Here is a 72,089-nt window from a genome sequence, read left to right as displayed (position 1 = left end):
AGAATTCTCTCTTAATAAGCATATGTTGCCATTCTTTGGCCCTTCAGAAAGTCAGCAAAATGTCTTGAGCATCCCAAAAAAACTGTTGCCTGACCTTTGCTCTTGACCAGTCTGCTTTTCTTCGACTGAACCACTTCCACCTCTTGGAAGTCATTGCTTTGTTTGCACTTTGTCTATAGGATTGTACTGATAAAGCCATGTGTCGTCTCCTGTCATAATTCATTGAAGAAATGCTTCAGGATCTTGATCTCATCTGTTTAAAATTTTCATTGAAAGCTCTTCTCTTGTCTGCAGCTGATCTGGACACAACAGTTTTAGTACCCACCAACCTGAAAGTTTGTTCAATTTTAATTTTTCGGTCAGAATTGTGTAATTTAAGCCAATTGTGATGTCGTCTGTGGTGCTGGCTATTGTTTCTTCTGTTATTCATTGGTCCTCTGCAATTAGGAAACAGACATAATTATTTTTCTCCCAGCAAATTTGTGTAGATGGTCTGCCACTGTGGGCTTCATCTTCTTGTCCCTTCTTAAAATGAGTTATTCATTTGTAAATTGCTGATTTCTTTGGGCCATCATCCCTATAAATATTCTATAAAGCTTCAGAAATTTCACCATTCTTTCACCCAAGCTGCACCATAAATTTGATGTGTGTTCTTGCTTCAGTTTTAGCAGAATTCATGTTGCTCTGACAGGGGATGTTTTCAAATTGATGTCTTATCATTCTTAGTGCCTCAAAGTAGATCCTGTTCAGACACATTATAGCAAGTTAGTGCAAGTTTATTTTGGTGCAAAAAACTTTATGAAATCCACCCACAGTTTTTTCATACTACGCATTTAACGTTAACTTTTCAAAGAGAGTTTTCGAGACCCCTCACATGCATATATGAGGTCATTTCAAAAAATCCGTGAAAAAATTTGCATTATCTTTTAAAAATTTTATTTAGTGTTTATTGTAATATAGTCAATTGTACATATCTGTGGGGTACAGAGTTGAATATCATTACCTGTGTGCAATATGTGATGTTCAAATAAGGATAATTAATTTTTTCAATAATTTTATTTTTCCACAAACATTTTGAAGTACCTTTCAAAAACTTTAATTTGCTTCTTTTCACATGCTTATCATCCGTATTGCACTTCTCCTTCCATAACCTGTTTATCATACACACTCTTCTTGGTTTTTGGTTTTTTTTTTTAAATCAATGCTTAGATAATACCCTGGCTTCTCTTGCTGAAAAGGAAGTCATAATTTGTATTGCTCTCTTGAATTCTCAAAATGATTAGAAGGGAGAATTTTTAATATTCAATAATTACACATATCAATTAAAAAATGGTTTGGAAATGTTCCATTGTCAAATGTCATGAGCAAAGTACATGAAGCCTTATAAAAAGAGTTTAGATAACTTTAAAAATAATTGAATTATTATGAACCTAATTTTCCAATGCTCCTAATTTTTTACTTTCTGTAGTTTTTAATTCCATGCTTTCTTATTTTAATTTATCAATATACAATGTAGTTGATTTTTGTGTCCCTTTACCAATTCTTCTTTCTCCCTCCCTACCCCCCATCAACATCATATCTGTTCACTTGTCTTAACAAGTTCAAGGAATTGTGATTGTTGTGTCTTCTGCCCCGCCCCTCACCACCATTTGTTTGTATATTTATTGACTGATTGATTTTTACCTCCCACAAATAAGTGAGAACATGTGGTATTTCTCTTTCTGTGCCTGCCTTATTTCACTTAATATAATTTTTTCTGATTCCACATTTTGATATGTGTCTTATATTCCTAACATCATGATAACCTCAGCTATGAAATAGAAATACTAAAATACATTATCCAGATGGATGTTGTGAGTTTTTAAAAAAGATTGTATATGTATTTGTATAATATGTGTGGAGGATTGTGTGTGTGTGTGTGTGTGTGTGTGTGTGTGTGTGTTCCCAGTGTATATAACACAGGTAAGGCATACGTTACCTTTTTTCTTTCTTTCCATTTCTCTTTCATTTCTGTTCACTATTTTTATTCTAGCTTAATATCCCTGATCTTTTAAAAGATTTTAAAATTCTTGTAGGACTCTTAAATTACTTGATCTTCATATCACTTACGTATAAAATATTGAAAATTAATATTTTCCTTGAAGGGTGCTTTTCTTAAGATTAGAGATGAGCTTTACACAGAGTCTAACATAAAGCCCTGCAAGTAATAAAGGGTAACTCAATAATTGGTAGTTGATGTTACTATTTTCACTATTATTCCCTATTTTATTTTATGAAAATAATGACTAAATACTAGCAAATTGACCAATTTAATCCTTGAAAGTGATTTTTAATATGTCGGCACAAATTTTGATGAGTCTCTGTGTTTATTGAATAGACATTACCCATCCTGTGTGTTAATTTCTGTATGTTGTCATTTTAATCAACTGGAATTCATTTCCAGGACTTTAATTAAGAGCTAGCAGAGCTCTAAGTTGGTCAAAATTCAAGGGAGTTCTGTTTTCAATGATGGTGATAATGACGAAGGCAGCTCATGGAAAGAGTACTAAGGCAAAATCTTGGCATAATATTGGTGATAAGGCTATTGACAAGCTATTAGAAGAGTGGGATGCTAGCAAAATTGAACTTACCACATAAGACATTTTATTTCAATTTACTGTATAGCTTCTTCCAAGGGTTCATCTTTGAGATTTCACTTATCTAAAGGTCTCTGTACACAGTGCATTTCAAATTGATAGAATTAACCGCAGAAGAACATGCATACAAATGTATAAAGTTCATTATATTATCTTTAGGTCTCTGAAGCTGCAGAAAACTATCTGGAGACCTGCAGATTGCATGAACATACATTTCTGCAGACTGTGGACTTAGCATTCCCAAGAAGAATGTTCCTTCCCAATGACACCCAGTTTCACCCCTCATCCTTCTTGCTATTGGGGATCCCAGGACTAGAAACCCTTCACATCTGGATCGGCTTTCCCTTTTGTGCTGTGTACATGATTGCACTCATAGGGAACTTCACTATTCTGTTGGTGATCAAGTCTGAAAACAGCCTTCACCAGCCCATGTTCTACTTCCTGGCCATGTTGGCTACCATTGACTTGGGCCTCTCCACAGCTACCATCCCCAAGATGCTTGGGATCTTCTGGATCAACCTCAGAGAGATAATCTTTGAAGCCTGCCTCACCCAAATGTTTTTCATCCACAACTTTACTCTTATGGAGTCAACAGTCCTCTTGGCAATGGCTTTTGACCGCTATGTGGCCATCTGCAACCCACTACATTATAGCACCATCCTTACCAACAAGGTTGTTTCTGTGATTGGTCTTGGTGTGTTAACGAGGGCATTAATTTTTGCCATTCCATTTGTATTCCTCATTTTGCGACTGCCCTTCTGTGGGAATCACTTCATTCCCCACACCTACTGTGAGCACATGGGCCTTGCTCGTCTGTCTTGTGCCAGTATCAAGGTCAATAGCATCTATGGCTTATGTGCCATTTGTAATCTCTTTTTTGACATTATAGCCATTTCCCTTTCTTATGTTCAGATACTCCGTGCCGTTTTCTGTCTTCCTTCCCGTGAAGCCCGCCTCAAGTCCCTTAGCACATGTGGTTCTCATGTTTCTGTAATCCTTGCCTTCTACACACCAGCCCTCTTTTCCTTTATGACACATCGGTTTGGCAAAAATGTCCCCCGCTATATCCATATACTCCTGGCCAATCTGTATGTTGTAGTGCCACCAATGCTCAATCCTGTAATATATGGTGTCAGAACCAAACTGATCTATGACCGTGTGAAAATAATATTATTGCAGAAACAAGGAATGGAAAAGTTATAGCACCTAATGTAAATGAGGTTGAATATGCAATTTTATGAAAGTTTAGAAAGAGAAATGCCTTGTCACAAAAAGTATGTTCCAGTATGTGGCTATATTGGCTCTTTTTTGTAAATATTTAAATAAATTGAATATCCACCTGCTTTTCATTCTACTGCTCAATATCTGTTGCTGCATTCTTGTTCTCTCCCTCAATTCCTTTATAATTTTATCAGGTTATGACATTTTTCTCTATATTTTTTCAAAGTCTGGCTGATATTTCATATCAGATTTGAATGTGCTAATTATTGCTAGACTAATTGATGCTTTATAGAGTTTCTTTCTTGTCTTAATATAATTATAATCATTTTTTTAGTGTATATTTTCAGAATTGCTAGATGCTAGAAATAGAATGGTGACTTACCACTTTCCCTGACTTTTTGGAATTTACAGGGTTTAAAATTAGTAAGCAAACTCAACTTGGAAATACTCATTCTTTTTCTTTCAGTCTTTTTATGTCATTATAATTTACATTAGTCTCCCCTCTCTAGAAGCATAACATTTCTATTTAGAGTAATCTGGCAATTTTAGTTTATTAAAGAAACTACTAAACTCATGCATATTTAGCATAATTACTGGTATTTTTTCTAGTCAGTCTGCTATCTTATACCCACTGACTTTTAATTCAACCTGAGCTGTGGATCTTTCCCAACAATGGATTCCTTCCTTTGAATTATTTTGTTATCATCACTGCCTGTCTCATTTGCTTTTCTTTTTTATATATTTTTACAATTACTTTAGCCATTGCCTTAAAGATGTCATGAAACTTATCAAAGTCTAACATAAATTAGCAGTCTTACATCTTTCTGTTAATAAAAGGATCTTAGAACAATTTTAGTTAATTTACCCACTTTCTGAGTTATATACTACAATTGGTGTAATTCACTTCTCCTTATACATTTTAAAGTTTACACACATGTGATTATTGTTTTATACCTTCAATATTTATTTCTGTTTTCAAGTACTTACTATTTTGCTATTCATTCCTTCCCGAGTTGCCACAATGTTATCTGTAATAATTTTACTCATGTCTGAAGAATAAACTTAAATACTTCCTTTGGTCTAATTTTTTCTGGTGGTGGTATTTTTTTTTTTTTTTTTTTTTTTTAGTATCTGTTAGTAAAATACTTTGATTTCATCTTCTTTTAAGGTTATTTCAAAGATATAGAATTCTAGATTAACTGGGTATTTTTTTCCTTCTTTCAGACTTTTGGAAATATCATTTTTATTACTTTCTGGCTTCAAATTTGTGCATAACATGTCAACTATAAATCTTATTGCTGCTGTTTTAGAGGTAATCTTTTCCCTTTGCTTGTATTTATGATTGTCTTTTTGGAATGGCTTTATTTGTATTTTCCTTAAGATTTTATGGCTTATTGAATCTTTTTCTTGATGTATTTTATTAGCTTTGCGAAATATTTAGCCACTTATCAAACATTTCACCTGCTTCATTCCCTATGCTCTTTTCTATTTAACCTCCAATGTCAAGAGTAGATCTTTTTATTATCTCCCCTATTACTCTTATCAATATTTTAAAAATTTCCATCCCTATATTCTCTCCGCTACTCTTGAAACTGTTATTTTAATACTCATATTTTATTTTTCTGATTTTTTTCCATCTGTGTCCAATCTGTGTTAAATCCACCTGCTTTTATTTTCAGACATTTTCATTTTAACTTCTAATAGTCCCTTTCTATTTTTCAATAGTATCCAGACATCTGCCAATAATTTTAATATTTTATGTTCTCGAAACATGTATTTTAAAAAATCTGTTCCTGCTAGTTTCTGTTATCTATATGACCTGTGGATGTAATTATATTGTCTGTTGGTTCTCTTCTTCCTTTATCATTATCATTATGATCATTATGTTTTGTACTTTTGCTTGGCCAGTTCCAGACATTGTATATTAAATATATAGACATGATTTGAACCTAGGAGGATGTTATATTTCCTCAGAAAGTCTTGCATGTTCGATTTTTCACAGATAACTAGAGAACTCGGCATTCCTGAGTCACTTCACTCACCATAGGGCCAGGCCTGTATCTAGTTCATCTTTACTCCTGTTCTTTACCCCTCTGAGCTAAGGTTCAACACCTAGATTGTTTCCCACAGTTTCCCATTTTTATTAATGTGTACAAACTTTTACATAGCCTTTCATCCTCTTAGCTTCTCTACCAAAACCTGTAGTTTCCACTAGAGAAGTTGACCCTAAATTCTAGACTAATCTTTTCCTATATCTGCATCTGTAATTCGTCTATATTTTTCTTTATTTCTTCCTTAAAATAATATTATCCTGGTATTCTAGTTTTCCTTTAGGTTAAAATAGATTCTAATTTCCTAACTTACCACTACTAAACTACACTTTTATAAAATCAGCATCACAACTATGTATAATTAATAGTCCAAAAGATGTAACTTACAAAGTGTTTCTGAACCCAAAACATCATGGATTCTTATAGCAACATAATTTTACCCTTTTTATTTTACTCATCATACTTTGGTAATATGATGAGTCAATTAATAGCATCATAGAATTATTTGAATTTCTTTCTCATCTTCTAAAGGACTGTAGTATTCTTGAAAATATACTTGAAGGTAAGCATAATATATTTAAATTGTTAAAACTAACATGGAGAAATGAGTGACAGTGTGAACACTTGAAGTGAAAGAGAATGTACTCAAGATATTCAATTATACCATAAATTAGAACTGGGAAGCTGATTACACTGAGAGAATTTTATAGGTAGAAACTACTTAAGAGCCATGTAAGAGTCATAATTTAAAAGGGTAGGAAAACTGGTGGACTAACAGGTACAAAACTATGCCATCCAGCTTAAGTGCATCATTGTACGTATATGCATGGTCTGAAAGAACACAATGTACCCCACAAATATGTACACATAAATGTCAAAATATTTTTTTAAATGAAAGAAAGAAAAGGGGACACAAGAAGATAAGAGTCACTAATAAGGAGGACTGAGATGACCTTGGAGAACATCTTGTTCCACTAACTTATATTGAAGATAGATAGCTGAGTAATGTACCTGATTAGTAAATGTTCCCCCAAACCATACAGACAAGACTTTGCTTTAGAGTAAAAAGTCTTTGTTGTGTTATTGTTCTAGTTCTTGTTTTATAAAAATATAAAAAGCAAATAGAGTAATTTGTACTGGAATTGGAAATCTTGGGTATTCATTTATCTTTTAACTTTTTGCCTGATGAGATCTATAAAATAATTTTGTTTTGGTTTTTTAAAAATTTACGAACACATAGTTCATTAGACTCAAAAGTAAATGACAACCCTTATGTGTGTGTGTTTGTGTATACATGAGGGTACTTCAAAAAGTTTGTGGGAAAATAGAGTCAAAAAATTACAAAAATACAAATACAAAATCTTTCCATGAACTTTTTGAAAACCCCTCATCTTTCTCTCAAAACTAGTCTTCTACAACAAATGCTAGAAATGTGTGCAACAGTGACGAGAAAAGGATGTTTCATTGTAATGTCTCAGATATTAGTTATCCAAAAATTTATGGTAAATTAATAAAAATACATATTTAGTACTAATAATGTGACATGTACTATGGAATAAGTTTTGCAATCATTATATTTTTAAAAATTTATCCAACAGCTTTAATTGTCACTGTTATTATTATCATTTATGAAGTAAAGGAATTGAAACCTAGAGAGGTTAAATAATTTGGCTATACAAGATGTTACACAAGTATTTATTATGAGGCAAATTTAGAATTCTTTACCATGATACATACTGGTTCTCTCCACTTTCACAGCTTTATCATACCCTGAAGACATCATTAATTATATTAATTTCTTCAAACATATCCAGAGCTTTCAAAATCTGTTTTTTTATAACTTATAACTTAATGGAATGTTTTTTTATTCAGTATTAAAACTTAGACATCCTTCCTAACCCAGCTCAAAGTCCCAACTTTTTTAACTCAGCCAGATTAATCAATTTATACTCCATTCTTTGCAATTTCTTAAATTGCAATTTATTAGAGCTTTGTTATGTTGCATTTTTGCAAAATTAGTACAAACTCTGTAGGTTCCTCAAAGTCAAGGAGAGTGGGATAATCGTCATTGTAGCCCAAGCACTCCATAATTCTGAAAATAGACTCTTAGCAAAGGTTTTGATTATATTGGGAGAAGAAGGAAAAAATATTTATGAAAAATTGAGTAATCTAGCACAATTGACTGAACTGAAGTTTATGGATTAAAAAAATCAACTAGAAAATATACATAAAGAAGAGAATAGAGAAAAGTGACTGATCTTAGAAAAATCAAATTGTAAGGAAATGGATGAGAGAAGAAGTCAACAAAGGAGACTGACATGGTTTAACAACAAGGAGAGGTTCAGTGCGAATGCCTTTAGCACAGGTAGTGAATGTCCTCTTGGTTTGGTCTCTTCTTACTTTGTTCATACTAATCCACAGCAAAATCTCATCGCTGAGCATTTTTCTGTCCAATGATCAACTCAGATTTGAAGCATTTTTATAATAGATAATATTTTCATGTTTACTTAGGAAAAGAAAATACACTTTATAAATAGATATAATCAGCTAAAACACAGCTGTTTATACTCTCACAATAAAAGATTAATGTTTTTTGCAATAGATGAGAAGAGAAAAAGAATTCCAAAGGGTGAAAGAAACAAAACCATAGACAGACAGACTGATTAGTGCCCAAAGAATCAGAGGTACAGAATGTCCTACATTATCTCCAGTTACTGTCTTGACAGTGATGAGCATATTTTGTAATCAAAGATATCGATATCAGTTCACTTTCTGGCTGAAAATGCTCCCAGGAGGAAGCCAAAGAAATTTCCTTTTTTTTCACCCTAAATTATATTTTTCTTGTACCCAATGTTAGATTGGTTTTGCAATACACAAAAGTTGGAATTCCTCATATAGCACTTATTTCTAAGTGAATATTCTCAGCACCCTTTCACGGATCTGCTTGGTCCTGACTCCATAGACAACAGGGTTCAGCATTGGTGGAATAACTACATACAGATTGGCCAGCAGGATGTGAATGTAGCGAGGAACATTATGGCCGAATCTATGTGTCATAAAAGAGAAGAGGGCTGGAGTATAAAAGGCCAAAATTACACAGACATGGGAACCACAAGTGCTGAGAGATTTGAGCCTGGCTTCACGCGAGGGGAGACGAAAAACAGCACAGAGAATTTGGACATAGGAGAGAGCAATGGCCACAATGTCAAACCCCAGGATAGCAATGGTTCCCAGACCATATATGATATTAACCCTGATGCTTGCACAGGCAAGACGAGCAAGACCCATGTGCTCACAATAGGTGTGGAGGATGACATGATGTCCACAAAAGGGTAGTCGCAAGATGAGAAATACAAAGGGAAACACACAGAGAAAAGATCTCCCAACCACCCCCAAACCAATTAGGGATACTACTTTGTTAGTAAGAATTGTGCTATAATGCAGAGGATTACAAATAGCTACATAGCGATCATAGGCCATAGCAAGAAGTACTACTGATTCCATGCCAGTAAAGATGTGAATGAAAAACATCTGAGTGAGGCAGGCCCCAAAAGTTATCTCCTTGAGGCTGAACCAGAATATGGCCAGCATCTTAGGGATGGTGGCTGTGGACAGCCCCAAGTCAATAGTAGCCAGCATAGCCAGGAAGTTGAACATGGGCTCGTGGAGGCTGTGGTCAGTATGGATCACAAATAAGATAATGAAGTTTCCTATGAGTGCAATCAGATACACAGCACAAAAGGGAAATCCAATCCAGATGTGGATGTTTTCTAATCCCGGGATTCCCAGAAGCAGGAAGGAGGAAGGGTGGAACTGGGTGTCATTTGCTAAGGGCATCTTTTTCAAAATTGCATATAAACATTTTTACATTAGTATGACCAAATATGGGGGAACCAGATGTCACCTTCGTGTACTGAGATCAATCCTAGAAAGAAACAGAAACACATCACTCCATCTTATTCCTTTATAAAACTGACTATCAAATATCAAGAAACTTAAAAAGCTTCACACACATATGCAGAGTCCCACAACCCAAAAAAAAGCCAGACCCAGGAAAAGACCTTAGCAAATTGTTGCATGCACCAATCCAAGCTTTTCCTACTTATGAAGTCATATCAGGTGGGCTTTGATATTTATAGGCCCTAATAGGTCTAATAGGCCAGGAGACAGAATGATGTTCATGGTGTTTTTTGTTTGTTTAGTTGGCTTGTTTTTTTTTATTAAATAAGAAAAAATATGGCTACTTAAATGTTCCTTCTTTTCAAACATCGTCTTCCTCCCACACTGTATAGTTACTTATCTGCATTTTTATTTCTGTCTATATACCCCTTTTATGGCTGTTTCAATTATTTAAATTAAGTATATTTCTTGTTTTTTTTTTCTTAACTTTTTTTTTTTTTTTTTAAAGATGACCAGTAAAGGGATCTTAACCCTTGACTTGGTGTTGTCAGCACCATGCTCACCCAGTGAGCCGCAGGTTGGCCCCTGTTTCTTGGTTTTTAACATAAACTAATCTCTCTATGCATGATCCACTGTTGTTTTATTTTATATATGTGCTTACTTATTTCTGTGTTCGTTTTGATCCCTCATTACTTTCATCAGTCGGGTTTCACTCCTATTCCTTAATATCACAAAAATCGTGAGCTGCTAGTAGAATCTCTCCATGTGAATGAACCACCTCTATAAGATGTTTCCTGAACTCATTGATGATTCTGGATAGATTTAGTTATCATAATCTAAATAAATAGATGATCACTAGCCTCTTGGATACATATAAACTAAGTGAAAAAAATAAGAATTTTTTTAAATAATTTAATCTCAAAAAGGAAATGCCAGACACTGAAGAGCACAGGATGATAAGAATATGAAAACAATGTTAGTTTATTTTAAATAAAAAACTAAAGACATTAAGGGGTCCATCAACATATTCAAACTGCTGAAGAAGAGACTTTTTGGAGATAAAGTTGGAGTTCCAGAACTGATGATGACCAGTTCGCATAACCCCATCTTGAGCCACTTCCCATCTAATGGATTCTGTCAATTCAATATCCACAATTATGATGGAGTATTAGTTATGGTAAAACAAAACAAATGTTGATATCTCTTCCAAATTTTAAGTGTAAAAATCCAGTCTGGCTAAAGTTAGACAAATAAATATCGTTGCTACAGAAATTAGTAAAAATATAAGATGAATACTGACCTAGGATTGCCAATAGTTGAAACCAAACCAAAATTTAAAAAATGGACTTTCCCACCACACACATACATTAGGGTATTAAGTGTAACCTTGATTAGAAAGAACAATGACACCGGAGACTGTGAGAAATATTTCAAGCCAAATGAAATCAATATTAGTAGACTGTGGACTTTCCAAAAACCTAAATACATAGTGATCATTTACCTGAAGTACTTGTCTTATGATATACCATTCTGCACTTTTAAAAGGGTTGAATGACTATATTTCCTACTGAGGTCTTGGGGATTGTATGAGGAGTAGGAATTTATTGATTGGAACTCATTGATATCCAAGGTCTTGGGGATTCTAAGAGGGTCAGCTAAAACAGTAAAAGAGGAATTAATTCATTGATTGGAGATGGATTCCTCATATACCCAAAGAAGAATAAAGAAAAAAAATTATTCAAGTGAGTGCAGTGAGAGGACGCTTTTCATCAAATAAAGCTTCTCTCATTAAAATGTCATCTTTCAAATTCAAGGTTTTAGGCAAGTGTTTAGTATGTGTGGTAAATAGTGTTGTATACTCCATCTCTGCATTGCACTTAAGTTATAGATGAAATGAGAATTTCTAAAATTTGATGAATGGAAAAAGTATAGGTAATGGTTACAGACTGATTAATAGGGATGGAAAAAAGTTTACTTCCTGGCATTACAAGCATGCCTTAAATGTCTTAAGTTCTAGAGAATTATAGAACAAACAGATTCACCCTACATTTGGGCATAAGCTGATTAAGAAAGAAGCAGTAAGTTATCAGTAGAAATAGATCTTGAAATCATTTACGCAGACTGAGACTGAGCAAAAACAGAAACTACTTTAAGCAGAATAAATAATGACAGGCTACTATCTCACCATTACTGTTCTTTCCATCTCACTTTTAATATCATGTTAAAATTATGTTACCTTTCTTTAACTCTTTTAAAGGACATGGAACCTAATCATATTTTATTTATTTTGGAATTCCCACATTCTAGCCCTGAGCTAGTACACAGTTACAACAGTTCAATATGTATATTTTTTAATTTCACTCAAAATTAATAAGCATAATCCACACATGATTGGCACACTTTTATGCATATATTAGATTTTGATAAAGTATTTTAAATTTTGAGAAGTGCAGAAGTTGTCAAGTAGAGAGATGATTTAAAAAACAATATTTTTATTAAGTGGATTAATACAAAATAGAAGAATTCTGCAAAATATTTCATTCATTCCTTTTACTAAAGATCTCTTTGAATTAACAGCATAATTATTAAGAATGCCTTAAATCTCATTTGATAAAAATAAACCAGAAGAGGGGTCAAGGGTTTACCACCAGTCTTACAAATTTTGGAATTAATGATGAGTCTTTGTAGGATCTGCCGCCGGCCAACCCGAACAGCCCTTGCCTCGCTATCAGTCTCTCCCTTGGTGTTCCTTCTGGCGGATGGGTGGATGGCCCGGATTCCTCTTTCCCTCCAGTCTCCGTTGGAAGGAGACAGGGGAAGAGAGCCGTGAAGAGAGGTGAGCACAGCCGCCGGCCCCAACCAGCCGTTAAAGGACACTCAGACGTGGCGGTCGAGCAGTTCCATTTATTATCACACAAACACTTGCTTTTAAAGACAAATGGGGAAGGGAGGTTTTTACATCCTCCAATCAGCTTAAAGGTTACAAGAGCATGCATCCTGTCTCAGTGCCTAGCTATTGCAATCACGCAGTGTTCACGAGCACGGAAGCAAGTATTTGGCCAATAAGGGCTAAGGCAATGTTCCCGCAGACACTCCCACCCTACTTCCTCCTGGCGCTGTCTTAGGCTGCCATGTTAATACGCCTTTGTGGGCCCATAATGGCGCCACTTGTAATGTCACTTAAGGTGGCATTAGTTTTTAGGGTCTGACAAGTCTTTAGTTAAAAATTAATTTTACAGGTGTGAATTACATGCCAGCTAGGACCATGGTGACACAAAATCTGTGACCCAAAGGGTTATGTGACATAACCTATCAACAAACTTCAAGACCTCAAGAGATACTACATTATTTTTATCTTTTCCAGTGTCTACCTGTATGTGTGTGTATGAAAATACATATGAGGGTACTCCAAAAAGTACATGGAAAGATTCATATTATCTTTAATTCTATTTTTCCATGAACTTTTTGTAGTATCCTTTATATGCGTTTGTAGGTATATATAGAGAGAGACAGAGACAGAGAGAAATTGTGTGTACAGAAAAGTTTCATAATAAAAATAGCAGAAATACTCAAAAAAGCTCTTTACTTTCACAAAGCATATATCATTTGTACCTCTTCCCTTTTAATCTCTCTGGTCTTTGGTCTGACAAGGCAAGGCTATTTCACTGTTATTTCCTCTATAATATATAAGTATGTGTCTTTGTTTGTTCTGTGAATCTAGTCTCAGTCCCTGGATCTCCCTGGCTTTCAACCTGTCTATCCTTTCATCTCTCTTCCTCTTTCTTCCTACCCTAGCTGTAGATAGACTAGAAGTAGTTCTAGTAGACTCACCAGACTAAATATGAGGAGAATTCCTCTTTCTCGTTTCCTGAACACCAGATCTGGCAAAGGAGGATTTATCTTTCAACTAATGATCTACCTGGGAGGAGCTCTGATATAAAATTCCCCTAGAGACGCTTGGACACACAAAAAAGACTCAGAGAACACTGGCTGTAAATCAGTCCTCACACTAGTAGAAAAGAGTACAGAGCTAATGGGACAGAATTCAGAATAAAAGTGATATGCATCTGGGCATATAGATCCTGACTGTGCTCCTATCATGGAAGATAACCCAGAATGAATTCTGGGTACTCTTAGCTCTTAAAGCTTTAGTAGGGTTAGGACTAAGCACTGTTGAGTCAGAGTGCCTGTGCTCCATACCAATCTCTACCAATTCCTTTAGGTAAACTACTTAACTTATCTATGCTTGGGCTGGTTACTTAAACTGTCTAAGCTATTGGGTAATTATTATAGTATTTTAATAGCTTAGATAGTTTACGCTATTGAGTAAAGAGGATTATAATATTTCCTACCTTGTAAAGTTGTTTTGAGTATTACCTTTACCCATGTAAAAGCATGGGTAAATGCAATGTCAGTAAATATCAGTTATATCATTATAATTATAAAACCATACCACTATGATTTTGTCTGTACTTCCTGTATATTTTATCATGAACGTACTACCATCTACCCTTATCATATAGGCTAAATATATTAAAATCCGAAATCCTGCCTCAGAGATTTGCATAGTAATTGTTTGTGTTACACATGATGCTTAATTCATTTCTTATATTCAGAAAAGTAAGCATCAACTACATTTTATCATAAACAACTTTCTGACATCGCTGTCATTTTTATTGCATCACAATAAAGTGTTAGGGCTCAAAAAAATAGAGTAATATATGAAATCTTATGCACCCTCCAGGCAATGTAAAAAAATATAAAAATTATGTTCGAAATTAGAACCCTTTCTGTACAAACCCATCCTTTCTTTTCTAGTTATAACTACTGTTCTGAACATGTGCATCATTGCTGTACATGTTTAATATGTTTTATAAATGACAGGTATTTGTAAACATATATAGCTTAGTTTGTTTTTTCTTCGGGGGATTTGTATGGAAATCATAATGTACATATCTTTCTGAAACATTGCTCATGCAATACATTTGTTTTGAGATATATTCACATTGATTATATTTTTCTGGTATTTATCATTGCATTGCATGCATGAAATAGGTTTATTTAACAATTATCCTGATATATCATATTTAGATATTTAGTTTTTTGGGTTTTGGTTTTTAGGGGTTTTGTTTGTTTGTTTGTTTTTTGCAATTATAAGCCTTTTATCTTTCAGAGGGACAATTCTGAGGTGTGTTCAACTCAGTTTTTCAGCATCTCCAGTACATCATTGTTGTCCACAATGATAACCAACACACCAACATAATTAGATTCTTTTTCCTTTCCTATCTTAGTCTCCCCACTGCATTACTGAGCTTCCTAGGATCAACCACCAAAGCAAAATGATATTTCCTTATCTGGGCTGTGCTGAGGTTCAAGAGACAAATCTTTCTAAATGTCTTCTAATGCAGTTTAAAGCAACTAGACCATTCCACAATCATTGCAATTTTGATTTCTAACATTAAGTTCAAGTGACAACTACCATGCCTCATTCAAACCTACACCTCCTGTCAATTAACCACAGGAAAGCCCTTAGTTAAGTGTGATGCTACTGCAAACCAGTGACTTTTCACTACCCTACCTACCATCAGAAATAAGGTCCTTGCCACTGGAGCCAAAACCTCATTCTGAGTATCTGCTTACTAGGGCCATGTGGAGTCCAATTATCTTAGCATGAGTTCTGCAGAAAACAAAGCCTGAGTCAGTAAAATTCTATGGAGTAAAATCTCAGGAAGCATAAGTAAGGAATGAGGGAAAGAAAAGTAGGAGGAGGGACAGTCAATTTGAGGGTGTGTTGTGTAGTTTGTGATTGTGTCATGCAACTGATTAATCTTGTAGCAACAATCCTAGAAGTCATATTCATATGACCTACATCTCAGGAATGTACATTTTAGGGTGAAAAGAGCCAAAATGTGTCCACTGGTCCTATTTCTCATTTATCATATGTATTCTTTATGATAAACTTTATATCTAGGTCCTGCAGGAACTTTTCCAACCTCCTCCCAGTTTTGGTTGTGTAATTCCAGTATATATCTCAATAGAAGTGCATATATGTTTTTGTAAAAGCATTTATTGAGAAGTAAAAATTACTTATCTTTCTCACAAGATTATATACTCAATTTTTATATAAACTGCATCATTTAAGGTTTAGTCCGGGAGACAGAACCACTATGACTACTACAAAATAAGAAATGCATTGTAAGAATTAAACCTTACACAATTGAGGGAAACTGTCAGGAGTGGGGACCTTGAGCTCCCTGTCCATTCCTCTTACAACTTTCTTGTGTCTTAAAGACGTCCTTGAGCTTTATCTCATGGGTAACACTTGTAATTCATGATGAAGTTATTCTGTGAGTAATTAACTTCACAATGTGGTGAGTCAGACAGCATTCAGGTGATAATTGGCAATGTAGTTTGGTAAACTTTTGCCCAGTGGCAAAGTATTTAATCTACTAGAATCAAGTAGCAAGCCAGATACTCTCTGTCCAAAAGAGAGGAGGATTGTGTTAATTTTTCCCCATATTATAAGGATTTTCCTTGTGATTTAGCTGTCCGGAATAGCTAAAATCTTCTCTGTTACAGATGCTTCAAGCACTATTGGATCTGCTGGGTCATACATCTCAAGTAGCAAAGCAGCTTGCTTGACATTCACCACTTCATGCTCATTAGGATGGCCGTAATCAAAGACAGACAATAAAAAAGGTTGGCAAGGATGTGGAGAAATTGGAAACATCATAAACTGCTGGTGAGAATGTAAAATTGTGCAGCTACTTTGGAAAACAGTCTGACAATTCTTGTAATAAATAAACATAGACATATGAACCAGCAATCTCACTTCTAGGTATATACCCAAACCATAGGTTTACCCCAAAACTTGTAGGTAAATATTCATAGCAGCATTACTTAGAATGCCAAAAAGTGGAAACAACCCAAATATCTATCAAGTTATGAATGGATTGGAAACAACCCAAATATCTATCAAGTTATGAATGGATAAATAAAATGTGGAACATGTGTATGATGGAGTATATGATATATGTCCAGAATAGACAAAAATATAGAGATAGGACTTAAATTGGAATTTCCCTATGGCTGTGAAGAAGGGGATGAGAGAGCAGGTAGGGAGGAAATGGGGAGTGACTGCTAATGGGTACAGGCTTTCTTTGGGGGATGATAAAATGTTCTAAAATTGATTGTGGTGACGGTTATATGATTCTGTAAATACACAAAAAACCACTGAATTGTAGACTTCAAAAAAAGTTGCAGAATCTTTTTATCAGTCCTATGCAAAATTGGCAATGCTCCCAATTATTTAGAAAATGGGTTAGTGGAGCACATGCAAATGCAATATATTTTTTCAACAAAATTCAAAGGGGCCAACTAGGTTTTGTGTCTCCTTTATGTTGGTAAGTGGAGCCAGATCCAACAACTTGTCCTTGACCTTGGAAAGGTTGTCTCAATATGTCAAGATCATTGGACCTACTGGAAATTTCACAAATGTGTCAGGCTACTGATATTTTAAGAAACTTATTTCCAACCATTTAATGTGCATCTGTTTAACAAAATATCTAGAGAAATTGTTACTTTTTGTTCATCAGATCAGTCAAGCAAGATTAGCAAGATATCCTAAGAAACTACAAGAAGATCGAAATACCTGAGTACCATATTAGGACCATGGGTTGGAAAGCTGATAAAGCTTTGACACAGAACAGTATATAGCTGACCTTGCCAGCTGAAAGCAAACTACTTCTTATCGTCTTTATTAACAAAATGGAGAAAACAGCATTTGTTAAACCAGTAGCTGCATACCAGGTGCTAAAGAATATGATACAGTCACAACTCAAGGTCAACCTATCTTTCACATAGATAAAAGAGGCAAGTTCAAGGGAAATGTGGTAGAACCAAACATCCCTACATCTTTTAATATGTAAATGGTAGAACTAATTTCTGCAACTTCTCCATAAATGTGATGTTGGTTTTTATTTACCATTTTGGTATGTAGAGGCAGTTTTATTCAGTATCTACTTGGCCTTTCCTATGATTATAGCTCTCATTGGACAGATCTAGTAATCAAGGTGGGTATTTCTTCAGTTGTTGAGTGTATCAATTCCAATCCTGCTTTCCAGACTGGAAGAGTAATCAGATGATAAGTTCAGAAACTCAGTGGTCTGTCTGTGAGATGGACACAACTCAAAACTTTATTCACCTCTTGAACTTCATGTACTCTTAAACTGACTAGTGAGCCACAATTGTCTTTTGCATTTCCAAGTATTAATGTTGTTGCAAGATCAGTGACCAGCAATACCCCAAGAGTCTAGATATTCCCCTCTCCAATACACGGTCTTGATGAAAAATGACTGCACATCCCTTTCAGGAAGAGTAGTGTGCATCTGGACACAGCCTCCACATCAATAGGCTCTCTTTGAGAATTTTCTCAAGACTGGAAATTGATTGAGGGGTCAATGCTCCATACTGTAGTGATTCAAGTCAGACTTTTGTTTACCAGACCAAAAGCTTTTACACTTATATGTAAGATTTCAGTATGCTACCTATCCACTTCAGTTATATGAATACCATCATCTTGGGTTAGCTCAGTCGGTTAGAGTGTGGTGCTGTTGAATACGATGACCAAATACCATGAACACCAAAGTTCTCTGGAGGTGGAACGATTCTGATTATTGCTTGTATATTGATTGTAGAAATAAGATTTACCTAATCTCTGTTTATTAAGTGATTGTATTTAACTCCTTCCCCCTTGGAATTCTACCATGCCTACTGAATTTACAATTTGACAGAAAAAATTCCTAATGTCATTTCTGACCGATGGAATTGGACATTCCTAGCCAAACCATATCTTTTCCTGGTTCCCTGGGTTCTCCTTATGAATATATTTATCACAGCAGTAAAGAAGAAGGTGTTTTCCAGGTGTTCGGGAGGACGGAGTTAGGAGCGGGATGTGCAGGTATTGCATGATAAATCCACTCTAACATTCTGCACTCCAGAAGTCATTGGAAACTTTCCTGTACAGTTTTTCAGGGAAATTCAGATATTTCATCTTCATTTACTGAAGGCCATCTTTGACTCAGGGTTTCAATCAACCAAACTTTTAGAGTCACTCTCAAACACATTAAATCCAGAATCTTTATTTAATATTCTCATATTAAAATTTAGCCTCATCCAGCATCATATTTCTTCCACTCAGATCCAATACTCTAAGAATTCATTATTACATATTTCTGGTTTCATTATTTCAAGTTTTTATATGTACAAAGATGCAAAATTTTGCAATTCTTTTGGCGAATATATTTCACTTCCAGGAGACTGCTGGCATTGGAGTCCAGTTACACATGTAGGGTCTTGCTGTCTCATACAGCAGTCGCTAGTCATATATGGCTAATGAATATTTGAAATGCAGCAATTGTGACTGAAAACTGACTTGTTATATTTATTTCTTTCAACTAAGCTTTAAATCTGAAGCAACGTAACATTTTTCAGTTCAACACAATATCTTGTTTTGTTTTGAAAGGCCGTATTTCATTATAACTATTAAAAATTTAGTGTATGAATTGAGATGTGTTGTAAGTGGATGTGTTATAATACACACTAGATAAAGACGACTAATTATGAAAATTTAAAGGATGTAAAATATTTCAATATTTTTATATTGATTTTACGTTGAAATAATAATTTTGTATATGCTTAGTTATATTAAATATTTCATCATAATTAATTCACTGGTTTATTTACTACTTTCATCCTGTGGTTACTAGAAAATTATAATTACATAGGCATACCATATTGTCATGGTGGAGCACAGGTGGTCACATAATGGTCAAAGGCCATAGACATTAAAACCTCAGCCTCCATTCCTGTAAAAGTATAGAGCAGAAACATCTGAGCCACACAAGCTCCAAAGTTAATCTTTTGAGCATCAAACCAGAAGATTCCCAGTCTGCAGGGCACAAAGCTTATAGAAAGGGCCAAATAAATTGTTGAAAGATTGTTTCACTTAACATAATTTTCTCCAAGCTCATCCATTTTGCTGTGAATGACAGAATTTCATTCTTTTTTATGACTGAGTAGTATTCCGTTATGTATGCATACCCACATTTTCCACCTAGTCATCCCCATTGATGACATCCAGGTAGGTTCTATAGCCTGGCTATTGTAAATAGAGCTGTGATAAACATGGGAATGTAAGTATCCCTTCAATATGATGATTTCCATTCTTTAGGTAGATACCCAGCAATGGGATTGCTGGATCAACCAACGTGCAGAAAGAGAAATACCATATATCCTCACTCAAGTGGGAACTGAACAGATAAATAAACAAATAAGCAATAAAGAAAGAAAGAGAGATAAAGAAATAATAATCACAATAATACATTAGACTTTTAGGAGAGAACAGAACCATGGTTACTAAAAGTGAAAAGAGGGAGAGGAAAGGGAAGGAGAGGGGAATTAATAAAGTATAAATTTTAAAAAAAATCTGTTGGGAAACTTCAACCCTAATTTATCTCTTAAAATCACAAAATAATTAGTAGTTATACAATTCATACCAATAAAATATTTTCAGGGGTAGGAAAAAAAATTGTTGGAAAGATGGCCAGAAAGTAGAACATGGGCTTCCGGAGGTTCTTTCTGCTCTTCCTTGATGGCTAGGAGAATCATGGTGTTGCCCAGTAAAGCCACAAGTAAAACAGAGCAGAAAAGCAGGGAGATCCAGGCATGAACCCCTTACAGACCTGGATTCCAATGAGGAAAAATGTGGCTGGGTGAAATATGCTCCTGTTCTGAGAAAACATCCTTTCAAATGACAGTGTAGGAGAAGTCACCACTCCTTGAAAGAGGTTGGGGGAAAGGAGAGAAAAAGAAGATTGAATAAGATGTTCGTATGAAACATAGGTTAATACTGTAACATGGAGTGAAAATAATAATTGTTCCTATTTTAAGGGGTCTGTTAATGTATTGTTTTATTCTAGATTGAGCCATAATAATTCAAATGGACCAATCACAAAAAACTTAAACATCATATTTATCCGATCTTAATTTTTAGATTGTAAGGATCATCAGCAAACCCACTGCAAAAATTTAAGAAATAGAACTTGATATTAAGTACAGAATAATTTAATAGGCCTTGTACCCTTCGTGAATCCTAACTGAAGAGGAACACATGAAAAACCAAGGATACACACACAAGGGAGATGTAGATTTAATCTGAAAGGAGAGAGAGAGACAAGAAACTAAAGTCACAGACACAGATGTATGAGACAATTCTGTAAGCAGAAACTGCAAAAACATTTCTAATGATTTATTATTATGTATTGACATAGAGGAAAAACCAAGACGAAGGCTAATGTCCAGTCAAAAAGACAGAATCAGCATATGAGAGATACAGATACCACAACAAAAGCACAAACACTCTGAGATGTGCGCAGCAGCAGTCACAGGCTGGGTCATACACCTCCACACATGAAAGAGCTCAGAGAGAGAATAATAAACCTTCTGGGAATTTTCACTGATGTCTCTGTTTTCCCAAGATCATCCCAGTTCACGGGGGCTCATTTTGGGGTGTTGTGGTGGTAGGGGGTTCTAGTGGTATTTGAAGGCATCTTTCACTCTTCACTCTGCTTCAGCTTCTCTGAGAACATGTGCTGATTTTACCACCACTACAGAACTAGCACATACTGGGTTCTCTCCTTTGTTCTGATTAAGTCACTGGAAAGGTGGGTAGAGGACAACCGAGAAGTTTCAGGCAGTTATGGACCTAGGGAAGGCATTTGTGAATGGCACAATACTATGGAATAACAAGTCTAATTGGAGAAAGAATTACTTTTCACAATTATCTAAAGGAAACATAAAAGGATGTTCTTGCAAAGCCTTCAAAATGATGGAGAACAACTAAGGCACTCATAAGCTCAAGTAATGAAATAGGCTGTCTGTGGGTCTCTAACTTGAGGCCCACTGGTTCAAGATCAGAAAAAAGTTGCACATACTCCTGTTTTATTAATTCACATAGCTCCACATTTCTGACAATTTATCAAGGTGGGAACTGTATCAAGGTGAAAAAAATAAAATGTGCTATATCTATTCTGAGTTTGGAGGACAGAGAAAGAGAAAGGGAGAGAAAGAGGCAACTGGTGAGCTATATTGTGAAAAGTCTTCTCCTCCTTTGTGTTTTTTATGAAGTTAGTTGTCCAGGTGAAGACCACTGCTCAGTGACAGAATGTTGGAAAAGATCAACCCCTTTAGACACCCTGATGCCCACCTTGGGGTCATCTCTGGAAGTGCAGTTTCAATAACATGCCACTGCTCACCTTAGACTTTGATAATGCCGCAGAAGTCCATTTTATTTCTTATAACCCATGGCAGAAGCAAAAATTATACTTTATCAACCAACATATAATCACTTTGTAGATAAATTTTACATGCCTTGGATCTTCGAGATGTTTTAAGAACACCCAGTCTCCATTTAAAAGATGCAAGGTTTTTGTCCCCGTTAGTTTCAGAAACTGAAATGTATGATGCATGACAAACCCACAGATTCTCAAATTGATTATCTGTCTTTCATTTGACTGTCATACCTAAATCAAAAGAAAATTCTCCTGTAGTGCTTCATTCTTCCACAGAAACAAAGACGTGTATAGAATTTCAAGCAGAACAGCTTTATGTCTGTGTTTTTATACAGTCCAACAAAGTAGTTTTATATTGTCAACAAATGCCTAGAAAGTTGAGAAAATTATGTTAATTTAATGCTGTACAATAAATGGTACCATGGGATTAAATCCTGCTAGATTGCTGAGAAATTTTAGGCTCTGATTTAGGAAAACAGAAGTCAGGAAAAGGTACATGTATAGGAATTTAAATACAGAAAAGTGCAGATATGGGAGCAAAAACACATAGATATTATCATTTATGTATGTCATAAAGATACATACATTTCATCTTCCTCTAAGTAAAATTTTGCAGCCAAATTCTATGGGTTGTTATTTTCTAGATAAAATAATTGATCCATACTAGATACCTAAGTTACAACATAGTATCCTGGCATTGGAGACTCCATTTTCAGGTTTAGCTGTCACTATTCCCCTTCACTGACCATGCATTCTAAGTTGATTGAATGCTTAGTCTATGGATCCAGATCCATGAGCCTTTGGTCACACTGTCCTCTGCCCATGGTTGTTCACTGTTAATTTTAGAACATGATTATTTAGAACATGATCCAGCAAATCAATAAGATTTAAAAAAAAAAATTGCATGACTATATTGATTAATCCAGAAAAAAAATTAAACACCCACTCATGATAACAATTCTTGCCAAATTCGGGATAGAGAAGAAACTCTTTAACATGATAAAGAAGATCTACCAAAAAAAAAAAATTCCAACCAACCAGCAAAAACTACAGCTAATGTCACACTTAATGGTGAAAAAATGAATGATTTTCCCCTAAGATTGGGAACAAGACAAAGGTGTCCAACTGTCACTAATATTATTCAAATCTAATTTTAAAAAGTACTAGAAATTCTAGCACTGCAAGAAGAAAAGTAAAAGATATAAAATGCATACAGATGGAAAAACAAGGGAAACTATCTCTATTTGCAGAAGACATGATTGTCTACATAGAAAATCCAAAGGAATCAAAACAAACCAAAATAAATAGCTAAATAAAACAAATAATAGATGAGCTCAGGAAAGTTGTGGGGTACAATATAAACACAAAATATTACTTACATTGTGATATACTAATGATAAACTTGTAGAAACCAAAATTAAAAGCACAATACCATAAACAAGTAAAATACATATGTACTTAAAATATCTGCACAATCTTTGTGCTAAAAATCACAAACTGTTGTTAAAAAAAAACAAAGACCCAAATTAACAGAAAAACATACTGTAGAGAATCTAACAGATAGCAAATAAGCACAATAGTAGTTGTTCATCACCATCATTCTCAAAAATAATTAAAATTGAAACCTCACTAGAATCACTGCACATCCATCACAATGGCTATTGCAAAAAGTGACAACTCCGAAGACTAATAATGAGCATGTAAAGAATCAAGATCCCAAACACAGTGAGAATGCAAAACACCTTAGCCACTTTGGAAACTGTTCACAGCTTCTTACGAAACTACACATGCAATTAATACATGACCCAGGAATTGCACACAGGGCATTTACCTGAGAAAAATTAGAATATGTTCACACAAAAACCAGTACATAAATAATCATAGCAACATCATTTGCAATAGCTGAAAACTGGAATCAGTACAAATGTCCTTCAATAGGTGAATGGTTATTACGGCATATGTGTACCATGGCATTGTACTCATCCATAAAAATGCAGACATTATTTGTACATACACTTTGGATAAATCTCTAAGAAATTATTTTGAGTGATAAAAGCCATTTCTCAAAGGTTAGATATTGTGTGATTTCATTTATATAACATTTTTGACATGAAAAAAAATAATTAGAAATGAAGGACAGGTTGGTGGGTACCAGGAGTAAGGATGGGGAATGGGTATGAGTGTGATTATAAAAGGACAATAAGAAGGATCTTTGTGTTCTTGGAACTGGTCATATCATGACTGTAGTTGTATATACACAAAGCTAGACAGCAATAAAATTCCATAGAGCTTTATATGCATACACACATATACACACACACAGAGGAGTAACACTGGGAAAAAATGAATAATATAGACAGATGGCATAAATGTCAGTGTCCTGATTGTTACATTATACTACCGTTTTGCAAATTGTTACCACTGGAGGAAACTGGACAAGTGTATAATAGGTCTCTCTCTATTACAACTGCATGTAAATCTATAATTATCTCAATAAAAATTTTTAAAAATAAAATATATATTCTAGATACAAGTCCCTTATCAGATACATGATTTATAAATATTTTCTTTTATTATGCAGGCCATATTTTTTTATAGTTCTTTCATCTTTATTTTTTATTGTTTTTATTAAGGTATAGTTGACAAATAAATATTGTATACGCTTGTGGTGCACAATGTAATGTTTTGATAAGTTTTAAAATAATTGAATGAAGCTAATTAACATATCCATCACCTCACATGCATTTTTGTTGTGAGAACATTTAAGATCTACTCTCTTAGAAATTTTTTAATATAAAATGCATTATTATTAACTACAGTCACCATGCTGCACAATAGATATCTAGAATTTATTCATCCTAACTAAAAGTTTATACCCTACCCTTTGGCCAACATCTCCTATCCCTCTACCCCACTACCAGCCCCTGGCAACCACCATTATATTCTCTGCCTCTATAAGTTTAACTTTTCTAGATTCCACATGTATAAGAGATGATGTACTGTTTGTCTTTCTGTGCCTGGCTTATTTTACTTATCATAATTTCCTCCAGGTTCATTCATGTTTTCACAAATGAAGAATTTCTTTTTCAAGGCTGAATAGTATTCCACTCTATATAGGTGTGTGCATGTGTATGTGTGTGTATTTATATCTCCCACTTTTTTATCTATCCATTTGTTGATGGACACATAGGTTGATTCTATATCATGGCTTTTGTGAAAAATACTGCAATAAATATGGGAGTTCAGATATATCTTCAACATACTAATTTCATTTTCTTTGAATACACATACCAAGAAGTGAGATTGCTAGATTAAATGGTAGCTTTATTTTTTAATTTTTCAAGGATTCTCCATGCTTTTATCCATAATGGATATACAAATTTACTTTCACATGGGCTGTATTTTTAAAGTCTTGATGGTGTTCTTAGAGCACAAAAGTGTCTAATTTATCAAAGGTTCAATTTGTCAAATATTTTATTTTCTTATGTGTACTTTTGGTGTCATATCTAAAACAAACAAATTTTTAAAAATTGACCTAATCTCAAATCATAAATTTTACTCCTTTATCTTCTTATACAGGTTTTATAATTTTACCAGTTACATTTAGCTCTATAATTAATTTTAAGTTAACATTTATATGATGTGAAATAAGGGCCTAACTTAATTTATTTTCATGTGGGTACTTGATTGTCCCAGTACAATTTCTTGAAGTTATCTTGACACAATTGTCAAAAATCAATTGACCATAAATGGAAGAATTTATCTGGTTCTATTACACTTTATCTATGACTATTTTTAAGACAACACAACAATTTCTTGATTATTGTAGCTTTGTGCTAAGTGAAATCAGGAAGTATATGGCCCCCAACTTTGTCATATTTTAACATTCTTAACTACTCTGAGTTCCTTGCATATCCAAACAAATTTTAGAATCGGCTTGACAATAAGCAGTTTGGATTGCATTAAATGTGATCAATTTTCTGAGTGTCAAGATCTTAGCAATATTAAGCCTTTCTATCCATGAACATGAAATGTCTTTCCATCTGTTTAGGTCCTTTCACATTTCTTTCAATAATACTTTGTAATTTTCATTGTAAAATTTTAAACATTTTTTTTGTTAAATTTATTTTTAAAAATTTTGGTCTTTTAATACTAGTGTAAATAGAATTATTTTCTTAATTTAATTTTTAATTATTCACTGATAATGAAGATAAATTGAATTCATTTTTATATATTGATCTTATATACTGTAAACTGCTGAATCCATTTATTAGTTGTAATGGTTTTAATGTGAGCTATTTAGGTTGTTCTATATATGAAATTGTCACATGCTAATGGAGACCATTGTACTTTTCTCTTTCTTATGTCAATGTTTTTAATTTTGTTTTCTTAACTTACTGTCCTTTCTACAACATTGAAAAAATTGTCAAGACGGGCCGAGCCCGTGGTGCACTCGGGAGAGTGCGGCGCTGGGAGCGCGGCGACGCTCCCACCGTGGGTTCGGATCCTATATAGGAATGGCCGGTGCGCTCACTGGCTGAGTGCCGGTCACGAAAAAAGACAAAAAAAAAAAGAAAAAGAAAAAGAAAAAAAAAGAAAAAATTGTCAAGAGCACAACACACATCCTTGACTTGCTTCTAATCTTAGGGGAAAAGTATTCAATCTTCATCCATCAAGTGTGATGTTACTTTGGGGGATTTCAGATGGGCTTTACTAGATTGAGAAAGTCCCCTTCTATTTTCAGTTTGTTGATCCTTTTCTCATTAAAGGATGTTAACTTTTGTCAAACATTTCTTCTGCATCCATGAAGATGATCATATAGTTCAATCCTTTATTTCATTAATGTAGTGTAATACTGTGATAGATTTTACCATGCTAAATCAATGGTAAATTCCTGAATATATCCCACTTGGTCATGGTATCCTCTTTTTATATGCTACTGGATTCAATTTTCTGGTATTATGTTGAGTATTTTTGTGTAGGTATTCATAAGGGATATTGATCTGCATGTTTTGTTTCTTATAATATCTTTGTCTGGTTTATATATCAGAGTAATAATGAAACAGAGTAAGGCTAGGCCTGTGAACCAAACTGACTCCATTTTCCTTGCAGAGGACACTTTGTTACTTTTCCACTCCTCAGTCATGAGACCCCCAGGGCAAGTGATTACCCCATGGGCTGCCCTGAAAAAAACAGACTGAGATAAGAGAGGAAACGGATATTTACTGAGTTGCAAAACCCCTCCCCAAGGCTTGTTTACCATAATTGTAAAAGTTACAGATTAACCTTAAGACCCATTTAGGAATTTCCACCTGTACACAAAGCAGCAAGGTGACTGCTACAGTGACCCTCCTAGGGTGACAATGAAGAACATCACTGCCATTTTGGACCTACTGAGCAAGTGCCCATGACACAACCAGGAAGAACTGAACAGACCACCTCCAGTGATGCTGACCTGCCACCCCTTAACTCCTTTCCCTTTAAAAGACCCTGAACAGCTCTCCTTGGGGGGCTAGCTTTACTGTCACAACTCCCCTTAAGAATAAGTCTATCTCCTCTTTTAATAAAACGTTGCTTGCTTAACTGTTGGGTACATCGTTTATTTCTATGACTTTGGAATCCGAGAGTCTAATTTAATCACTGGCAAAAATTAGAAAGCTTTGGGTACCAGAGAAGACTCTAGCTGCAAGAGGCAAGTGGCCACTGGGACTATTTTGCTCCCATGTCCCTGCTGCTGATAGATCTCTCCTGGAGTCCCTGGCCTAAATTCTGACAAGACAATGCTTTATTCTCTTGACCTTTCTCTGATTTTCTGAGCCCCCTTCTGCTGTTTGGTTGGATTGTATCCACTGCTATGTAGGTGCACCCTGGAGGGCTCCTGGCTATGCTTTGTTTCTCTGATTTAAATCTTGTCGATACTTTTCTTCTTTATGCTGAAAACAGTAGGGAAAACTGCTTTTATCACTTACTGTTAATGGAATAAGTCAGCCAGGCAGATTGGGATTAGGGTAAACTGGACCCCACTGCTCCTGTTTTCTCTTTGTTTGCTTGGTTAGACATTCAGTTTACCAGTAATCTGAATAAAGCTTCCAATCCTTGAATCAACTTTTGGACTTTCAGGTCATTTGTTTAATGCAAGAGGGCAAGCAGAGCCTGGCCTGCTGGTAACAATAATGGTATCATAGAATCATTTGGAAAGTATTTCCTACTCATATTTTTTGGAAGATTTTGTGTGTTTGTGGGAGATATTAATTCTTCTTTGAGCGTACAAAAGATTTCACCAGTGAAACCATCTAGGACTGGGCATTGTGGGAAATATTTTGAATACTAATTCAATTTCTTTATATTTAAAAGTTCTATTTGGATTTTATCTTCCTTCCTCAGTTACATATGACTCTATTTTTATAAACAGGTTGACATAAATAAAAACTGATAAATTTATTTCCAGCTGATCTGTATTACAAGAAATGCTAAAGGATTACTACAAGTTGAAGGCAAATGGTAGAAGATGTTAAATGGGTCTACATGAAGAAATGAAGACCCTGGAAATGTTGAAAAAGCATATTCTCCATTTCAAGCATAGAATGAATTTCATGCCCTAAATATTTCTTATACTGTTTTGAATGATTACAAAAACAAAATGAATACCTAGATGGACAAAATAGAATATTCAAAAACTTTATTAGATTTTCATTAAAATAAAAGTACATTTGAAATCTATACATGCACATACTTTATAAATAAACATAAAATGTATGAGACATTATGTGATACAATTTCAATAATATAAATCAATTACACAGAGCAATGTGTTTTAAAAATAGCATCAAAATGACAAAATGTCTTTAGGTCTTTGCAGTATAGATAACATTATTTCCTCCCCTCATGTTTGAAGTTTAAAGTATTTTTTAAATGTTCATGAAATAATCTAATAATGCAAACTATCACAAATAAATAATTACTAAAATAATCACTTGACTCGTATTGTCAAAACTGATATCCTAAAAAAAAATTGCTTTCTGATGTTTTTTAAAAATTATGTGGCATCCCAGATGCTCACTGTGAAATAAATAAATAAATAAATAAATAAATAAACAAACAAACAAACAATGTGCCAATCTTTGTTGTCAAATTGGCAGTCTATGTAACTACTGTCATCCAAGAAAGCTCTAGATATATTACAATTAAATGCACTTTTATTAAAAATGAGTAAATAGCAAATTACATATAACTTCAAAATCAATAGGGGCAATTATTAGAGGACAAGAATAAGCAGTCTGGCATATACTTGCAAATACACATGGTAATTTCAAATACAAGGAAGGTGTTTTTCTAGTTCTTAAAATTTTTAAGCCAGAGGCAAGAAAAACAACAAATACCTAAAGAGTTAGGTAACGTAGCATAGTAGAGACTAATTTCCCCAACTACTGGGAATATGAAGTCTTAACTGAGTCTCTGTTTGATTACTTTCTTGGCTACTGAGTGCTACCTTGCCCGAAATCAAATCCGCCTTCCAGGGGAGCCCACATCATGACTGCCTGATGCAAATATATATTTACCTGATTAACCCTGATTCAAGACAACTGCAAAGTGCCATCCAAGCTCCAGAGCTCCCCATATGTCTGGCTGGGGCTCTTGCTGCCACTACACCACAAATCATTTTCTCCTTCATTCATTCACCTCACTAACATGCTGATCTTGAGAGTGATGGATTTTGGACGTGGACGGTGCCATTGTGGACACAATAAGCACCAGCACGAAATAGCTGCAGGCCTCCTCTTCCACTCCAGCACCAAGCCCCTCCCCACTTCCCTTTATGAGAAACCTCCTGACTTAGAAACAACTTTCCAGCTTCTGCATTGGCGCAGTTCTCCACCCAGTTACATAGACCTAATGTCCCACCCCCCATACATTTTATGCCCCAAAGCTAATGTAAACTCTCACAAACCCATTGTTGCTGCTGTCCCCCATTTTCAGGGCAGCCCTGGGCTGTCCTCCATTTTGAGTACAGCCCGGCAGATTTTCTTCCTTTAATAAAGGTTGAATGGTACCCGGCATCTTGGCTCACTTTCTTTCAGACAGCACAGTTGTATTAGCTTTCTTATATTACTATAACAAATTACTGGTAATTTAATGCCTTAAATCAACACAAATTTACTATCTCACATTGTTACAAAATAGATATGTTTCTCACTGGGCTGACATCAAGGTGTCCACAGGTCTCCATTCCTATCTGGAGACTCTTTGGGAGAATTTGTTGTGCTGCTTTTTCCAGATACAAGCTGCTCATTTTTCTTGACTCATGTCTTCTCTCCATTTTCAAAGCCAGCAATGGAAAGTTGAGTCCTTCTCATATGGTATTACTCTGACCTTGCTTTGTCATCACATGTCCTTTTCTGACATTGAACTTCCCTTGTCCATGGTCCTCTTTTAAGAATCCTTGTGATACTTTAGTCTCTCTATTTTAAAGTCAGCTGATTAGCAACTTTCATTCTGTCTGCAACCTTATTCTTCTTTGCCATGAAACTCCACAAATTCAGGTGTTAGGACACGAATATCTTTAGGGGGTCATTATTCTACCTACCACCACATCCAACTTGTTACATGCAAATCTCCATCTTCGGTTATCATTCTAAAAACCCAACCACCAAATCACAATGGTTGCTTAGCCAGGGTCCTTGAAGAGTCTAGCAAAGAATTGCAAGGGCAGTGGTGCTGATAACTCCAACAATCAGGGTTCAGCCCTTTACTGGCCCACTGCAAAAAATAAATAAATAAAGAGAGAATCACAAAGGCAAAGAAAATCTCACTGTAAATGTCACCAAACATTCAAATATGATCCACAATATTTTTAAAAAGTTAGCAATATAATAAGAAACTATATAAAAGAGAATTAACAAGAAAATAGATCAGCATTATAAAACACATTGAGTTATCAGCATTAAAGAAATGAGGGAGAGAAACAGAGAGGGAAAGAGAGATGAAGATATGGGGGAGGGGAGGGAGAAGCTACAACCATGAAGAAAACACAGGTTTTTATAAAAAGGATTGAACATACAAGTAGAATATTAAAGTGTTGAAAACTAATTATATTGAGAAGCAGAAGAATAAAATGAAACCTGCTGACAATCAAAATTTAAGAATAACTTAATGAATTTTCAGGATCACAGTAAAATGGATAAAGTGATGGGAGGAAAAAAAGTTAAAATGCATGAAAGATAAGCAGTTCAAACTTTAGTTTCAAATATTTACAGAAAGATATAGAAATAAAGTTGATAAGGAAATGGTTAATAAAATAAAGGTTTGTACAGGCCAAAGGAAACCTTTCCCTTCGTTTTCTGCATGTTGTTTGAACATTAACTAACAAAAAGGCAGATAAAGGGCTAACAAATTTTATTTTAACATGCACAGCATGGTGGAATCACAGAATGATTGCCCAATAACCCAGAAGAGTATAGAAGTTTATATGCCTTTCTTCATAGGACAGAGAGGAAATGGGAGGTGTAGGAGTAAATGATTTTCAGGGCAAATAAAAGAACCCAAAGAAGAACGCGCCCAAAGAGTGACCTAGGACCGAGTTTCTCAAGCTCTGTGGGAGGTGGTATCTCAGGCAATAGGAGGAAAGCATGGCAGGCAAAGGCTGCTTCGTGCTGTGCAGATGAATATCTCAGCTGATCTGGGAGCTGCCCTCAGAAAGAACAGATGGTAGACAAGGGAGGGGGCCTCAAAAAGCCTAGCTATTTACTTCATTATGCAGATTTTTCTCTACAGATGCAAATCTCCCTCACTAAAGGCGGCTTTTTAGCTATTCTTGTGCTGATCTGAAAAGAAACTAGAGCCAAATACATGTAGCAAGAATGTGTCGTGTCAAGGAGATGGTGGCAACCTGGGAAACAGATAAGATAGTCAGCTCGCCTGAGAAATGCATTCTGAAGAGGCCAGCAGCACTTAGTTTTTTATAATCACAAGAAGGGGGAAGGGCAAAGGAGAGAGAAAGAAAGCCCCGCCTAATCACTTTATCAGTTTTTCTATTGGTTGTACATGACTTGTAGATTTGGGATTGTTACTAGGTTATATCCTACATGTTAGGAGCTAGGGTAAGGGTAATAAGAAGTATTCTAGGTTATTTTATGGTTTGTTGGTGCCATTAACTCTGCTTCTAAGTAAAAATGGTTTTATGATAAAGTATTCTTTGCCTTTGTGATTCTCTCTTTATTTATTTATTTATTTATTTATTTATTGCAGTGGGCCGGTAAAGGGCTGAACCCTGATTGTTGGAGTTATCATTGTGGATGTGATTACTGACTTATCCCAGATCTCTCAAGGCACTATAATGTAAGTGACCTGTTCAGAGTAGCTTTTTTTTTTTTTTGGTTGTTAAGATACATCTTGAACTAAGTCGAAGAGTTATATTTTGGGTTAAAATATTTTCCTTTTCTTCAGATTGAAAAACTCTTAGAAGTAATGGATGCATAGAATTTCAGAATGTAAGGCCTTACTGAATACTGAACATTATTTTCTTTCAAATTATAAATCTAGACTCAATATGATGAAATTTCAGAACATCAAGATGCTTTCCAAAGAGCAGAGAAAAAAAATCCTTCAGAAGTGAAAAAAATGCCTTGTATCATTTGTCTCATTAATAGCACTGGTTGCTAGGAACAAAAGAGTTAACCAAAAATTCAGAGAGCTGATGTAATAAAACTTTGTTCAAAAATCCTATAAATGTTTGTTCTATTATTGAATTATGAGGGCAAATGAAGATATGTGTATACATTAAATTGTAACCAATTATTACCAGAGCAACGGGCAATTGGCTGTGAAAAAGGGATTGCTGTGGCCTGCAGCGGGGCTGGGGTGGGGAATACGAGACATTCTCCATGAGGTTGGATGAATCTAAGGACAAAAAGTATTCTTGAAGACTTGTTAGAAAAATAAGTTATTAAAAATATACATGAGCAAATAAAAATAGTCATTTAAAATGTTTTTATTTTTAAATGTGGAAATTAGATTCCAGATGACAACATAGGAGAGTTTCATTTTTTCCCCTGAAGGTTCGATAATTCGAGTCTATAAAACAAACTGATAGATTAACAGAAAAAAATTAAACCATAACAAATTTTATTATGTGCACACCTGTGCACAGGTGTCATACAAAGTGTGAAAACTCCAAAAAAGGGCCAGATGGCTGAAGTTCTTATATCATCCTGAGTTTACAGAAAGAAAAGGGGGTTGGAACATGGCAAGACCGGCTATGGAAGGGAGAGGAAAGGGAAGGACTGAGGCATTGTGCAGCTGAGACCTCACAGGAAACAGCTTTCTGAAACAACAGGGTAGACTGTGGTAGATGTTTCCCTGTCAGACTCAGTCTCTTTCTCTCGTGAGTTACTCTTTCCTAGATCCTGCAAGAAAGAGAGCCTCAGAGAAAGCCTAGCTATTTATTTCACCAACATAGACTTTTCTCTACAGATGAAGTCTCTTCCACAAAAAGCAGCTCAGCAAGGCTATTTCTGTCTGCACATCTTCTGAACAGCCATCTCCAAATATGTCGAAGAAGTTTAGTTTCATCAACAACATGAGAGAGATGGATACAGAAGAAAAACAGAAAAAGGTAAGAGAGGGCTAATATTTTTGCTCGTTCTGTGGGAAAGCAAAATATTGTGGCCCAAAATATAATTCTTTGACATATTATAAGATAGCTAAGTCAGGGAGACTGGAAAATCAAGACTAGCTAAAAGGTTGTTTTTTTACAGAGGGAAATTTATGTCTTTATGTGCAAACTGCCAGCTTCCTCTGAGGCCCTCCTTTGGCTCCTAGTTTACCTGAAATACTTTCATCTGCATAACAAGACCACCCTTGCTTAACTTTAACTTCTGCTTTCTTTCTTTTACCAGTGATGCCACCTCCCCCAGATCTCCTGAGACACCTGCTCTCAGGCCATTGTTCTGGGACTTGTATCTCCCCACTCTCTCCCTCTTATGAACTGAACACTGGAATATAAGCTCTGCATGCCATTAGATTATTGGGAAATTACTCTCTTGTGATTCCCCCGTGCATTGTCCTCTCACAGCATGTTAAAATAATAAAATTTAGTATGCATTTTCTTCATGTTAGTATGAATTTGTCAGCGATTTTTAGTGAAACTTTAGGGATGAAGAGGAAGTTCTTCCCTTAGCCTCTACAGTTCAGCATAGGATAGTTACAAATTAGTTTTATTAGAAAGCAAAGAGTGAAATTAGGAAAGTTAAAATTGTAATATTACTCACTAGAAGAAGAGGTATAGAATATGCAACTTTCAAACATCATTGGAGAGGAGGTTTTGAAAAAGGAAACTAAATGAAATAACAGAAAGCATAAAAGTGAGAAAAAAGAAAAGTAACAGAGAATGTAAAATTTTTAAAGTGAATTAAAAACAAAGATCAAGAAGCAGAAATATCTTCTGATTAATTATAATCCTGGTACCTAGTGATTCTCTCTTTTTTTGTTGTTTTTTTAGGTGGCTGACCAGTATGGGGATCTGAACCCTTGACCTTGGTGTTATGAGCACCAAGCTCTACTAAGAGAGTAACCTGCCAGCCCAATGATACCTAAAAATTCTACTGCAAAGTGTAAAACCTGGATAAATTAACTAAAAAATGTACAAAGAAGTATATACAAGCATGTGCAGCATATTTTCTAATTTAAAAATAATGATAATATAAATATTCATTAATACATGAACACATAAATAAAACAACAGTATTTTAATCTATATAAATAAACAAAAATGACCTCATAAAAATACTCTTGATTGGTTGTAAAACTAAAAATTGTACTGTGATATCAGAAAAGCATATCAGAAGAACGTATCAGACTTTGCCTCTGGAAAAATAAGAGAGAAATCTGTTGAGGCAGTGTTAAAGGCGATTTTAATATTAATGCTATGTGTATTTTATCAGGTATTATCTTTGAGGTGAGAGCAATATAAAATGTTGTTAATTCTTAGTCACAGAAAAAAAGATAATTGGTTTTTTTTTTTTTTAAACAGCCTGTGTGTGTCTGTGTGTGTGTGTGTGTGTGTTTCTTTTTTTTAAAACAGCCTCTGTGTCTGTGTGTGTGTGTGTGTGTGTGTGTGTGTGTGTGTGTGTGTGTGTGTGTGTGTGTGGATGTGACAACTTTGATGATACAAAAGGTGTTGTTTGGTCTCTGGAAATCTTATTAAATCAATTAAGCCTTCAGTCTCGTGTAAAACCTGGCTTTTATAGTTTAGTCTGACGTTTCTATATTAAGGTTTGCAGGAGAACTAGATATAGATCACGGGTGTAGGAGGACAGGCTGTGGATTTGGGGATGAAGTATTTATGGGTCAAATGGACAGTGAGAGAACAAAACTAGATAGCAAAGGCCAACATATATCACATAGATAGAAAAACTATACTTAAGTAGATTATAACAAGTCCACACTGAATTCAGAGAGGCAATCAGGGACAAGTTAGTATTCACGTTACTAGGGAAAAGTTCGGAAATTATATGTTTATTGTGGCGATCATTGCACTAAGTCTTATGTATTTGGCAGATGAGTTCACATCAAGCTACAGATTAGGCAATAATTTTTTTGAACGCATAAATTTTACTTAATAAGAGCACAACATACTATGCAAGTTCCACATGGCAGGAATTTGTGTTAATTTGATTTGTTGATTTGTCATTAGAAATTAGAATAGACACAAAATGAACATAAATTAAATAAAAAATCAAATAACTGCACAAATAAATGAATGTATGAATTAAAAAGAAAGAAACAAAGAATTCTTTAAATAAGTAGTTTAGAATATCAAATATCCATGTCCACATAGCTGGAATCCCAGAGAATAAGAGAGCCAGTATAATATGTTCTTTCTCCAGAAAAGAAGCAGCCTTGTCCTATCAAAGTCTCATGCAGGCAGAAGCAACACAGCTTTCTCCCAAGATATCTCTTCCAGGAGAGTCCATTAGTCTTTGAACTTGAGATACAATGAAGTTTCTGTAGGTCTTAAAATTCATTTCTTAGCATGCAGGAAGAAACAAACTAGTATCACAAACAAAGACCAATAAGCAAAAAAACAGATGTTTATTAAGACAAGACCATATGAATATTTCTAAAAGAAAAAAAAATTCCTCGATAAATAAATATGGTAAGAGTTTTATTTTTTGATAAACAAAGAGAGCACTTGCTCTCTTATCTGTTTAGTTCTAACGCCATAAATGATGGGGTTGAGAGAAGGTGGGATAACCACATAGAGATTGGCAATAAGAATGTGAACGTAGCGTGGTATGTTGTGTCCAAAGCGGTGAGTGAGGAAAGAGAAGACTGACGGGATATAGAAAACACAGAGGACCCCAACGTGAGAGCCACAAGTGCTGAGGGCTTTTAGCCGAGCATCCTGTGTTGGGAGGTGGAAGACAGCACGGAGAATGTAAACATATGAGATGCCAATAAGGACCAAGTTCAGAAGGAAGAGGGAGACAACAAAGAGTCCATAGATAGCATTGATACCGATGTTTCCACAGGACACTTTTGCAATGCCCATATGCTCACAGTAGGAATGAGCTATTACATGAGCTTGACAAAAGGGTAGGCGGTAGATGAGATAGATCATGGGAAGTGTCAACAGGACTGGGCGAATTAAAATGCACATACTAATGCCCATTAGCACTCGGGAAGTCAGGATGGTCGTGTAGCGTAGTGGAATACAAATGGCCATATAACGGTCAAAGGCCATCGCCAATAAGACATCACCTTCTATTCCTGTAAAAGAATGGATTAAAAACATCTGAGCCACACAAGCTCCAAAGTTAATCTCGTGAGCATCAAACCAGAAGATTCCCAGCATGCGGGGCACAGAGCTTGTAGAAAGGGCCAAATCAATAATTGAAAGGATGGCCAGAAAGTAGAACATGGGCTCCTGGAGGGTCTGTTCTGTCTTGATGACTACGAGAATTGTGGTGTTGCCCAGCAAAGCCACAAGGTAAACAGAGCAGAAAGGCAGAGATATCCAGACATGAAATTTTTCCAGACCTGGGATTCCAGTGAGGAAAAATGTGGCTGGGTGAAAAGTGCTCCCATTGTGAGAAAACATCCTTTCAAATGACAGTGTAGGAGAAGTCATCACTCCTAGAAGGGAGTCAAGGGAAGGGAGAGAAGGAGAAGATTGAATAAGAGGTTGCAATGAAAATGACTAGGTCAGTATAGAAGTACATAGCTAAAATGAAAAGGTTTATTATTTGGACATCCATGTTAATGTACATTTCAATCTAAATTGAATCAGTCATTTGAGAAGGTCAGTCTCAAAAAATTTAATCATGCTAATTTTTTAGGGTTCATTAGCAAATCCATTGCAGAGTTCTAAGATATAGCACTTGATATTAATTTAAGTATGGAATAATTTAACATATCCTGTATCCTTTGAAAATCCTCTGATTGAAGAGTGACACACGAAAAATGAAGGATAGATATGCGAGAGGAACACAGACATAATAAAAAGGAGACGGAGAGTCGAGGAAGAAAAGCCACAGGAACAAATGAATGAGAAACTTCCAGTATCAGAAACTATAAAAATTCTTCTATTAATTTTTTAATTATTTATTGACAGAGAAAAAACAGAGATCAAGCCTAAATCTTGTCAAAAAGACAGAATCAGAATATGAGAAATACAGATATCACAATCAAAAGCACAAATGCTCTGAGATGCACCCAGCAGCAGTCACAGGCTGGGTCATACACCTCCACACGTGAAAGAGCTCAGAGAGAGAATAATAAACCTTCTGGAAATTTTCACTGATGTCTCTGTTTTCCCAAGACCAATCCCATTTTATGGGGACTCATTTTGGGATGTTATGGTGGTGATGGTTTCTCGTGCTATTTGAAGGCATCCTTCACTCTCACTCTCTATCAGCTCCTCGTGAATATGTACTGATTTCACTACTGCTACAGAACTAGCACATACTGGTTCTCCCCTTTTGCCTGATTAAGTCACTGGAAAGGTGGGTAGAGAACAACCTCGATGTTTCAGGTAGTTATAGACCTAGGGAAGGCATTTTTCAATGGCACAAAACTATGGAATAGCCCAGTCTAATTGAAGAGAGAACAACCAACTTTTTGTGACTATCAAAAGAAAATAGAGAAGGGTCCCTTGCAATGTCTTCCAAATGATGGAGAACAACCAGGGCACTCATGAGCTCAAATAATTGAATAGGCTGCCTGTGGGTCTCTAACTTGAGGCCCACTGGTTCAAGGTCAGAATGAAGTCGCACACACTCCTGCTTTATTATTCATATAGCTCCATATTACTGATAATATATCAAGGTGGGAAATATCACAGCAAAAATACAAAATAAATGTTATTTTCATTCTGAAGTTAGAGGAGAGAGAGTAAGAGAAGAAAGGGAGAAACACCCACACTGTGCAATGATTCCCTTAGTTGTTTTCCTTTTATTTATTTAATTATTTATTTATCAGAAATGAAATGTCCAGCTAATTGCCATTGCCTAGAAGCAGATATTGGCCAAGAAGTAACCCTCTGGTCACCCTGATGCCCACCTTGGAGTCACCTCTAGAAGAGCAGTCTCAATATTTTGGCACTGCTCACCTTAAACTTTCACAGTGTTGCTATTCATTTTACTCTTTATAATCTGAAGTAAATGCACAAAATATAATTATAAATCAACTATGCAATTATATTGTACACATCTTTAAATTCCTTGAGTCATCCAGATAATTTTAGGGATACCAGGTCTATATTTAAATCTTACAAGGAATTTTTTTCCCCCCGAATCTGTAATTGGAATACATGATATATGTAAAGCTCAGCAATATCACTCACCTTTGATCATCTCTTATTCATTTGAATATAACGCATACCAAAGCAGGAGAAAATTCAACTGTGATGTTTCTTTCTGCCAAAGGAATAGTGACTCAAGGAGAATATCAAGCAGCATAGCTCTAAGTCTCTTTTGTTTTTGTACAATCCAAGGAGACTGGTTTTATACGAAGGCTCTACCTATTCAGAACATTGGGGAACATAAGTTAATTCAGTGTTCCACACTAAATGACACCATGGGATTGAATCCTCTGAGGTTGCTGACTAAAGTTTTAGCTCTGATTTAGGGAAACGGAAGCCCAGGAAAAGTGATGTTGATCGAAAGTACACACACAAGAGAGGTTCAGATGTAGGAGCAGTAACACATAGATATTGTCATTTTTATGTGGCATAATGATACATACACTTTATCTCCCTCTAAGTGAAATTTTGCTGCCAAATTCTATGGATTTTTCTTTCCTGGATAAAATAATACCTTATCCATATGAAGTACCTAAGTTAAAACATAGTGTCCTTGCATTGGAGATTCCATTTTCCGGTTTAGCTCTCACTATTCCCCTTCATTGACCATGTTTTCTAGGTTCATTGAAAGATTAGTCTGTGGATACACATCCATGAGCCTTTGGTCACACTGTCTTCTGTCCCATGGTTGTCAGCTGCCAAGGTTTTATATCTATATTACCAGTGGCCACACGGATAAGTGAGTGTTAAAACTATCCAGTCATGAAGTTAGTTTGTTTCAGATCACACACCGGATTTCTCATGTACTGACTGTGTCGCCTTCAGTGATTTACTAATCATCTCTATGGCCCAGTTTCTCAACTGAAAAATTGAGGATAGTAATAGTGTCCAGAGCATATAGTATTGTTAAGGAATCAATAAAGTAGTGAATGTAATGTAATTAAAACAATATTGGTACATTTAAAAAATTAATAAAATTTAATTTTTGTGATCATAGAATTTAGCACCTTTGTATACCATGGACCTATACAAACCATACTGAAAAATCTGTTATGCCACTAATTCTATAACATGGGGTGTGAATGTTATCATTTATCTGAAATATTTTATTCCTCATTTTTCATTCAAATGCATTCATATTTATTATTTTTGTTATCACTTTACTACACACTTGAGCAGACATCTTAAACAATGTACTGACACAGTCTTTTGCTTTGTGTTGCTTCGCCCCTTACTTTTGTCATCCCACTTCCCCTAGGTGATGGAAATGCAAAGGATTACTCAAAGCCCATCTATTCTGAGCAGTGAGAGACCCCGAAGTGGTTAATCTCCTGGAACCCTCAAGATAGAGGCATTCCTTCCTTGGGAAATTAACGTCGAATCAGAGTTCTCTACCTGCATTTATTTTCCAGACCAGGAAGTTACAGGAATAGAGCAAAGTTGGGGTTATAGTTTAACAATATAGGCTGGTAACTTTCAGTGAAACAAGCCGGATGACATTCCAGTAGACAATTAAGTGGTCCTATCAACAACAGTTTGATCTTAGCAAATATTCCTTCTTAACAGCACTTTCTCAGTATCTTTACACAACAATCAGTAACTAGTCTGTCTTTGAGCCAACAACCTGCTTTGCCACAATCCTTATCTTGCAACAGAGACTTATAGCCTAAGGGAAATTTCCTGTCCTTGCAAGGTCAATATTTGAAACTGTAAGGCTTTGGAAAACCAGGCCCTGTGAAGTACATATGCTTTATAGTATATTCCACAACAGTCGAGTATAAGATCTAAAGCACAGACTTGAAAGCATGAAATTAACTGCATAATCTGACTCTTTTGTCTTTCTAGCTAAATGACACAAGCCTTATATTTGAATCTCTAAAAGTTTAAAAATCCATGCATATATGAATTTATATGTTCATGAACATGCAACTGCTAGTTCAATCAGTGTTAATTTTAGAACATGAGCCGACAAATATTATTCAAGTGCATGTCCCTTTTTCTGTGGGTTGTGAATGCAGAAGCATCTATGAAGAGTTGCTGATAGAAGTCTCAGGACAATAGGGGCTGGCCAGTTAGCTCAGTTAGTTAGAGTGTGGTGATGACAACACCAGGGTCATCTGGGGTTTGATCCCTGTGCCTGCCAGATGTCAAAAAGAAAAAGTCATCTCAGGACTTTAACAGGAGCCAGTGTCAGAATCTAAAGGAGTCACACATGTCAGTTCTGAAATCTTGGTGACAAAAAATCAGACCAACTTCTTAATGATAAGGAACTCAGACTAGCATCTTTACTTTGTTTTAAGGTGAAATAAAGTTTTCCTTAATTTTTAGGTAAATTAAGTAAGATTAGGGTTTTCTTTTAAATTTATTTACAGTTTAAAGTGTCCTAAAGATGTATATTTAACCAGTTTTCTCCTGTGAGATATTCATGCTAGAGGCTTTTATCCTACTGTTCCAACAAGGACAGCTCATATTTAATGTGTCATTGAACAAGAAATATGTGCAAGGTATGTTCAAAGTGTTATTTGCATGTTAACCTATTTAATCTTCACAAACACTCTATGAGATAGATACTAGGCTTAATCCCAAAACACACATGGAAACCTTGAGCCACGGATAATTTTGTTAACTTTACCAAGTATTCATCTAGTAAGTAACAAATGTGGAATGTGAACCCAAATGTCTGATTCCAAAATCTATGCTTTTAATCAATATACTATACTACCTGTTCTTTCTGCTTTTGAACATTAAGCTTATTTTATGTTTTAACATACATTTTGAAGATTCCAGAAAGTTGCTTATTCCTTGCTTTTTAAAGACAGTGTGATAGTCTCTGTTGACAAATTGGCAGTCAACATAACTATTGTCATTTTACCCCACAGCTCTAGATATATTACAATTAATATTAAAATAAGTGAATCAGTATACACACTTACGCACACACACACAAGAGGGGACTTCAAAAGTTCATGGAAAAATGTATTTAAAACATAGCATGAATCTTTATATGAATTTTTTGAAGACCCCTCATATAGATACACACAGACACACACACACACATACAGTATATATGTAATTTCAAAATCAATAGGACTAATCATTAGAGGAAAAGAGTAAGCAGTCTAGCATACACCTGCAAATAGAAGGAGTAGCTAAATTTTAGATACAGGGATGAATATGAATGTTTCTCTAGTTCTTGAGGTTTTCAAACCAGAGGCAAAGAAGAACAATAGGCAAATTCCTAAAGAACTGGACGGAGTTACACAGTAGCATCTCTACCACATAAAACCCATACACCAGAAGAATATGGTGGTGAATGCCCTCGTGTGCCACTCATATCCCCCTTACAGGTCTGAAGTACTTAGTCCTCCAACTAACAAACTACTGGGAATGTGACCCAGAAGTCTTAACTGAATCTCTCTTTGGTTCTTCTCTTGGCTAATGAGTGCTCCCTTGCCTGAAATCAAATCCGCCTTCCAGGGGAGCCCTCACTATGAATGCTTCATGCAGCAGTATAAAGGTTTACCTGACTCACCCCAATTCAAGACAACTGCAAAGTGTCATCCCAGCTCCAGAGCTCCCCATATGTCTGGCGGGGGCTTTTTTTTACCACTTGTGCAAACACGGAAAACTATTCCACAAAATATAGCACTTTGGCATCTTGGGTGCTTTGAAAATTAAAAGGTCTCTGAAATATACCTGAGAATCAAGGTCCCTTTCACCTGGTCTTGCCCCTCTCACCCAACAACAGGAAGAGAATTTCTCAAGGAACTTCTTATTTTGACTAAGAAAACTTGTTTCCAAAAAAAAAAAAAAAATTAAGTGTCTTAAGACGCTCCTCCTTAGGATTCCCATCAAGTATCAGAAAAATGATCAACCTCCAGAAGAACTGAAGAGACTGAGAGGAAACATCATCTGGACAGACCTTTTCACAAGATAATATCTGTTTCTCAGGCTCATTTAAATTTTGTTCCATCATTTACTGTTCCTTAAAAGAATTGTCCTCATTTCTCCTCTCTACCCATCCCTATAAAGAACGGGGTATAGGTTTCTGTACCCCACTGGGTTATTGGATTATCACTCTCTTAAAATTCTTCAATGCATTGTCCCTGCCTAGCTTGGTAAAATAAAATTTGTTATCTCCTTTCTTCATATTACTCTGAAGGTGTCAGTGATTTTTAGTGAATCTTTAGAGGTGAAGAGGCAGGTTTCCTTGGCCCCTGTAGTGGATTGGATTATGTCCCCCCAAAATTCACTGAAGCTTGAATTGTGTCCCACAAGTTTTATGTATTAGACCTTTAGCCCCCACTGTGACTGTTAAGAGGGTGGGAATCCTATTATGGTAATTGAAAGGCAGAGCCTTGAAGAGTTGATTGGATTGGAGGACCGTGTGGTAGTGAATGGATTAAAAATGGTGATCACGGACATGGTTCTGAGGGCTTTAAAAGAAGAGGAGAGTTTGTCTTTCTCTCTCTTGCTCTCTCTGCTTCTACCATCTTGCAATGTAAGACCCCTGGGACACTCTAGCCACCACCAGGTGGACTTTGGACTTTCCAGCTTCAGAAACTGTAAGCAATAAATTTCATTTTCTTTATAAATCACCCAGTCTCAGGTATTTTGTTATAAGCAACAGAAATGGACTAATTCAGCCCCTACACTCTACATCAAGAATCATTTTCTCTCTCTTCCTTCATCTACTTCACTAACATGTTGATATTGAGAGCACAGATATATTCATTTTCTAACGTTACTATAATAAGTTACCAGAAATTTTGTGCCTTAAATCAACACAAATCTACTGTTTTATAATTCTGCTGGCTAGAAAGCTGATGTTTCTCACTGGGCTAAAAATCAAAATGTTTGCAGGGCTTATTTCTCTATCAAGATTTTATGGAAGAATCTGTTATGTTGCTTTTGCCAGGTTCTATAGCCTGCTCACATTCCTTCACTCATATCCACTCCTCCATTTTCCAAACAAGCAATGGAGGATTTAGTGCTTCGCATAGGGTATTACTCTGCTCTTTCTCTGTCATCAACTGTCCTTCTGTGACTCTGATCCTTCTGTGTCCATTGTCCACTTTTAAGGATTTTTGGGCTTGCATTAGGCCCATGTGGGTAACCCAGTATACTTTCCCTATTTTAAAGTCAGTTAATTAGAAATCTTAATTCTCTCTTCAACCTTACTCCTGTTTGCTATGAAACTTAACATATTCACAGATTATAGGCATTAGAGCAAGGATATCTTTTGGGTTTTATTATTCTACCTACCGCTAAATCTACATAAGCTTGTTACATGAAAATCTCTGTCTCATATTATGCAATCCAAAAATCCCAACATAGAATGGCTGTCTTTGAAGAGTCTAACAAAAAATTACAAGGGCAAGGAAAAGCTCACAGTAAGTAGTCACCAATGTTCAAAGATTATTCACAACATTTTTAAAAATGCATATATATATACATACATATGTATATATATGCCACAATAATCTATAAAATGGAATTAACTAGACCCCATTCAAGATTTTAAAATACATGTAGTTAGCAACCTTAGAGAAGTGTGTGTTTGTGAGAGAGAGAGAAAGAATTATAACCATGAAGAAAGTATAGGTTTTTATAAAAAGGATTGCACATAGAATATTAAAGTGCTGAAAAATAATTATAAGTGAGGAACTGAAGATTAGAATATAAAATGCTGAAAATTAAAATTGTGAGTTTTAAGGTATATTTTTATCAGCACAGTAAAATGGATAATGTCACGGAAGGAAAGAAAGCTAAAATACATGGAAAAAAAGATAAGCATTTCAAGCTTTATTTTTAAATATTTACAGAAAAACATGGTAAGAATGTTGGGAAGAAAATGTTAAAGAAATAAAATTTGAAAAGCTTCTAGAAGTGAGAGCAAGCAAACATCTCATTCCTGGGAGCCTTGCTCAGATTCCCTTCCTCTAAGACAAAATGGAATCCTTAAGGCTCAAAGCACTGGGAAATCTAAAACCACTAGCTTATCATTAAACTAGAAAAATGCATACAGAAGCCAAAGAACCAAATAAACAGAAAGGAATAGTAGATTAACAATAATCCACCATACGTGTCAGAGTCACAAAATATTTCTGTTACCTTAAGGTCCAGTGATAACATGTCTGATTCATATCTGTAAGATATTTTCCAGGAACTTGGAGACACACAAGTGGAGGAGAACTGAGACCCCTGGCTGACCACAGTCATGTAGACAGCAGATGGACCAGAGCCATGTGATGATTACTGAGATTTCAAGAATATCCTATGATTACACAAGTTTCAACCAATCAGAGCTGTCCAAGAGCTGATCATGCACCCCGAAGCCTCTATCCATAACTTTTATCAATAAAAACATTTGCTTGTAAGCCATCAGGAATTTCAAGCCTTTAGTCTTGGCTACCTGTTCTACTTACTTGTCACATTGCAGTAAATGCCAGCTGTCTTTCACTGCAAAGCTGGTGATCAACATTCATCTCGGCTGTGTTATCAGGTGAGGGGACCCAGGTTTGATTAGGTAACAAAAGCAATGGAGACAGAGTTTCATAACGTAAGAACCAACTGAATACGAAACATAATTTTTAAAAATTATAAAACTAGACTCAATATGATGAAATTTAAGAACAACAAAAATAAACATTCCTTCCACTGAACAACAACAAAAAAAGCTTTTCAAAAGAGTGAAAAAAAAAATGATTGGCATCATTTGTCTCATTAACAGCACTAGTTGCTAAAACCAAACAATAAAACTAAATAATAAATTCAGGAAGTTGATTGAATATAAATTTGTTTTAAAATTGTATTAATTTTTTTTGTAATTTTAAATAAGAGTGCAGATCAGACATAATTAGACATAAAAACAGAATGAGTTACTACCAGAACAGGGGGATTGTAGTTGGCAGCAGGGCTGGGGTGGGGAATACTGTATGTACCCAGAGAATGGGTGCATCACAGAGAAAGAATATATTCATGAAGATTTTTTGCTGAAATACATTTTTAAAAGTATATATTATGAAATGGAAAGGTCATTTAGTACTTGTTTTTTAGTCTGGAAATAAAATTCCAGATAATAATGTCAACTGAAATTAAGGCTTTCGAGGCAGAAATAATTTTGTAGACTTTATAGGGAGCCAAATGGGAAAATCAACTCAGGAAACACTATCTGACACAGAGTCAGAGAAGTACTCTGAGATCTATTACAAATAACAAAGCTTTTATACATAGAAAAAAGGCTGAAGAAAGCTGAAACAAAAAACAAAATTCATATTGGTCACTTCAAAGTTACTTTCCTTGTAAGGTGGAGACAGGGAGACAGAACAATAGGAGAATAACTCATTAGTTAACATAGGGTTACTTAAGACTAACTCCTTTGTGTAGGATTAAAGCAGAGGGAACTTCATTATCATATCTACTGAAGATTTAAATTGGCCTGTGTGAGAAATTGGCTGTTATCTCTTCATCCAAACTTTTCAGGAGATTAGACCACAACCTAAGTGACATGAAACTTAGCAGGGATGACTCCATTTGATATTTAGTCTGGTCTTTGGGGGCCTAGGGCAGGAACTTAGTCCAAAACTATGGTATCCTTTATTACCTACTTAACAATAACAACATAAAAGGGATGAAAGCAGAGGAAAAACAGAAAAAGATAAAAGAGGGCTAATATTTTTTTTGTTCAAAGTAGAGTAGTTACAAATTAATTGTACTCAAAAACAGAAAGTGAAAACAGGAATGCAAAAATTTTAATAATATCCAGTGAAAGAATAGGTATAGAATACGTGATTTTCAAACATTAGGGGAAAGGGTTTTGAAAAGGGGAACTAAATGAAATAATGGAAAGCATGAAAGTTAGAAAAAAGGAAATTATTAGATTATGTGAAATTTTGAAAATATTAAATGGAAACAAAGATCAAGAAAGCAGAAATATACTCTAATTGATTATAATCCAGATACCTAATAATTCTACTTTAAAATATAAAACCTAAATAAATTACCATACAATATAAAACATGCTGCAAGGACGTACAGCACATTTTCTAAATTAAAATTAATTATAAAAATGGCATGAAAATCTATTAACAGTTGAATAATTAAATAAACTCAATGTTATAAAACAAAACAGAAAGTATTCTGATTTATATAAATTAATGAAAATGATCTAATAAAAATACTATGGTGGTAGAACTAAAAACTTGCACTGTGATATCAGCAAAGCAAATGATAGACTTTACCTCTGGAAAATAAGAGAGAAACTGTATTGGAGCAGCGTTAAGGGTGATTTTAACTTTAATGCTGTATGTGTTTTATTATGCATTATCTCTGAGATGGGTGTAATGTTATAAATTGTTAATTCTGGTTTTCAGGAACAAAGATACTTGTTATATTTTTACTACAAAACAGTCTATAAAAGATAAAATAATTAAAATTTGAAAAACAACAACAACACTGTGACAAGTTTTATGATGCAAAAGTTTATTGCTTGGTCTTCAAAATTTTATTATTAAGTCAATTGAATTGAAAGCCCAGAGTCTCATATGAAAAGTGGTTATTCATAGTTTAATGGGCAGCTTCTATATTAAAGTCTATGGGACGACTAGAGATACATCATGGGCCTAGGATGAGAAGACTTAGGTTTTGAAACAGAGTATTTTAAGAACAAATGTAGAACAAAACTGGTTAAAGTGACAGGCAATGGCCAGATTATATTACATGGATAGAAAAACTTTAAGAAACTAGACTACAACAAAACCACACTGATGTTTACCTTATGGGCCTAAAGGCAAACATCCAATTGCTATTAGTGTTAGTGAGAAATAGTTTTGAAATTAAGTTTGATTTGACTATCACTTAACTGAGATTATATATTTGGCAGATAGTTCCATATCAAGCAACAGATTTGGCAATAATTGTATTGAAACCATGAATTTGGCTTTCTAAACATAAGCCTGGCAGGCTCAAACATCTATATTAATCTGGTTCCTTGATTTATCCCCAGCAGTTAGAAGGATTCAAGATATACAATAGACACACAATGAAATGTAAATTAGAGGAATAATCAAATGCATGAATGCATGAGTAAATGAAAGAAGGAAAGAAAACAGAACTAAAGACAAAAGGAAAAAGAAAGAAAGAGAATGAAAGATCAAAGAGGAGGAAGAAAGAAAAAGTAATAGACTTGTTAAAAGGAAAAAATTTCTAGTGCTACATATCTTTAATTAGAGAACACAAATGACCCAGTATAACATGTTGTTTCCTCAGAAAAGAAACAGCCTTATGCTGTCAAGGGTTCTGAGTATGAGTTCATCCAGGCAGAGGCCACACAGCTCTCTCCCAGGGAACCCCTTCCAGGAAAGCCCATCAGTCTTTGAACTTGAGCTAAAATGAAGTTTCTGCAAATCTTAGAACCCATTAGTCAATATAAACTAATTTGTATTGCAAGTTGGCAACTATAAGGTGAAGATCAGGAGACATTCCTTCAGGCAAGAACTTAAGAATCTTTCAAGTGGATCAAAATCCTTAGTAAAGGAAAATGATAATAGTCTTAGTTTATCGTGAACAAAGAGAGCACTTGATCTCTTACTTGTTTGGTTCTCACACCATAAATGATGGGGTTGAGAGAAGGTGGGATAACTAAATAGAGATTGGCAATAAGAATGTGAATGTAGCGTGGTATGTTGTGTCCAAAGCGGTGAGTGAGGAAAGAGAAGACTGACAGGATATAGAAAACACAGAGGACTCCAACATGAGAGCCACAAGTGCTGAGGGCTTTTAGCCGAGCATCCTGTGTTGGAAGGTGGAAGACAGCATGGAGAATGTAAACATATGAGATGCCAATAAGGACCATGTTCAGAAGGAAGAGGGAGACAACAAAGAGTCCATAGATAGCATTGATACCGATGTTTCCACAGGACACTTTTGCAATGCCCATGTGCTCACAGTAGGAATGAGCTATTACATGAGCCTGACAAAAGGGCAAGCGGTAGATAAGATAGGTCATAGGAAGTATGAGCAAGACTGGACGAATTAAAATGCACATACTAATGCCCATTAGCACTCGGGAAGTCAGGATGGTCGTGTAGCGTAGTGGAACACAAATGGCCACATAACGGTCAAAGGCCATCGCCAGTAAGACCTCAGCCTCCATTCCTGTAAAAGTATGGAGCAGAAACATCTGAGCCACACAAGCTCCAAAGTTAATCTCGTGAGCATCAAACCAGAAGATTCCCAGCATGCGGGGCACAGAGCTCGTAGAAAGGGCCAAATCAATAGTTGAAAGGATGGCCAGAAAGTAGAACATGGGCTCCCGGAGAGTCTGTTCTGTCTTGATGACTAAGAGAATTGTAGCGTTGCCCAGCAAGGCCACAAGGTAAACAGAGCAGAAAGGAAGGGAGATCCAGGCATGAAACTTTTCCAGACCTGGGATTCCAATGAGGAAAAATGTGGCTGGGTGAAAAGTGGTCCTGTTGTGAGAAAACATCCTTTCAAATGGCAGTGTAGGAGAAGTCATCACTCCTAGAAGGGGGTCGAGGGAGGGGAGAGAAGGAGGAGATTGAATAAGAAGTTGGTATGAAAACGAGTCGGTCAGTGTATAGGTATAGAGCTAAAATCACAAGGTTTTCTATTTGAACCTTTTGATTAATGTGTATTTTATTCTAAATTGAATCAGTCATTTGAAGGTCAGTCTCAGAAAACTTAATCATGTTCATATGATCCTAATTTTTAACATGTAGGATTTATTAGCAAACCCATTCCAGAGTTCGAAGACATAACACTTCATATCAAGTATTGATTAATTTAATATATCCTGTACCCTTTATGAATTCTCTGACTGAAGAGTGACACATGAAAAATTAAGGAGACACATGCAAGAGAAATGCAGACATAATCCAAAATGAGACAGAGGGATGAGAAAGTTAAGTCACAGGCACAAATGAATAAGAAACTTCCAGTAGCAGAAAATGTAAAAATTCTTCTATTAATTCATTAATTATTTATTAACAGAGGAAAAAAAAGAGATCAATTCTAATATCTTGTAAAATGATAGAAACAGAATATGAGAGATACAGATATCACAAACAAAAGCACAAATGCTCTGAGATGCACCCAGCAGCAGTCACAGGCTGGGTCATACACCTCCACACGTGAGGGAGCTCAGAGAGAGAATAATAAACCTTCTGGAAACTTTTACTGATGTCTCTCTTTTCCCAAGACCAATCCCATTTTATGGGGACTCATTTTGGGATGTTACGGTGGTGATGGTTTCTCATGCTATTTGAAGGCATCCTTCACTCTCACTCTCTATCAGCTCCTCTGTGAATATGTACTGATTTCACTTCTGCTACAGAACTAGCACATGCTGGTTCTCCCCTTTTGCCTGATTAAGTCACTGGAAAGGTGGGTAGAGAACAACCTCGATGTTTCAGGTAGTTATAGACCTAGGGAAGGCATTTTTCAATGGCACAAAACTATGGAATAACCCAGTCTAATTGAAGGGAGAACAATTTTTTGTGACTATCAAAAGAAAATAGAGAAGGGTCCCTTGCAATGTCTTCCAAATGATCGAGAACAACCAGGGCACTCATGAGCTCAGATAATGAAATAGGCTGCCTGTGGGTCTCTAACTTGAGGCCCACTGGTTCAAGATCAGAATGAAGTTGCACACACTCCTGCTTTGTTATTCATATAGCTCCATGTTACTGATAATATATCAAGGTGGGAAATATCACAGCAAAAAAAAACATAAATTTTATTTTTATTTTGAAGTTAGAGGAGAGAGAGTAAGAGAAGAAAGGAAGAAACACCCACACTGTGCAATGACTCCCTTAGTTGTGTTTTCCTTTTATTTATTTAATTATTTATTTATTAGAAAAGAAATGTCCATCTAATTGCCATTGCCTAGAAGCAGATGTTGGCCAAGAAGTAAGCCTCTGGACACCCTGATAGCCGACTTGGGGTCATCTGTGAGAGAAGTCTCAATAATGTGGCACTGATCTTCTAGACCTTCACAATCTGGCTGTTCATTTTACTCCCCATAACCCATAGGAAAGGCAGAAAATATATTTATAAATAAACTATGCATTACATTGTTGATATATTTAATTTCCTTGGGTATTCGAGATAATTTTAAGGATACCTGGTCTCCATTTAAATTTTGGAAGCATTTTATATTCCTCTGATTCTGCAATTAGACTACATGAAGTATATAAAACTCAGCAATATCACATAACTTTGATCATCTCTTAAGCATTTGAATATAACACATACCTAAGTCACAGGAAAATTTGACTGTGATGCTTCTTTCTGCCAAAGGAAAAGTGACTCAAGGAGAATATCAAGCAGCATAGCTCTAAGTCTCTTTTGTTTTTGTACAATCCAAGGAGACTGGTTTTATACGAAGGCTCTACCTATTCAGAACATTGGGGAAAATAAGTTAATTCAGTGTTCCACACTAAATGACACCATGGGATTGAATCCTCTGAGGTTGCTGACTAAAGTTTTAGCTCTGATTTAGGGAAACAAAATCCCAGGAAGAGTGATGTTGATAGAAAGTACACACAAGAGAGGTGCAGATGTAGGAGAGGTAACACATAGATATTGTCATTTTTACGTGGCATAATGACACATACACTTTATCTCCCTCTAAGTGAAATTTTGCTGCCAAATTCTATGGATTTTTCTTTTCTGGATAAAACAATACCTGATCCATATGAAATATCTAAGTTAAAACAAAGTATCCTGGCATTGGAGACTCCATTTTCCAGTTTAGGTCTCCCTATTCCCCTTCATTGACCATGTTTTCTAGGTCCATTGAAAGTTTAGTCTGTGGACACACATCCATGAGCCTTTGGTCACACTGTCTTCTGTCCCATGGTTGTCAGTTGCCAAGGTTTTATATCTATATTACAGTGGCCACACGAATAAGTGAGTGTTAAAACTATCCAGTCATGAAGTTAGTTTGCTTCAGATCACACACCGGATTTCTCATGTACTGACTGTGTCGCCTTCAGTGATTTACTAATCATCTCTATGGCCCAGTTTCTCAACTGAAAAATTGAGCATCGTAATATTGTCCATCATTTACTGTTCCTCAAAAGAACTGTCCTCATTTCTCCTCTCTACCCATCCCTATAAAGAATGGGGTATAGGTTTCTGTACCCCACTGGGTTATTGGATTATCACTCTCTTAAAATTCTTCAATGCATTGTCCCTGTCTAGCTTGGTAAAATAAAATTTGTTATCTCCTTTCTTCACATTACTCTGAAGGTGTCAGTGATTTTTAGTGAATCTTTAGAGGTGAAGAGGCAGGTTTCCTTGGCCCCTGTAGTGGATTGGATTATGTCCCCCCACAATGCACTGAAGCTTGAATTGTGTCCCACAAGTTTTATGTATTAGATATTTAGCCCCCACTGTGACTGTTAAGAGGGTGGGAATCCTATTATGGTAATTGAAAGGCAGAGCCTTGAAGAGTTGATTGGATTGGAGGACCGTGTGGTAGTGAATGGATTAAAAATGGTAATCACGGACATGGTTCTGAGGGCTTTAAAAGAAGAGGAGAGTTTGTCTTTCTCTCTCTTGCTCTCTTTGCTTCTACCATCTTGCAATGTAAGACCTCTGGGACACTCTAGCCACCACCAGGTGGACTTTGGACTTTCCAGCTTCAGAAACTGTAAGCAATAAATTTCCTTTTCTTTATAAATCACCCACTCTCAGGTATTTTGTTATAAGCAACAGAAATGGACTAATTCAGCCCCTACACTCTACATCAAGAATCATTTTCTCTCTCTTACTTCATCTACTTCACTAACATGTTGATACTGAGAGCACAGATATATTCATTTTCTAACATTACTATAATAAGTTACCAGAAATTTTGTGCCTTAAATCAACACAAATCTACTGTTTTATAATTCTGCTGGCTAGAAAGCTGATGTTTCTCACTGGGCTAAAAATCAAAATGTTTGCAGGGCTTATTTCTCTATCAAGATTTTATGGAAGAATCTGTTATGTTGCTTTTGCCAGGTTCTATAGCCTGCTCACATTCCTTCACTCATATCCACTCCTCCATTTTCCAAACAAGCAATGGAGGATTTAGTGCTTCTCATAGGGTATTACTCTGCTCTTTCTCTGTCATCAACTGTCCTTCTGTGACTCTGATCCTTCTCTGTCCATTGTCCACTTTTAAGGATTCTTGGGCTTGCATTAGGCCCATGTGGATAACCCAGTATACTTTCCCTATTTTAAAGTCAGTTAATTAGAAATCTTAAATCTCTCTTCAACCTTACTCCTGTTTGCTATGAAACTTAACATATTCACAGATTATGGGCATTAGAGCAAGGATGTCTTTTGGGTTTTATTATTCTACCTACCGCTAAATCTACATAAGCTTGTTACATGAAAATCTCTGTCTCATATTATGCATTCCAAAAAACCCAACATAGAATGGCTGTCTTTGAAGAGTCTAACAAAAAATTGCAAGGGCAAGGAAAAGCTCACAGTAAGTAGTCACCAATGTTCAAAGATTATTCACAACTTTTAAAAAAATGCATATATATATATGTGTGTATATATATATATACACACATATATATATGTCACAAGAGACTACTAAATAGAATTAACTAGACCCCTATTCAAGATTTTAAAATACATGTAGTTAGCAACCCTAGAGAAGTGTGTGTGTGTGTATGTGTGTGTGTGTGTGAGAGAGAGAGAGAGAGAGAGAGAATTATAACCACAAAGAAAGCATCAGATTTTATAAAAAGAAGTGGACATAGAATATTAAAGTGTTGAGAAATAATTATATTCAGGAACGGAAGATTAGAATATAAAATGCTGAAAATTAAAATTGCAAGTGTTAAGATAAATATTCAGCACCACATTAAAATGGATAATGTCATGGAAGGAAAGAAAGCTAAAATACACAAAAATATGATAAGCATTTCAAGCTTTATTTTTAAATATTTACAGAAAAACAAGGAAAGAATGTTGGGAAGAAAATATTTAAACTAATAAAATTTGAAAAGCTTCTAGAAGTGAGGCCAAGCAAGCATCCCATTCCTGGGAGTTTTGCTCAGATTCCCTTCCTCTAAGACAAAAAATAGTCCCTAAGGCTCAAGGCACTGGGAAATCTAAAACCACTAGCTATCATTAAACTAGAAAAATGCATACAGAAACAAAAGAACCAAATAAACAGAAAGGAACAATGGTTTAACAATAATACAGAATACAAGTCAAAGTCACAAAATGTTTCTGATCCTTTAAGGTACAGTGATAACATGTCTGATTCATATCTGTAAGTTATTTTCCAGGATCTTGTAGCCACAAATGGAGGAGAACTGAGACTCCTGGCTGACCACAGTCATATAGACACCAGATGGACCAGATGCAGCTAATGGATTACTAAGATTTCAAGAGTATCCTATGATTACACATGTTTCAACCAAACAGAGCTGTCCAAGAGCTGATCATGCACCCCTAGGCCCCTACCCATAATTTCTGCCAATAAAAATATTTGCCTGTAAGCCTTCATTCAGTCTTAGCTACTAGTTCTACTTTCTTGGCACATTGCAGCAAATGCCTGCAGTCTTTCACTGCAAAGTCGGCAATCAAAGTTCATCTTGACTGTGTGTCAGGTGAGTGGACACAGGTTCAGTTAGATGAAAAACGCAATGGAGAAAGAGAGTCTCAGAATGCAAGGATCTACTGAATACGAAACATAATTTCTAAAAATTATAATACCAGACTCAATATGATGAAATTTAGGAATATCAAAAATAAACATGCTTTCCAAAGAACAGAAAAAAAATTCAAAAGAGTGAAAAAAATGAAAATGGTTGGCATCATTTGTCTCATTAACAGCACTAGTTGCTAAAACAAAACAAAATAAAAACTAAACAATAAATTCAGGAAGTTGATGGAATATAACTGTTTTAAAATTGTATTAATTTTTTAATCTATTTTTTAAATAAGAAGGCAGATAAGAACATAATTAGAAATAAAAACAGAGTGAATTATTACCAGAACGGGGGATTGCAGTTTGCAACAGTGCTGGGGTGGGGAATACTGTATGTACCCGTGAGGACTGGTGAATCCCAGAGCAAGAAAATATTCATGATGATTTTTTGTTGAAATATAATGTAAAAAATATAAATTATGAAATAAATAGGTCATTTACTACTTTCATTTTTAATCCAGAAATAAGATTCCAGATAATAGTGTCACCTGAAATTAAGGCTTTCGAGGTAGAAATAATTTGTAGACTTTACAGGGAGCCAAAAGGGAAATCAACTCAGGAAACACCATCTGACACAGAGTCAGAGAAGTACTCTGAGATCTATTACAAATAACGAAGCTTTTATCCATAGAAAAAAGGCTGAAGAAAGCTGAAACAAAAAACAAAAATTGCATTGGTCATTTCAAAGTTACTTTCCTTGTAAGGTGGAGACAGGCAGACAGAACAATAGGAAAATAACTCATTAGTTAACATAGGGTTACTTAAGGCAAACTCTTTTGTGTAGGATTAAAGCAGAGGGAACTTCATTACCATATCTACTGAAGATTTAAACTGGCCTGTCTGGGAAACTGGCTGTTGTCTCTCTGTCCAGACTTCTCAGGAGATTAGACCACAACCTAAGTGACAGGAAAGTAACCAGGGGTGACTCCATTTGATATTTAGTCAGGTCTTTTGGGGCCTAGTACAGGAACTTAGTCCAAAACTATAGCATCCTATATTATTTATATAACAATAACAACATAATAGAGAAGAATGCAGAAGAAAAATAGAAAAAGATAAAAGAGGGCTAATTTTTTTGTTGTTGTTCTTCAAAGTAGAGTAGTCACTAATTAATTTTAGTAGAGAACAGAAGGTAAAATTAGGAATGTTAAAATTTTAATAATATCCAATGAAAGAAGAGACATAGAATATACGGTTTTCAAACATTAGGGGAGAGGGTTTTGAAAAAGGGAACTAAATGGAATAATGGAAAGCATGAAAGTTAGAAAAAAGGAAATTATTAGATTATATAAAATTTTAAACATACCAAATTCAAAACAAAGATCAAGTAAGCAGAAATATATTCTAATTGATTATAATCCTGCTACCAAATAATTCTACTTTAAAATATAAAATCTAAATAAATTACCATAAAATGTAAAACATGATACAAGGGTGTACAGCACATTTTCTAATTTAGAATTAACAATAAAAATGGCATGCATATCTATTAATAGCTGAATACTGAAATAAAATAAATGCTATAAAACAAAACATAAAGTATTTTAATTTATAGATTAATGAAAAATTATCTAATAAAAAAACTGTGATTGACTGTAAAACTAAAAATTTGTGTTGTGATATCAGCAAAGCAAATGATAAACTTGACCTCTGGATAATAGGAGAGAAACTGTGTTGGAGCAGGGTTAAGGGTCATTTTAACTTTAATGCTGCATGTATTTTATTAAGCATTATCGCTGTGATGAGTGCAATGTTATAAACTGTTAATTCTGGTTTCCAGGAGCAAAGATACTAGTTATGTTTTTACTCTGGTTTCTTTTTAAACAGTCTAAAAAAGTATAAATTAATTAAAATTGTAAAAACAACAATAACACTGTGACAAGATTTATGATACAAGAATTTATTGCTTGGTCTTCAAAAAATTTATTATTAAATCAATTGAACTGAAAGCCTAGTCTCATATGAAAAGTGGATATTCATAGCTTAATACGCAGCTTCTATGGGGCAATGAGAGATATATCATGAGTCTAAGATGAGAAGACTTAGTTTTGAGATAGAGTATTTTAAGGTCAAATGTAGAACAAAACGGGATAAAGTGATTGGCAACAGCCAGTATACATTGCATACATAGAAAAACTGAGAGTAAATAGACTACAACAAAACCATACTTATTCTTACATTATGGGCCTAAATGAAAACAGCCAATTACTCTTGGTATTAGTGAGAAACAGTTTTGAAATTTTGTTTGTTTTGACTATCACTGAGCTGAGTTTTATATATTTGGCAGACAATTCCACTTCAAGCTACAGATTTGGCAATGATTATTTTCAAACCATGAACTTGGCTTTATAAATACAAGGTTGACAGGCTCAGACATTTGTGTTAATCTGGTTCCTTGATTTATCCCCAGCCATTACAAGAATTCAAGATATAAGAGAGAGACACAATGAAATGTAAATTAGAGAAGTAATCAAACGCAAAAATACATGAGTAAATGGAAAAAAGAAACAAAATAGAACTAAAGAAAAAAGAAAGAAGGAAAGACAGAGAATGAAAGACCAAAAGGGGAGAAGAAGGAATAAAGTAATAAAGTTGTTAAAAGGAACAAATTTCTAGTACCACATAACTTGAATCACAGAGTACAAAAGACCCAGTATAACATGTCATTTCCCCAGAAAAGAAACAGCCTTATGCTGTCAAGGGTTCTGAGTATGAGTTCATCCAGGCAGAGGCCACACAGCTCTCTCCCAGGGAACCCCTTCCAGGAAAGCCCATCAGCTTTTGCACTTCAGCTAAAATGAAGTTTCTGCAAATCTTAGAACCCATTAGTCAATATAAACTAATTTGTATTGCAAGTTGGCAACTATAAGGTGAAGATCAGGAGACATTCTTTCAGGCAAGAACTTATGAATCTTCCCAAGAGGATCAAAATCCTTAGTAAAGGAAAATGATAATAGTCTTAGTTTATTGTGAACAAAGAGAGCACTTGATCTCTTACTTGTTTGGTTCTCACACCATAAATGATGGGGTTGAGAGAAGGTGGGATAACTAAATAGAGATTGGCAATAAGAATGTGAATGTAGCGTGGTATATTGTGTCCAAAGCGGTGAGTGAGGAAAGAGAAGACTGACGGGATATAGAAAACACAGAGGACCCCAACATGAGAGCCACAAGTGCTGAGGGCTTTTAGCCGAGCATCCTGTGTTGGGAGGTGGAAGACAGCATGGAGAATGTAAACATATGAGATGCCAATAAGGACCAAGTTCAGAAGGAAGAGGGAGACAACAAAGAGTCCATAGACAGCATTAATATGGATGTTTCCACAGGACACTTTTGCAATGCCCATGTGCTCACAGTAGGAATGAGCTATTACATGAGCTTGACAAAAAGGCAAGCGGTAGATAAGATAGGTCATAGGAAGTATCAGCAAGACTGGACGAATTAAAATGCACATACTAATGCCCATTAGCACTCGGGAAGTCAGGATGGTCGTGTAGCGTAGTGGAACACAAATGGCCACATAACGGTCAAAGGCCATCGCCAGTAAGACCTCACCTTCCATTCCTGTAAAAGTATGGAGCAGAAACATCTGAGCCACACAAGCTCCAAAGTTAATCTCGTGAGCATCAAACCAGAAGATTCCCAGCATGCGGGGCACAGAGCTCGTAGAAAGGGCCAAATCAATAGTTGAAAGGATGGCCAGAAAGTAGAACATGGGCTCCCGGAGAGTCTGTTCTGTCTTGATGACTAGGAGAATTGTAGCATTGCCCAGCAAGGCCACAAGGTAAACAGAGCAGAAAGGAAGGGAGATCCAGGCATGAAACTTTTCCAGACCTGGGATTCCAATGAGGAAAAATGTGGCTGGGTGAAAAGTGGTCCTGTTATGAAAAAACATCCTTTCAAATGGCAGTGTAGGAGAAGTCATCAATCCTAGAAGGGGGTCGAGGGTGGGAAGAGAAGGAGGAGATTGAATAAGAAGTTGGTATGAAAATGAGTCGGTCAGTGTATAGGTATAGAGCTAAAATCACAAGGCTTTCTATTTGAACCTTTTGATTAATGTGTATTTTATTCTAAATTGAATCAGTCATTTGAAGGTCAGTCTCAGAAAATTTAATCATGTTCATATGATCCTAATTTTTAACATGTAGGATTTTTTAGCAAACCCATTCCAGAGTTCGAAGACATAACACTTCATATCAAGTATTGATTAATTTAATATATCCTGTACCCTTTATGAATTCTCAGACTGAAGAGTGACACATGAAAAATTAAGGAGACACATGCAAGAGAAATGCAGACATAATCCAAAATGAGACAGAGGGATGAGAAAGTTAAGTCACAGGCACAAATGAATAAGAAACTTCCAGTAGCAGAAACTGTAAAAATTCTTCTATTAATTCATTAATTATTTATTAACAAAGGGAAAAAAAAGAGATCAATTCTAATATCTTGTAAAATGATAGAAACAGAATATGAGAGATTCAGATAATGCAAACAAAAGCACAAATGCTCTGAGATGCACCCAGCAGCAGTCACAGGCTGGGTCATACACTTCCACACGTGAAAGAGCTCAGAGAGAGAATAATAAACCTTCTGGAAATTTTTACTGATGTCTCTCTTTTCCCAAGACCAATCCCATTTGACGGGGACTCATTTTGGGATGTTATGGTGGTGATGGTTTCTCTGCTATTTGAAGGCATCCTTCACTCTCACTCTCTATCAGCTCCTCTGTGAATATGTACTGATTTCACTACTGCTATAGAACTAGCACATACTGGTTCTCCCCTTTTGCCTGATTAAGTCACTGGAAAGGTGGGTAGAGAACAACCTAGATGTTTCAGGTAGTTATAGACCTAGGGAAAGCATTTTTCAATGGCACAAAACTATGGAATAACCCAGTCTAATTGAAGAGAGAACAATTTTTTGTGACTATCAAAAGAAAATAGAGAAGGGTCCCTTGCAATGTCTTCAAAATGATGGAGAACAACCAGGGCACTCATGAACTCAAATAATTGAATAGGCTGCCTGTGGGTCTCTAACTTGAGGCCCACTGGTTCAAGGTCAGAATGAAGTCGCACACACTCCTGCTTTATTATTCATATAGCTCCATATTACTGATAATATATCAAGGTGGGAAATATCACAGCAAAAAAACAACATAAATGTTATTTTCATTTTGAAGTTAGAGGAGAGAGATTAAGAGAAGAAAGGGAGAAACACCCACACTGTGCAATGACTCCCTTAGTTGTGTTTTCCTTTTATTTATTTAATTATTTATTTATCAGAAATGAAATGTCCAGAAGCAGATGTCGGCCAAGAAGTCACCCTCTGGATGCCCTCCTACCCACCTTGGGATTACCTCTGGAAGAGCATAATGTGGCACTGATCTTCTTAGACTTTCACAACATTGCTGTTCATTTTTCTCCCTATAACCCGTAGGAAAGGCAGTAAATATATTTATAAATCAACCATGTATTACGTTGTAGATATATTTAAATTCCTTAGGTCTTCCAGAAAATTTTAAGGATACCCCATCTCCATTTAAATCTTATTAGGAATTTTTATCCCCTCAAATCTGTAATTAGACTACATGAAGTATATAAAGCTCGGCAATATCACATACCTTTGATCATCTCTTAATCATTTGAATATAACTTGTCAGGAGAAAATTCAACTGTGATGATTATTTCTGCCAAAGGAATGGTGACACAAGGAGAATATCAAGCAGCATAGCTCTATGTCTCTGTTGTTTTTGTACAATCCAAGGAGACTGGTTTTATACTAAGGCTATAACTATTCAGAACTTTGGGGAAATTAAGTTAATTCAGTGTTCCGCATTAAATGACACTATGGGATTGAATCCTCTGAGGTTGCTGACAAAAGTTTTAGCTCTGATTTAGGGAAATTGAATCCCAGGGAAAAAGTGATGTTGATAGAATTTATACACAAAAGAAGTGCAAATGTAGAAATAAAAACACATAGATATTGTCATTTATAACTGGCATAATGATATATACATTTTATCTCCCTCTGAGTGAATTTTTGCAGCCAAATTCTGGTTAGGATACTAACATCTATAAAACAAGTATTTCACAGGGCCTAGCTTCCAAAGGTAGTTTCAGGTACGGGCTAACCTTTTAAAATTACACATAGAAATGTTAAGCTTGCAAAAGACAGAAAACTTTCCCCGGGCTAAAGTCTCTTCTGTAGATAAAGAATTGTAACATAGCAAAATTGCTGGCTCAAAGGGCAGATGTCCTTGGTGCAGGTTAACCTACTGATTGATATGTTAAGAAAGTTATTTGATTGTTATGTAAATATATGGAGGAAATTGCTGTAGGAAAAGACCATTTTTGCTGAGAACAAGCTGTTATTGGTGGATCGACTTAACCTTTTACAAATTGCATTATGGAATGTCACTTTGTTTATTTCACTGATGTTATTAGTTTCCATTGTTAAAACTATACTTAGTCATAACTCTGCCCATGTCTTTGGTTTCTTTGTAATTATTAAATCAACTTAATTTTCCTTTGAAACTTCCTTGTCTTTAAAATAAAAGGGAGAAGCTAACTTTGAATCACGGCTGTCACATTCAGTTTTCTCTTCAAAATGGGGAAATTACCCAAGTGCAGTCCTTCCAGGCCTCTCAATGCATACATAGTGCTTTGAGTAATCCTTTGTGCCTCTGTCACCCAGGGGGAAAGGTGACAAAATTCTATGGATTTTTCTTTCCTAGATAAAATAATAACTCATCCATATGAAATACCTAAGTTAAAACATAGTATCCTTGCATTGGAGATTCCATTTTCTGGTTTTAGCACTCACTATTACCCTTCATTGACCATGTGTTCTAGGTTCACTGAATGTTTAGTCTGTGGATCCCCATGCATGAGCCTTTGGACACACTATCCTCTGTAGTAGGTTAGAAATTGTGATTCTCTTTTGATTTTAGAATAAAGTTTTTAGGTAAACGTATGTATGGGGCAAAAGCCCTTGGACAGGGGGCCACATCCCATAGGTAGTGTGACCAAAGCCCATCTAATCAACTCTTAATCACTGGTTAGATACAGGACTATATACTTTAATTATTTTAGAGATGACAAGTAGTTGAAATACCGGTTCTATTAAGAGAATTTAAGAATTGCTGAAGGAAAAGTTGTGGGAAAAAATGTTTGCTAGGGGCAAGCTGTCTGTTGGGGAAAACTTTAGAGATAATTGTATTTAGATTTTATCATAAGAGTGTAACTTTTTTTTAAGGAGAGGTTATACTTTAGATAATGAGCCAGTTTGACCAATTTAGCTCTTTACTAATTGTACTTTGGAATGTCACTTTAATTTACTGATGTTACTAGTTTCCATTGTTAAGCTATACTTAGCCATAGACAACTTTTGTAACAATGCCCATGTCCTTACGTCCTACTTTGATGATTGAATCCACTGATTTTTCTTGTAAAACTTCCTTGTCTTGTCAATGAAAAGGAAGGCTGATTTTGGATTGGGGCCACTCCCCTGATGGGTGGCAGTCCCTCCAGGCATAATTGATTGTATTTTGAGAGAATTCTTTCTCTTTTCTCCATCTCCATTACACAGAGGAAAGTGTAACAATCCTCTGTACCATGGTTGTCCCTTGCCAAGTTTTGATATGTATATTACAGTAGCCACACAGATAAGTGGTAAAACTGTCCAGTCATGAAGTTAGTTTGCTTCAGAGCAAATACTGGATTTCTCATGTACTGACTGTGTCGCCTTGAGTGATTTCTCTAAGTTTCCTCAACTGAAAAATTGAGGATGGTAATAGTGTCCAGAGCATATGGTATATTTGAGGAATCAATTAAGTAGTGAATGTAATGCAATTAATACACTATTGGTACATTTAAACAATAAATAAAATTTAATTTTTGTGATCATAGAATTCAGCTCATAACACCACCTGTGCATGCCTTGGACCTACGCAAACCATACTGAAAAATCTCTTATGCCACTAAATCTATAACATGGGGTGTGAACGTTGTCATTTATCTAAAACATTTTATTCCTCATTTTTCAGAAAAAAGAATTCATATTTATCATTTTTGTTATCAATTTACTACACACTTGAGAAGCATCTTAAACAGTACTGAGGTAATGACACAGTCAAGTTTAAGATCTAAAGAACAGACTTCAAAGGATGAGGTTAACTCCATGACCTGACTCTTGTCTTTCCAGCTACATGACACAAACCTTATATTCAAATCTCTAAGCATTTAAAAATTCATGTGTATATGAATTTATATGTTCATGAACATGCAACTGCTTGTTCAATCAGTGTTGATTTTAGAACAATGAGCTGACAAATATTAGGCAAATTCATGTCTCTTTTTCTGTGGGTTGTGAATGTCGAATCATTTATGAAGAGTTGCTGATAGAAGTCTCAGGACCATAGGGGCTGGCCAGTTAGTTCAGTTAGAGTGTGGTGCTGACAACACCAGGGTCATCTGGGGTTTGATCCCTGTGCCTTCCAGACGCCAAGCCTCAGAATCTAGATGAATCACACAATGTCAACTCTGAAATCTTGGTGACAAAAAAATCAGACCACCTTCTTGGTGATAAAGAACTCAGACTAACATGCTTACTTTCCTTTAAGGTGAAATAAAATTTTATTTAATGTTTAGTTAAATTAAATAAGATCAGGGTTTTCTTTTATTTATTTACAATTTAAAGTGTTCTAAAGATGCAAATTTAACCAGTTTTCTTCTGTGAGATCTTCCTGTTAGAGGCTTTTATCCTACTGTTCCATCAAGGACAGCTCATATTTAAAGTATCATTGAACAAGAAATATGTGCAAGATATGTTCAAATTGCTATTTGCATGTTAACCTATTTAATCTTCAGACCCACCCTATGATATGGATTCTAGGCTTATTCCCAATTTACACATGGAAACCTTGAACCACAGATAATTTTAGTAAATTTACCAAGTATTTATCTAGTAAGTAACTAATGTATAATTTGAACCCAAATATCTGATTCCAAAATCTATGCTATTAATCAATATATTATACTACCTTTTCTTTCTGCGTTTGAATCTTAAACCTGTTTTATGGTTCAACATTCCTTTTGAAGTTTCCGGAAAGTTGCTTATTCCTTGCTTCTTAAAGATAATATGGCATTCTCTGTTGTCAAATTGGAAGTCAATATGCCTATTGTCCTTTCCCTCACAGAGCCCTAGATGTATTACAATTGATATTAAAAATAAGTGAATCATGTATACACATTCACACACACACACACGAGAGGGGACTTCAAACATAACAAAAATCATTACATGAATTTTTGAAGACCCCTCATACACACACACACACACACACACACAGTATATACGTAATTTCAAAATCAGTAGAACTAGTTATTAGAGGACAAGAATAAGCAGTCTAGCACATACCTGAGCATACAAGGGGTAACTAAATTTTAGATACAGGGATGAATATGAATGTTTCTCTAGTTCTTGAGGGTTTCAAGTCAGGGGCAAGAAAGAACAAAAGGCAAATTACTAAAAACGAGGTGGAGTTACACAGTAGTATCTCTACCACACAAAACCCATACACCAGAAGAATTTGGTGGTGAATGCCCTCGTGTGCCACTCATATCCCCCTTACAGGTCTGAAGTACTTAGTCCTCCAACTAACAAACTACTGGGAATGTGACCCAGAAGTCTTAACTGAATCTCTCTTTGGTTCTTCTCTTGGCTAATGAGTGCTCCCTTGCCTGAAATCAAATCCGCCTTCCAGGGGAGCCCTCACTATGAATGCTTCATGCAGCAGTATAAAGGTTTACCTGATTCACTCCAATTCAAAACAACTGCAAAGTGTCATCCCAGCTCCAGAGCTCCCCATATGTCTGGCGGGGGCTTTTGTTGCCACTTGTGCAAACACAGAAAACTATTCCACAAAATATAGCACTTTGGCATCTTGGGTGCTTTGAAAATTAAAAGGTCTCTGAAATATACCTGAGAATCAAAGTCCCTTTCACCTGGTCTTGCTCTCTTCAACAAAACAACAGGGAGAGAATTTCTCAAGGATCTTCTTATCTAAGAAAACTTCTTTCAGAAAAAAAAAAGTGACTGTCTTTAGACACCCTTCCATAGGATTCTCATCAAGTGACAAAAAAATGTTCAACCTCTATAGGGACTGTAGAGACTGAGAGGTCACCTCATCTGAACAGACTGTTTCACAAGATAATGTCTGTTTCTCAGGCTCATTCAAATTTTATTCCATCATTTAGTGTTCCTCAAAAGAATTGTCTACATTTCTCCTCTCTACCCAACCCTGTAAAGAATGGTATAAAGTTTCAGTACCCCATTGGATTATTGGATTATCACTCAGTTAAAATTCCTCCATGCATTGTCCCTCCATAGCATGGTAAAATAAATTTGTTATTTCTTCATATTAAACTGAATGTGTCAGTGATTTTTTTTTTTTTTTTTGAACATTTAGAGGTGAAGAGGCAGGTTTCCCTTGGCCCCTACACACTACATCAAGAATCATTTTCTCTTTTTTCCTTCATCCACTCATTTACATGTTGATATTGAGAGCACAGATACATTCATTTTCTAATACTACTATAATAAGTTACCAGAATTTTAGTGCCTTAAATCATCACAAATCTACTGTTTTATAATTCTGCTGGCTAGAAAACTGATGTTTCTCACTGGGCTAAAATAAAAATGTTTGCAGGTCTTATTTCTCTGTGGAGATTTTATGGAAGTATCTGTTTTGCTGCTTTTGCAAGGTTCTGTAGGCCGCTCACATTCCTTGATTTACATCCTCTCCTCCGTTTTCGAAACCAGCAATGGAGGATTTAGTCCTTCTCATATGATATTACCCTGCCCTTTCTCTGTCATCAAATGTCTTTCTGTGACTCTAATCCTTCTGTATCCATTGTCCACTTTTAAGGATTCTTGGGATTGCATTAGGCCCATCTGGGTAATCCAGGATACTTTCCCTATTTTAAAGTCAGTTAATTAGAAGCCTTAATTCTCTCTGCAACCTTAGTCCTGTTTGCAATGAAACTTAACATATTCATAGATTCTGAGTATTAGAACATGGATATCTTTAAGGTGTTATTATTCTAACTACAGCCATACCCACATAAGCTTGTTACATGCAAATCTCTGGCTCATATTATTGCATTCAAAAAAACCCTACCTGGAAATCCAGCTTAGTCAGGGTTTTTAAAGAGTCTAACAAAAAATTACTAGAGCAAGGAAAAGCTCACAGTAAGTAGTCACCAATGTTCAAAGATTATTCACAACATCTAAAAAAAACCATATGTGTGTGTGTGTGTGTGTGTGTGTGTGTGTGTGTATAATATGTCACAAGAAACTACTAAATGGAGTTAACTAGACCCCTATTCAAGATTTTAAAATACATGTCAGAAACCTTAGAGAAGTTTGTGTGTGTGTGTGTGTGTCTGAGAGAGAGAGAGAGAATGAGAGAAAAGAGAGAAAGAATTATAACCACGAAGAAAGCGTAGGTTTTCATAAAGAGGAATGGACATTGAACATTAAGTTGAGAAATAATTATATTGAGGAACTGAACATTAGAATTTAAAATGCTGAAAATTAAAATTGTGAGTTTTAAGATATATTTTCAGCACCACAGTAAAATGGATAATGTCATGGAAGGAAAGAAAGCTAAAACAAAATAGAAAAAAGATAAGCAATTCAAACTTTATTTTTAAATATTTACAGAAAAACATGGAAAGAATGTTGGGAAGACTATGTTAAAGAAATAAAATCTGAAAAGCTTCTAGAAGTGAGGCCAAGCAAGCATCCCATTCCTGGGAGTTTTGCTCAGATTCCCCTCTTCTTAGACAAGACGGAGTCCCTAAGGCTCAAGGCACTGGGAAATCTAAAGCCACTAGCTTATCATTAAACTAGAAAAATGCATACAGAAACAAAAGAACCAAATAAACAGAAAGTAAAAATGGTTTAACAATAATCCATACCAAAAGTCAGAGTCACAAAATGTTTCTGATCCTTTAAGGTCCAGTGATAACATGTCTGATTCATATCTGTAAGTTATTTTCCAGGAACTTGTAGCCACAAATGGAGGAGAACTGAGACCCCTGGCTGACCACAATCATGTAGACACCAGATGGACCAGAGCCAGATAATGGATTACTAAGATTTCAAGAATATATATATCCTATGATTACACAAGTTTCAACCAATCAGAGCTGTCGAAGAGCTGATCATGCACCCCTAGTACCCTATCCATAACTTTTGCCAATAAAAACATTTGCTTGTAAGCCATTGAGAATTTCAAGCCTTTGGTCTTAGCTACCTGTTCTATTTGCTTGGTGCATTGCAATAAATGCCAGCTGTCTTTCTCTGCAAAGTAGGTGATCAACGTTCATCTATGCTGTGTGTCAGGTGAGGGGACACGGGTTCGATTAGGTAACAAAAGCAGTGAAGACACAGTCTCAGAATGTAAAGACCTACTGAATATTGAACATAATTTTTAAAAATTACAAAACTAGACTCAATATGATGAAATTTACAAACATCAAAAATAAACCTGCTTTTCAACGAACAGAAGAAAAACATTTCAAAAGAGTAAAAAAAAAAAAAATGATTAGCATCATTTGTCTCATTAACAGCACTAGTTGATAAAACAAAACAAAACAATAAAAACCAAACAATAAATTCAGGAAGTTGATGGAATATAACTGTGTTAAAATTGTATTACTTTTTTAAAATCTATTTTTCAAATAAGATTGCAGATCAGAACCTATTTAGATATAAAAACAGAATGAATTATTAACAGAACAGGCAGATTGCAGTTGACAGCAGGGCTGGGGTGGGGAGTACTGCATGTACCCATGAGAACTGGTGAATCCCAGAGCAAGAAAATATTCAGGAAGATCTTTAGTTGAAATAATTTTTTAAAATATGTATTATGAAATGAATAGGTCATTTAATACTTTTTTTAAATCAGGAAATAAGATTCCAGATAATCGTGTCATCTGAAATTAAGGCTTTTGAGGCAGAAATAAATTTGTAGACTTTATAGGGAGCCAAATGGGAAAATCAACTCAGGAAACACTATCTGACACAGAGTCAGAGAAGTACTCTGAGATCTATTACAAATAACAAAGCTTTTATCCATAGAAAAAAGGCTGAAGAAAACTGAAACCAAAAACAAATATTGTATTGGTCATTTCAAAGTTACTTTCCTTGTAAGGTGGAGACAGGGAGACAAGGATAGGAAAATAACTGATTAGCTAACATCAGGTTACTTAAGGCAAACCTTTTTGTGTAGTATTAAAGCAGAGGGAGCTTCATTACCATATCTACTAAAGATTTAAACTGGCCCTTCAGGGAAACTGACTGTTATCTCTTTGTCCAGACTTCTCAGGAGATTAGACCACAACCTAAGTGACATGAAACCTAGCAGAGGTGACTCCATTTTGATATTTAGTCTGGTCTTTGGGGGCCTAGTAAAGGAATTTAGTCCAAAACTGTGGGATCCTATATTATCTATTTAACAACAACAACATAAACAAGATGAATGCAGTAGAAAACAGAAAATGATAAAAGAGGGCTAATATATTTTTGATGTTCAAAGTAAGATTAGTTTTAAATTAATTTGATTAGAAAACAGAAAGTGAAATTAGAAATGTTAAAATTCTCATAATGCCCAGTGAAAGAAGGGATATAGTGAAAGAAGAGTTATAGAGATATAAGTGATTTTAAACATCAGGGGGCAGGATTTTGAAAAAGGGAAATAAATGGAATAATAGAAAACATCAAAGTTAGAAAAAAGACATTTATTAAATTATGTGAAATTTTAAAAATATTAAATCAAAAACAAAGATCAAGAAAGAAGAAATATACTCTAATTGATTATAATCCTTCTACCTATTAATTCTACTTTAAAATATAAAATCTAAATCAATTACCATAAAAGATAAAACATGCTGCAAGGATGTACAGCACATTTTTAAATTTAAAATTAATAATAAAAATGGCATGCATATCTATTAATAGATGAATACTTAACTAAGATCAATATTATAAAATAAAACAAAATATTTAAATTTATATAAATTAATGAAAAATGATCTAATAAAAATACTATGATTGATTGTAAAACTAAAAATTTTTACTGTGATATTAGCAAAGCACATAATAGACTTTACCTCTGGAAAATTGGAGAGAAACTGTGTTGGAGCAGTGTTAAGGTTCATTTTCACTTTAATGCTCCCTGTAATTTATTAAGCATTATCCCTGTGATGAGTGCAATGTTATAAATTGTTAATTCTGGTTTCCAGGAACAAAGATACTTGTTATATTTTTACTCTGGTTTCTTTTTAAACAACCCACAAAAGTATAAATAATTAAAATTCTAAAAATAACAATAACACTGTGACAAGTTTTATGATGCAAAAGTTTATGGCTTGGTCTTCAAAAATTTTATTATTAAATCAATTGAAAGCCCTGATTCTCACACAAAAAGTGGCTATTCATAGCTTAATATGCTCCTTCTATATTAAAGTCTACTGGGCAACAAGAGATATATCATGGCTCTGGGATGAGAAGACGTAGGTTTTGAAATAGAGTATTTTAAGGTCAAATGTAGAACAAAACTGGATAAAGTGATAGGCAATGGCCAGCATATACTGTACAGATAGAAAAACTCTAAGAAACTAGAGTACAACAAAACCACACTTATGCTTACATTATGGTCCTAAATGCAAACAGCCAATTACTCTTGGTATTAGTGAGAAATAGTTTTGAAATTATGTTTGTTTTGACTATCATTGAACTGAGTTTTATATATTTGGCAGAGAATTTCACTTCAAGCTACAGATTTGGCAATGATTGTTTTCAAACCATGAACTTGGCTTTATAAATACAAGGTTGACAGGCTCAGACATTTGTGTTAATCTGGTTCCTTGATTTATCCCCAGCCATTAAAAGAATTCAAGATGTACAATAGAGACACAATGAAATGTAAATTAGAGAAGTAATCAAATGCATGAATACATGAGTAAATGGAAGAAGGAAAGAAAATAGAACTAAAGAAAAAAGAAAGAAGGAAAGACAGAGAATGAAAAACCAAAAGGGGAGAAGAAGGAATAAAGTATGAAAGTTGTTAAAAGGAACAAATTTCTGGTGCTAGATATCTTTAATCACAGAGCACAAATGACCCAGTATAACATGTCATTTCCCCAGAAAAGAAACAGCCTTATGCTGTCAAGGGTTCTGAGTATGAGTTCATCCAGGCAGAGGCCACACAGCTCTCTTCCAGGAAACTGCTTCCAGGATAGCCCATCAGCTTTTGCACTTCAGCTAAAATGAAGTTTCTGCAAATCTTAGAACCCATTAGTCAATACAAACTAATTTGTATTGCAAGTTGGCAATTATAAGGTGAAGATCAGGAGACATTCCTTCAGGCAAGAACTTATGAATCTTCCCAAGAGGATCAAAATCGTTAGTGAAGGAAGACGATCATAGTCTTAATTTATCTTGAACACAGATAGCACTTGCTCTCTTACTTGTTTGGTTCTCACACCATAAATGATGGGGTTGAGAGAAGGTGGGATAACCACATAGAGATTGGCAATAAGAATGTGAATGTAGCGTGGTATATTGTGTCCAAAGCGGTGAGTGAGGAAAGAGAAGACTGACGGGATATAGAAAACACAGAGGACTCCAACATGAGAGCCACAAGTGCTGAGGGCTTTTAGCCGAGCATCCTGTGTTGGCAGGAGGAAGACAGCATGGAGAATGTAAACATATGAGATGCCAATAAGGACCAAGTTCAGAAGGAAGAGGGAGACAACAAAGAGTCCATAGATAGCATTGATACGGATGTTTCCACAGGACACTTTTGCAATGCCCATGTGCTCACAGTAGGAATGAGCTATTACATGAGCCTGACAAAAGGGCAAGCGGTAGATGAGATAGATAATGGGAAGTGTAAACAGGACTGGGCGAATTACGATACACATTGTGATGCCCAGAAGCACCCGGGAAGTCAGGGTGGTATTGTAGTGGAGTGGAGCACAGATGGCCACATAACGGTCAAAGGCCATAGCCACCAGAACCTCAGCTTCCATTCCAGTGAAGGCATGGATTAAAAACATCTGAGCCACACAAGCTCCAAAGTTAATCTCGTGAGCATCAAACCAGAAGATTCCCAGCATGCGGGGCACAGGGCTCGTAGAAAGGGCCAAATCAATAGTTGAAAGGATGGCCAGAAAGTAGAACATGGGCTCCCGGAGAGTCTGTTCTGTCTTGATGACTAAGAGAATTGTAGCATTGCCCAGCAAGGCCACAAGGTAAACAGAGCAGAAAGGCAGGGAGATCCAGGCATGAAACTTTTCCAGACCTGGGATTCCAATGAGGAAAAAAGTGGCTGGGTGAAAAGTGCTCTTGTTGTTGTAGTATATCATCATGCTCTGCTCAGAAGAGGTGGGGCTCTTTCTCCTGGGGAAAAAGCAAAAGAGAGAGAGAGAGAGAGTAGAGGAAGAAGGGGATAGTATATGAACTCCTTGCTCTGTGTTTCAGCATAGAGTTAAAGTCACATTTGCTATGTGAGTAGACCTGTTTCAGAAGCTCATGCATTCAATAATCCTCTTTAGCCATTTGCATAGGCCAGGACATCGTCAAATGCAGAGTTTTCATTCTGCCACTGACTGAATGGTGGTTTGTAGCAAGGTCAATGCAGATTTCTAATAATTAGGACTTTCTGTTCACTTTAGAAGAGAATAGGATGTCATTCAACCATGGGAATCCACTCTGTGGTGAGTGACACTGGAAACATCTACACTACACAGGGGCCAAGTGAATACACTACAGAGGCAGTCAAAAATGCCTTTAAGAGATATATAACTAAAATTAATCATAGATCTAGGTGTGTAAGCACTTCCACAGTTGAAATCTAAATTCTTCTGACTCCTAATTATTGACTGACATAAAGATACATATGTAAAATCTATGACCCAGTAGCTTCTCATAGACACTAAAACAAGCTATAAAAAACAGAGTCAGATGTTCTCAGACAAATGCTGGCTCCTTGAGATGCCTGGCCAGGATCAGAAATGACAATTTTTCATGATTTACAGACTGCAGGGAGCATCACTTGGGAAAGGAATAAGGAGGGTTGTCTAATGCCATTTGCACACTTCTGTTCATTATCCTCACCACATCAGGTACTCTCAGAGCAGCTGTTAATTTCCCCTGCTATGGAGCCAACACTTGCTTAGTCTCTTCTCCTACCAGTTTAAGACACTGGAAATGTGAGTAGAAGACAACTCTGAAAGCCTCAGATCATTTTGGTACTACAGAAAGTATTTTTTGTTTTTCTTTTGGATAGCAGAGTTTCAATGGAGAAGGAATTTA

The 72,089-nt window shown here is 35.5% G+C and overlaps 6 protein-coding genes across 6 annotated transcripts; 1 reads left to right on the top strand and 5 right to left on the bottom strand.

Annotated features, from left to right (window-relative positions):
* Positions 1-2,885: 2,885 nt before the first annotated feature.
* Positions 2,886-3,839, top strand: LOC134375712 (olfactory receptor 52E2). The gene has a single exon (XM_063094383.1). It carries the CDS (start codon positions 2,886-2,888, stop codon positions 3,837-3,839), a length of 954 nt encoding a protein of 317 aa, XP_062950453.1.
* Positions 3,840-5,929: 2,090 nt separating this feature from the next.
* On the bottom strand, positions 5,930-9,745 carry LOC134375331 (olfactory receptor 52E2-like). The gene is made up of 2 exons (XM_063093683.1): positions 8,826-9,745; positions 5,930-5,960 (listed from the first exon to the last, which is right to left on the bottom strand). The coding sequence occupies exons 1-2, from the start codon at positions 9,743-9,745 to the stop codon at positions 5,930-5,932; spliced, it is 951 nt and encodes a 316-aa protein (XP_062949753.1).
* A 26,574-nt stretch (positions 9,746-36,319) lies between these two features.
* Positions 36,320-37,255, bottom strand: LOC134375829 (olfactory receptor 52J3-like). The gene has a single exon (XM_063094569.1). It carries the CDS (start codon positions 37,253-37,255, stop codon positions 36,320-36,322), a length of 936 nt encoding a protein of 311 aa, XP_062950639.1.
* Positions 37,256-48,509: 11,254 nt separating this feature from the next.
* On the bottom strand, positions 48,510-49,445 carry LOC134376752 (olfactory receptor 52J3-like). Its single transcript, XM_063095235.1, has one exon. The coding sequence runs from the start codon at positions 49,443-49,445 to the stop codon at positions 48,510-48,512; it is 936 nt and encodes a 311-aa protein (XP_062951305.1).
* An 8,215-nt stretch (positions 49,446-57,660) lies between these two features.
* On the bottom strand, positions 57,661-58,596 carry LOC134375860 (olfactory receptor 52J3-like). Its single transcript, XM_063094616.1, has one exon. The coding sequence runs from the start codon at positions 58,594-58,596 to the stop codon at positions 57,661-57,663; it is 936 nt and encodes a 311-aa protein (XP_062950686.1).
* An 11,605-nt stretch (positions 58,597-70,201) lies between these two features.
* LOC134376942 (olfactory receptor 52J3) lies at positions 70,202-71,143 on the bottom strand. The gene has a single exon (XM_063095525.1). It carries the CDS (start codon positions 71,141-71,143, stop codon positions 70,202-70,204), a length of 942 nt encoding a protein of 313 aa, XP_062951595.1.
* Between the last annotated feature and the right edge of the window lie 946 nt (positions 71,144-72,089).

This window comes from Cynocephalus volans, chromosome 4 (genome assembly GCF_027409185.1).
Source record: "Cynocephalus volans isolate mCynVol1 chromosome 4, mCynVol1.pri, whole genome shotgun sequence".
NCBI lineage: Eukaryota > Metazoa > Chordata > Mammalia > Dermoptera > Cynocephalidae > Cynocephalus > Cynocephalus volans.
This window is presented reverse-complemented; position numbering and strand designations above follow the sequence as displayed.

Bases quoted from the DNA above. Each gene is read 5' to 3' on its own strand.
- LOC134376752 (XM_063095235.1), bottom strand. From the start codon at position 49,445: ATGTTTTCTCACAACAGGACCACTTTTCACCCAGCCACATTTTTCCTC.
- LOC134375712 (XM_063094383.1), top strand. From the start codon at position 2,886: ATGTTCCTTCCCAATGACACCCAGTTTCACCCCTCATCCTTCTTGCTA.
- LOC134375860 (XM_063094616.1), bottom strand. From the start codon at position 58,596: ATGTTTTTTCATAACAGGACCACTTTTCACCCAGCCACATTTTTCCTC.
- LOC134375331 (XM_063093683.1), bottom strand. From the start codon at position 9,745: ATGCCCTTAGCAAATGACACCCAGTTCCACCCTTCCTCCTTCCTGCTT. The intron at 5,961-8,825 runs ATTCACTTAGAA...TAGGTGTTGAAC, and splicing joins CGTGAAAGGGTGCTGAGAAT to CTTAGCTCAGAGGGGTAAAG.
- LOC134376942 (XM_063095525.1), bottom strand. From the start codon at position 71,143: ATGATGATATACTACAACAACAAGAGCACTTTTCACCCAGCCACTTTT.
- LOC134375829 (XM_063094569.1), bottom strand. From the start codon at position 37,255: ATGTTTTCTCACAATGGGAGCACTTTTCACCCAGCCACATTTTTCCTC.